A 72,089-nucleotide genomic window follows, 5' to 3' on the forward strand; every position below is an offset into this window, starting at 1 on the left:
GTTTCCGTACTTGTGTTCAAAGTATAAAAGTATGTAGTATAAAACTGTATATGTTTCTCATCCCATGATTTAAAAGTATAAAAGTTGTTGAAAGATGAGACTATGATCTCACCTCGAGTGCACGAGTATAAATGTACTTCACAAAGTAAACGTGTGCATGAAAGTTGTTTAGCCTTGACCTAAACAAGTAAGTTGTATCAATTAACCGGTTACGACACAAGGTCGGGCGAAGTGTGTTCAATTAGCCCTATGGCTCGTTATGACTCGAATAGTATAGCATGTGAATCACGTTGTCAAGTTTCATGCAAGAATCAAGTATAAAGGTACGTTAGAACGATTGCATAAGTGTTTGGTTAGGTTTGACTAAAAGTCAAACTTGGTCAAAGTCAAAGTCAACGAAAAAGTCAACACGTTCGGGTCGGGTCCCGAACTATTTTCCTAAACTTAGAAATCATATATGAGCATGTTGGCCAAGTTTCATGTCAATCGGGGGTGCGTAGCATAGCTAGAATTAAACGAAAACGGACATTTTTGGGTAGTCTGACTCAGATGCTCCGCATCAGTCCATGGATGCTCCGCATCCAGTAGTGATGCTCTGCATCACTACCTGATTCAGGTGGATTTTGCTGAAAAATGACAAGTCTCGAACCAAACTTCAAACGAACGTAACTTATGAACCGTAAACATTCAAAACACGTATTTTATATCGTTGGAAAGGTATTTTAACAAGAAATACAACTAACCACATATCATCAATCAAGTTCATCATTAACAATAACAAAAACCTCATCGAATGATCGTTAAAAGTCCATTATCAAAGTTTCAAGTTCATAAAATGCATTTCATGATTCGGGAATCCAATTTACACATACGATATGCCGTTTCGAAGGTAATTAAACATACAATACAACTAAACACTTATTAACAACATTTCATATCATTCAATGCATCAAAAATTCATTTCAAAGTTCATCAAACCCTAACCATGAATCATGAATTCGTCAATTTTGTAAATGAAGCTTTTCTAAATCAACCTACACATCAAAATGAAGCTAATGATGCTAGTAACACATTTAATACATGAACTTTAACATTTAAACAACATTTAATCATCCAAAACTGAAGATTAAGCAAACCCATTTTTCATATTCAAACTGGTTACTCAAAACAACAAATCGAGCAAACCAAACACATATTCATGTTAGACTTGAGCCATAGACACTAATTAACACCATTTCTAGTCAAAAACACTAAGAACATGAAATCTAGAGTTTTAGAAATGTTACCCAAACGAGATGAAATTGGTACCAAAATGAAGAGGATGATGAGAGGATCACGAATATGTAATTTGTTTTGATGTTTGCTTGCTTGAATTGATTTAGATGATGATTATTCGAAGATGTTAAATAGTGTTCTTGGTGACTAGAGAGAAAAGAGGATGATGAGGTGAAAATAGAATGAATGGTGGAAAGAGGGGGTTGACTAGTTGACCTAGTCAACTAGTTTACCCATTTGGCAACTTCGGTCCCTCAAGTTTGAAAGCGGGTGCGTGAATTAACCGAACGAATAATTTAAAAACGCTAGAGTAACCGGGAGATGTTATAACCAAATAACGGAAATATTTAGAACGTTAGTCAACGAAAGGTACAAATTTAGATAACGAAAGATATTATCTAAAAAAAGACGGCCGTTAAAATAATTTAACGGAAAAATGCGGCATGTTACATTACCTACACCTTAAAAGAAATTTCGTCCCGAAATTTAGTTGGAAGTAGTAGTCATTGTTTCTTCCTCGAGATCTTGCTTTGCCAATTCTACGAATAAGTGAAGGTACTTCCTTGGGCATTTCAACGAACTTCGACAGTCGGGATTTTTACGTTGTTTCAAAATTTGGTTTCACGATTCATAGTTTCAACCGGTCCTCCTAGGAAGTGAAGTTTATCATCGATAGTAAGCTCATCGAAAAGGATAACAAGTTCTTGTTCGTAAGACACGTCTTTAAGTTTGATACACAGAATGTAGGGTGAACGAAATTTGTTTGAGTTGGGAATTCGAAACGGTAAGTAACGGGCCCAATACGCCCCAAGATTTCAAAAGGATTAATGTATCGCGGATTTAGCTTCCTACGTTTCCCGAAACGGATTACACTTCCTCAAGGTGCGACTTTTAACGTTACGCTGTTTCCCACTTGGAATTCGAGAGGTTTACGTCTAACACTTGCATGGCTCTTTTGGCGACTATGGATCGTCTTAGGCCTCTCTTGGATTTGAACGATCTTAACGGTTATTTCATGAATGAGTTCGATTCCGGTGGTTTGGTTGTTGCCTACGTCGGCCCAACAAATTGTAGAACGATAATTGCGGTCATATAAAGTTTCGAAAAGGTGCGGCGTTAATACACGAAAGAAAATTTTGTAGTAAGAGAATTTGACTAAAGGCAAGTACTTTTCCTCAAGTAAATTTGAAGTCGATAACACGAACTCGCATTATGGTTTCCAAGGTTTGAATCGTATGTTTGTTTGGTCCTTCGAGATGTGGTTGATGTGTTGTACTCATGTTTAAACGTGGTCCCGAGGCTTTTTGTAAAGCACCCCGAAATTTAGAAGTGAACGAGGATCTCGATCCGAAACGAGGTACAGTTCTTTTAAGATAAATTTGAATAAGCTTGTTAGGACCTAAAAACGTTTGTTGTAACAAGTTTCTGTTTCTCAATAATTTCGCGCCGCGGAAGATTTATCGGTTTTCGAAAACATTCGTTAGGACTATTCTCCCTCGTGGTGAATACTAGTATAATGTGAAGAGTCTCTCTCTCCATTGAGAATTTAGATAAAATATTTCCTTATACAGAAGTACGAGTGTAATGCGAGAGAAGTTTCCGCCTCGATGTGAGCATATCAAGCATGTTGTAGTTCGTCGATAAAACTGTGCGAAAACGAGATAGTATACACGTGTAACATACGTATGATGTTGAAAGAATTTTCCGTTCATTTGGAAGCATAAATATGGTTCGACAATAATCGAAGATGTGTCCCGGGTATGGTTGTTATTAGTATTCTCGGAGTTTTCGGATGTTCAAACAAGAAAATGAAGTCATGTACATGGCACATGGTGGTGATTGGGTTGATCGAGTCCAATCACCATCACGAGTCATTAGAACTTTGGTATGACTTACCGTAATATAACCACGTTGATCGAGTGTCGTTATATTACGCTAACTCATACCTCCATTCCCACATCACTCCATAGATTCAAGTTTGTGTAATCGTGAAGTTTTAAAATGAACAAAGTGTAACGATGTCTCTAACGTGACTCGTATTGAATCGAAAGAATTAGTGCAACTCTAAAGAAGTGTTCCCCGAGGGAAGTGTATAAATGATTGTTCATGTCAATGCAGTTCAAGTCAAACAATAATGTATTCCGGTACGAGAAGTGTAACGAATCATGATAACGAATAGTACGCAACCGTAGTGATAAATAGTGATGACGATACTCACCTAGAGTAGTGATGGTAGTAACAAGAAGTGGTAAATAGTAAGGAAACACCGGTGTGACACCGATAGTAAATTGAGACGGTGGCGAATAACAATCTGGGAGGCAGAGTTCCTGAATAAGTGTGACTAATGAAGTCGTTGTCATCCTTACGCGTATGAATCTTGAATTTACGTGGGTTACCAGAAAGTGGTAGAATACAGATTCGTATGATGAAAAACTTGGTACCATTAAGAAGTTTGCCTAAGAATGATTCAAGTATAATGCACAAGTAGTCAAGTAAGTGCTATCTATAGCAAATGTATGTCAGAATGCAATGGCTAACTATCCAGCTATAGTCTAGATTCACTAATGCGTCCTAACGACTCTGTCAGACACACTAATGCACATCCTAGATCGCTACAACCAACGCACTGATACCATCTGTAACAACAGATGGGGTAGAAACCCACTCAGTGCCTTTCCAGCTAACCGCTTGGTGACCACTGAGGGTACCTCAGACACTGATTTTACGGCCCACATTTCTTCCAAACTGCCAATCCTCCTACAAAGGGACCGCAAGGGGAAAGAGCCAATGCTTCATCACAGGTTACACTGTGAGAACCCCCTCTACGATTAACCTGCCAAAAAGCATAGTCCGTTCAAGGTGCCCGGCATGACAGCCGGACGCGTGACTACCTTTACGGCTAAGGTTAAACCTGGCTCTGATACCATCTGTAGCGACCCGTCAAAATCGCCATTGACGGTGCCATTAACTTAGGTCCCGTTACGTGGTCATAGTCCCTAAATGAGATGCGTTTGACCAAAATTATGTCGCATTCATTTGAAACGTACAAGACTTACAAAGTTTAGTTTACCAAATGGTTCGACAACAAGTTTAAGTTTACAAAAGTTGTAAAGTATAAATGAAATAACTTGCGACATAATAAGTTAAAAATCACGATTGCTATAAATAGCGTAAGTATATATGCTATAAGTTTGAATCCAAAGGTGCTATCACTAGCGTATGCATGTATGCTTGACCCCAAGCAAGTAATCAAAGTGTGCGGAACCATGTATCAAGTAGCCAAGTATGAACCTGAGAAACATATAGAAAACTGTCAACGAAAAACGTTGGTGAAATCATAGGTGTATTTGTAAACGTTGTTTTTGAGCCACAAGATTTTGTATTTCCATAACGTTGATTATCTAAATCGTTTGCATTCCAAAAGTATTGTTCGCGAGCACCCAATTATCAAGACTTAACGTTTCCTTCCATAGAACCCCATCACAATAGTGTTAGAACATACACTGTTTCTCAAAAATATATTTCATCCGCATAACGGTAGCGAACCGTCCGAATGAGGGTTTGTCAAACCCGTATGGTCACACAATATAAGTTCTCGCTTACACCCTACAAGTGTAACTAATGATAATCGAATTGAGGATTTTTGTTCTAACTCGCTGTGGAATGTTTGTTTCCGTACTTGTGTTCAAAGTATAAAAGTATGTAGTATAAAACTGTATATGTTTCTCATCCCATGATTTAAAAGTATAAAAGTTGTTGAAAGATGGGACTATGATCTCACCTCGAGTGCACGAGTATAAATGTACTTCACAAAGTAAACGTGTGCATGAAAGTTGTTTAGCCTTGACCTAAACAAGTAAGTTATATCAATTAACCGGTTACGTCACAAGGTCGGGTGAAATGTGTTCAATTAGTCCTATGGCTCGTTATGACTCGAATAGTATAGCATGTGAATCACGTTGTCAAGTTTCATGCAAGAATCAAGTATAAAGGTACGTTAGAACGATTGCATAAGTGTTTGGTTAAGTTTGACTAAAAGTCAAACTTGGTCAAAGTCAAAGTCAACAAAAAAGTCAACACGCTCGGGTCGGGTCCCGAACTATTTTTCTAAGCTTAGAAATCATATATGAGCATGTTGGCCAAGTTTCATGTCAATCGGGGGTGCGTAGCATAGATAGAATTAAACGGAAACGGACATTTTTGGGCAGTCTGCCTCAGATGCTCCGCATCTGTTACTGATGCTCCACATCAGTCCATGGATGCTCCGCATCCAGTAGTGATGCTCTGCATCACTACCTGATTCAGGTGGATTTTGCTGAAAAATGACAAGTCTCGAACCAAACTTCAAACGAACGTAACTTATGAACCGTAAACATTCAAAACATGTATCTTATATCGTTGGAAAGGTATTTTAACAAGGAATACAACTAACCACATATCATCAATCAAGTTCATCATTAACAATAACAAAAACCTCATCGAATGATCGTTAAAAGTCCATTATCAAAGTTTCAAGTTCATAAAATGCATTTCATGATTCGGGAATCCAATTTACACATACGATACGCCGTTTCGAAGGTAATTAAACATACAATACAACTAAACACTTATTAACAACATTTCATATCATTCAATGCATCAAAAATTCATTTCAAAGTTCATCAAACCCTAACCATGAATCATGAATTCGTCAATTTTGTAAATGAAGCTTTTCTAAATCAACCTACACATCAAAATGAAGCTAATGATGCTAGTAACACATTTAATACATGAACTTTAACATTTAAACAACATTTAATCATCCAAAACTCAAGATTAAGCAAACCCATTTTTCATATTCAAACTGGTTACTCAAAACAACAAATCGAGCAAACCAAACACATATTCATGTTAGACTTGAGCCATAGACACTAATTAACACCATTTCTAGTCAAAAACACTAAGAACATGAAATCTAGAGTTTTAGAAATGTTACCCAAACGAGATGAAATTGGTACCAAAATGAAGAGGATGATGAGAGGATCACGAATATGTAATTTGTTTTGATGTTTGCTTGCTTGAATTGATTTAGATGATGATTATTCGAAGATGTTAAATAGTGTTCTTGGTGACTAGAGAGAAAAGAGGATGATGAGGTGAAAATGGAATGAATGGTGGAAAGAGGGGGTTGACTAGTTGACCTAGTCAACTAGTTTACCCACTTGGCAATTTCGGTCCCTCAAGTTTGAAAGCGGGTGCGTGAATTAACCGAACGAATAATTTAAAAACGCTAGAGTAACCGGGAGATGTTATACCAAATAACGGAAATATTTAGAATGTTAGTCAACGAAAGGTACAAATTTAGATAACGGAAGATATTATCTAAAAAAAAAAAGATGGGCGTTAATATAATTTAACGGAAAAATGCGGGATGTTACAACCTTGAAGACTGTCATTAACACGCTTTAATTTATTGTACATGTTGATGTTGCTATTGACAATATTGAACCCACTCTAGTGGTCGAATAGTTCAACTCTTTACATTTGTGTATTGGGATGGGGTGGAGAGGTCTTAAGTCAGAGTCTCTTCTCTTAAAAATATTCGTACAATTTATTTTCCTGAAAGCCGGTCGCCGGATTAACCTGGAGATTTTACCGACATGTATTCAGGACTCAAGTCTAACCCTCCTCCCCATTGAGATGGTTTAAGGTTCATATCCTTGTAATGTGGTTTGAGTTTCTGCCCAAAAATGTGTGCGTTCATGACAAATGAGGGTATTCGCTCTCAACAAATTGCCTTTAAAAAAAGACGAAAAAACATTTACTATTACAAATACATTAAACGTTACACAGGTTTTATTTGCATCATATAATGAATTAACTATTAACTTTAGCTATAATATATTATAATAAAACATATAAATCTAACAAAATACACATTTAATTTGTCAAGTCTATGTTTGATAGTAAATTCAACAAATTGTGTTCTAATTTCGACAAAAAAATACACATTTTTGTGGATAGATTTCAATTATGTCGTCTTATACTTATTTTGTTATAATACGTTTTGTTTTCATTGCATATTCGAAATACTATAACATTCTTTGAATATCCAGCGAATATTCGTTAACCCGTTTAATCTAGTAGATAACGATATTGATAAATGAACTGAAATTAAATGGAGATTGATATAATATATAGGAACAAAAACTAAACGGATATATATATATGAATATGGATACGGAATCACCCAATTCATTATCATTCCTAGTGACTAGTAAATAGTAACCCTCATGTACAACATCTTAGTGTGTTAATGTTAGCCAATAGAATTGTCGTTAGTAAAATACATTTTCATATATATAATATGTATCTAATTTAATATCTGTCTATATCCATCTCCTTACACACGGAAAATTTGAAAGTTGATGACTAAAGTAGACACAACTTACTGTATTCATTTTGGTAAGTTTTAAAAACAGATAAAATATCTTTCTTCATGATCAAGCATGTATTTTTAGAGGAAAAATATACTTTGAATTGCAAATAATGTAGGATTTAAAAATCTTAGGATATGATTCTCCAGTACAGTTATGGTGAATAATTCAGATTGATATGATGATATTGATGGGGTGGTTGAATGTTAAGTCCACAATCAACAACGTTCGCTCGTCGATGACTTAAGATAGGTTTGTAGGTTATCGTTGTAAAATGGAAATCTTAAAGACGAAAGCTACCTAACACTCGATCGTACGCAATGTGTGAAATCTAACCTATAAAATCATACTAGAAAATACTACTAAAAACTATCACACATATAGGCAACTATCTTATCCGTATAGTAAAAGTTAGTAGCATGTCCTGGTTCGATCCACATGAAGCAATAAATTCAATAATTTAAAACTAACGATTATCCTAAGTAAATGGGGTTTTCAAGATGAATTTGAATTAACCTAAAATAACGCATAAAGTAAATAAAAAAAGAATCAATATAGATAAGTGTATCCACTTAGAATCAATTCCAGTGGCTGTGATTGCTTTGTTAAACCCATTATAATTATCGTAAATGTAGGTATTTAACCTACAATCAGTCACTATCCTAGATACATGTTATTTTGCCACAATAATGACCTAGGCTGGTGTGATGATCCTTCCAAATCCCTTTGGACGAATACATCATTCATCGATTTCACAGTGAGGTACTGACCTCTACATGATACGTTTTGTAAACATTGCATTCTTTTGAAAAGGGCACACCATAATTGAATATCAAATTCCAAGGTTTTTGACATTTGATGATTTCTACATATTGACAATCACCATAATTAATAGTTTACAATACTACACCCGTTGATAATGCAGTCAAAATAAGATACACGGTGATGATTTTGTGAATGCAAAGTTTTCCCGAATAAAGCATGTATGACTCCATGCACATAGCTTGTATACGTATAAGCAAACAGTGAAAGACTTCTAGAAACCTGAGAATAAACATGTTTAAAAGTGTCAACACAAAGGTTGGTGAGTTCATAGTTTTAATGTTGCGCATAATTCGTATGTAAAGGTGGATCACAAGATTTCAGTTGTTTCGTCCGAAACGTTTATCAAAAGATTCTACGTAACAGAGCACCCTGGTAACTAAAATTTAACGTTATAATGATAATTACCCCATTCGTTTTAATACACGCAAACCAATGTGTCTTAAACTCAAATAACATACGTCCGTTAAAAGGCTAGCGCTCTAACTCGGACGGGGATGTCAAGCCCTATGGATCCATATACTATTATTCGCGCCCACCAGTCCATATCCTATGTACTGGCAGTTACTAGTTACCAAAGCTAAGGGATTTTCGGTTCAAACTCAGTGTAGAATTAAGTATGTACTTGTATCCATTGCGTTTAAATATATTGCATGTATTCTCAGCCCAAAAATATAGATTGCAAAAGCAATTAAAAAGGGAGCAAATGAAACTCACCTTAGCAGCACATAAAGTTATTCACCGAAATGTGACCGAAACTCGAAATGTAAAATAACCGTAGATCTCAACCTAGAGAACATATGTTGATCAATACATGTCTAACAAATTAGGTCTGGTCATAGTCTATCACAATCCTAATACTCGAGACCGACATGCAAAAGTTAACAAAAGTCATTTTAAAAGTCAACCTGACTCAATATGATCTTTAAATCTATACATGTTTATTAACATAGTATAAGTCTTAATAATTGAACGAATTTATAGTTTATCAAACTCAAAATATTATTTATTTCAGGAGCTATAATATATTTGAATTATCATGGCAATCGAAAATATTTTATTATTTCACATAGTTTTCCAATACTTGTAAAATCAGATTATAGTGTTTATAAAGCTTTAAAACATGATAAGACAGTCAACTTTGACAATTGCTCAACAAGACGAGACGTGCCTGATATAGAAATTCATTTACTCGATTAGTAATATTTAAAAATTCAATTTATCAATCTCATAGACAAGTTGTTTAAATATTAATTTACAGTTTCAAACACAATTTCATTTAACGTTAACCATAATTCAGTTGACCATATCTTTTAATCCGTTCATCGAAATCACGCGATTTCTAAATGAAAAGTTAATAATTTTTCGCTAGCTTTCCAATGACATGCATATCTTATACCTTATCTCAACCGCATATGTAACTAATTCAGGATTCAACATAACCTATCTAATTGCAATATCAAAAGTACAAGCATGCATAATCCTATATACTCGAGCACTAGTCAGGGATACACTATTAATATATAAAAATTAAATTACGAGTACTCACGTATCAATATTGAGATTCAATATTGCAGGAAAGGTACGTAGACGCAACGAAGATGATAAATACTAAATTAACCTCACGAGCATACCCATGAACCATATCCATCACCTCCATAGCTATAACCATAATTTCCTTAGCCCTATCCCACTCAAAAAACTTGTCTTGAAATAGTTTGTTCATGCCCTCGTCGTATTATTTTAGGTATAATACTAATACTACTAATAATAATATTACTACTCATAATAATAAGATTAATAATAATATTAACCTTAATAATAATAATAATAATAATAATAATAATAATAATAATAATAATAATATAAATAAATATAACACATACGGAGTAATCAGGAGATAGATAGATATATGAATCTACCAAAACGCATTCGATATTTATAGGGACTTCCTGGGACCCATTAGCTCCAAATTCCAGCACCCAAATTTTGGAATCTTGTTTATCGACATAATTTTTAATAATATATAATATATATAATTTAAATTAATTAATTATATATTATATTTTATTCCCGTGCATAGTTGATTTATAATTTTTGTTCCGATAAGTCGTACGTCGTCACTCGACTTATGTCCCGGTTTTGGTTTTTCGAACGTACTTTCGTACACTGAGAAAACTTGTACTTTACATTTCGTGACTCATACCTTTGTCAAAATATAGACTTAAATTATCCATAAACTATATCACTCGAAATATAACTTATACATTTGAGTGTTTTGGTCATTTACTTCTATAAATCAGTGGCTCGTTGTTTATCAAAATATATTATTTTAAATCAGGACGTTTTATGACTAAGTTAAAATATATATATATATATATATATATATATATATATATATATATATATATATATATATATATATATATATATATATATATATATTTAGAATTGTAAATTTGTACGTAATATATATGTTTGAAATATTTATCTAATGATATAAAGATAAAGTTTAAATTTGTTCGGAAATTTACGGGTCGTCACAGCTGGTGTCTCGCATATACCACACGACTGTAAGAATTAGATGCAACTGAATAACCAACTATGATCCTATACTAGTATCCTACATGTATTAACACAATTGTATAGATCACTCAAGGTGTTGAAGGACAAATAATATTTTGCAAACTAACTATCGTTAATTATTCACTATTCTATGTGACTGGATCAAGCCGAACAATTCAAACAATAATGGATCTTAAACTAATCACACAATCAATCAACTTTGAACTACTAAGATTATAATTCGATTTAGATTAATTTGGTGTCCTTTGTAACCTCATAATTATATCAGCAAATCAATCATTTAATCGCTAAACGTCTAATATTACTTTGGTGTCCCTTACATAATTCAGTGATTAGTAAAGATTGCTAATCAATTCAACTGTCGTTAAACAATCAACAATCTATGTTATGAAACTAATCAAAAAGCTTTAACAACAGTGGTTCATCAATCAGACACAAACTAAGTAATTCAATAATTATATAAATTCAAAAGATAAGCAATCCATCACCATGGCTCAATCATCTAAGAAGATTCGAATAATTTAACTAGACATCATCAAGTAAGAGATAGATAGACACAAAGATAAATAATTCATAACTATTGTATTAATCAAAATAAGAGAATAAATGTTACCAATGATTAATCTTTGGCCGAGATTGAAATCCAAGTGGTAAACTTCAAGAACAATAATGAAAAACCTCTAAAATTCGACCTTGAAACCCCAAAAAATCGTAAAATAAAAAGTTGCCCTAATGAAGGGATTAAACATCGTATTTATAGGGAAAAAATTGAATTGCAGCGCAATCCAAACTTCGTGCCCGAAACTACTAAAACTCATACTTTGCGACCGACACATCCACCACAAGATTCTTCCAAACTGCCGTAAAACTCTGCCGTAAAAATATGGCCAAAAAACCTCAGTTCCATTCTCTGAGTATGCCCCCTTTCACGGCCGAGATTCTCTACCTCGCGACTGTGAAGTTGCTCATAAACAGCACCTCTACTTTTCTTCGTTACAAAGCTGAAATTTTCACTTTAGTCATCTTTTTAGCAAAATCTCGCCAAAGTCTTGAACAAAGTCCCTTTAACCATTTATTGAACACAAATCTTCAATTAATTACATACGAATCAAAAGTCTTCAAAAACTATCCTAATTGATAATGACATAAATCGATAACATGATATATGTGTATAAATTGAGCGTTATCAGTACGTGATGAGTCCAACTGAGATAATGTTCTGTAATGTATTATGTCGTTCATGGAGGCTTTGGATTTGTATTTTTAGGCAAACCCTAAATCAATAACCATCCAACCCTACTTAATCTCTTCCACAACAAATTTTCAATAATATCAGTTTCAATTATGGAAAGTATCATGTCCAAATTTGGATAGGATTCACTAACCGACACCGGAGATGCGGGTGTATCACACCAGATGACCACGCATGTTGATAGATTTGGTCAACTAGTGCGCATTAAATGTCAAGCATGTGCACCAACTTACCTTATTTACCATATAGACGCACAATCATCTGCACGAATTACACATGCACAGATATGCGCATGATTAGTCATAAGTGTTTTTATAAAATGAAAGGACCCGTTCATATATTAATGTTAATGATTATCCACTATCATTAATCATCATCATCTTATATTAATAGAAGAAGGACTAGTAATCGTTGTATTAACACTCTTCGTATAGAAAACAGAAAAAAAATATCAATGGCAGTGGGGTGGAATTTGGGTGACACAAGAAATAGTAGTTGTAGTAATTTACGATATGTTTTCAAAGAAGAAGAAGAAGAAGAAAGAGGTGGCGGAGTGGGTGGTTTAATGTTTGATGAAAGAGATGAGCTGAAGGTGGTGGGTTGTATCAATGGTGTTCGCGAGAAAAATATATATAGAGAGAGAGTAGAGAGAGAGAAGAGAGAGTAGGGTGATGGTGGTTGTCGAAGTGATGGTGGAACCATGGTGGTGAAGAGAGGTCAAGGGTGACGAGTAGTAGTTGTGGCAGCGGTGGAGTTTGTTGCTAATTCGAAACCGAAATTTAAATGAGTTTCGTTGTAATGGTTTTAAGTTGGTGATGGTTCAATCCAAAAGATACATAATTAATAAGTAAGGTGTAATAACAGAGGTTTGTTTGAGTTACTGAACGAATAATATACTTATAATTGATCTTATTTTGTTTACATTGAAGCTGGATTGGGACGTGTAACAATAGCAGACATGAGGTACATAATTATTAATCAGAAAGATTAAAATACTCAACAGATAGAGATGTTCAACAGATTTTGGGATTATCTGTGATTGAAAGTCGATATATCCCTCAATTAATTACGCAAATTAAACAGAAAGATAGTGACCTAAAACAGAAATTGTATATATCTTATATTTGTATCTGTATGTACGTATATTTTTATGTATCTGTATTGATGTTTTCGTATATATGTATATCAATTACTGATATATATCTATTATACTAACTTCTGTAATAATATAAATTTATTTATTAAATCTGTTAATATTATAAGTTTTTGATAAGAATACTAGCAATCATAATAATAGAATTAATAATAATAAATATAATATTAATAATAACTTTATCAAAATTATACTAATAAGAATAAAAGTAATTATAAAAATGATAATAATAATAATATTATTTATGATAATAATAATAATAGATTGTATTATTTCCTAATATAACTAATGATATTAATAATAATAATAATTATAATATTGATAAAGATAATAATAATAATAAATAATCATAATAACTTTATTATAACAACTTACATGTATCAATTCTGATATTAATATTAATAATTACTAATTATATTAACAATGAAAGTAATAATGATATTTCTATAGCAACTATATTTTAACTTGTTATTTAATTCATTAATATTACCTATTATTATTTATGTAATACTTATATATTATAATATAACATAATTGAATATTTATTATTTACATATTTTGTATATATTATAATATACATATAATAATTATTATGTACAAAATTCTGTTTATATAGATTAATTATAATAATAACTTTATTATCTTGTGTAACACCGTATTTTTTTTATAACACAGCGGAAGTCAAACTTACAAAACGTGCCCTTATGTACACACATAAACATAATTACTACAACTTCATTGATAAATACATTTTTATCAAACAACCGGTGTTACGTTAATATTCGATTTTATATAGACAACATCAGAGTTCTAGACTTGTCGAACACAACTCAACGCGCCCATCTTCTCCCATGTCCACAAAAGCAAAAGACCTATAACCTGCAAGGGGGAAGGTGGAGGGGTTAGCACGAAGCTAAGTGAATGGACTAATCTAACAGCTAAAACAAATAGGTACAATCACTAGAACATGCAGCAACAAATTAATCAGACAGTTAATCACACAAGTACTAGAACATGCAGAAACATAGCAATCTACCATTAACATACAACATAAAAGCAATACAAATACAATATCCAACAATCAACTAAATCCAATGACCACTAAGGCATAAACACATCTTCAGCAACGGTCAATCCAAAGCAACCGTGATAACTACAAGTAATGGTCAATCAGAAGCAACCATCCAGGTAATCCGAAGCAACCCATTGAGAGACTTAGCGGCCTGGCCGAGCCAACGACCCCAGTTGATTACTCTAGAGTCTACCGAAAACTCATAACTCTGTATCACTAGTATAAGTCTTCCACACGCGACAGACGCGTGATTCTGACTTATATTAATCATACAACATCAATAAGCCCAACCTGATTAGAAGCAAGGTTGATCTCTCCCGACCTGATCAGAAGCAAGGTCGGTCCAATAAACGCGCGAGGTTAAAGTACACATCACACAACAACAAAGGTTCTAAGCATAGCAACTAGGTCAACGGTCTAGGTCATGTCACTATATGCCTTAACGGTTAGATTAACCCACTCACCGAATACCAGCACGATAAGAACTCAGAGGTCTTATATTTCTGAGTCTTCACTTCTCTTGGTCACCTGGAAAAGATACAAATAAAGTCAGTAATTATATCCTGATAATATTCTATCAACAAGACAGACACAAAAACGAGATAGAAACAAAACAATCATACATGCTCAGTCAACCGTACGAGTAACACCATCACACGCACGTTTGAGAACACTCAACCGTGCGGTTGACAACTCACTCGTACGTTTGGTCTATGACCAAACATCCAACAATGACTCACCTTACCGTACGGTTCACTACACGAGTAACCAGTGACTCGTACGAGTCACATATCAATCGTACGTATCATCACAATCAAATCATAAGTTCTCATCACCACACACTCGCACGGTTCACCACACGATTGACTACCTCAACCGTACGAGTGAAGGCTCACTCGTGCGAGTGATGAAGAACAGTAGCAACAGCTAATTATATGGGTTTCAACCCAAAAACACAACATCAAACATCAATACATACACTAAATCAACACCTACAAACATGTAATCACTGTTTGATAATTCTACATTATAATTTCAACCCATAACGACACTCTAAAGCGTGTAAAACAAGGCATACACCCTAAAATCCCTTTTTCTGACCAAAATAAATTTTATCCAGATTCTTAAAAGTTTAACCATTGGAAAAGATTTTTCATTACGATTCCAACGATAATTAATTCATCAAAAACGGAGTTACGGTTTGAAAGTTATGACCAAAACAAGTTTCCACAAATCTGACCCTGTGCTCGCACGTGTGACTGAGGTCTCACTTGTGCGAGTGAGTCCTCACACGTGTGGTTGACCCTCAAAAGTGTGGTCACTCGTACAAGTGACCTGTCAAAAGTGTGGGTGCTGATGAACACCTACAGCTCGCTGTTTTCGCGTTTTTTGACCTCAAAACATGATTTTTGCTCAATCTGATCATGAAACCACTTCAAAAATATCATATAACAACTATAGAATATATATCTAATAACAATTAACACTAACAAACACAATTCATCAAGATTCAAGCATCAAAACTCACTTTTGCTCAAGAACACAAAAACCCAATTACAACAAGAATCATAGCATGAAATCTAATACAAACCTGGAGATATACTATAGATGATGCAAGAAATCTGATTCTAAGCTTTAATTAATCTAATTTCACACAAAGATCAAGCTAGGGTTTCAAAGGAGCATGAGTTAGGTACGGGATTGAATTTCACAAATTGAGAAAATGGATAAAAATATCCAGAACATGGCATATATAGGTGGGTTTTAACCCATACCTCATAACAAACGGGTATGTATCAGTTATCTGATATCTTTCGTACATCGTTAGGCGGTCCTATCGAGGTCCAAATTAAATAAACAAACCTGTTCTGTGACCCTTGTCACGAACTGGTCTCAACTAAATAGTCAAATGACTATAAATATTCAACTAATAAAATAACAATATAAACGCACACAAGGGCAAAATTGCCATTTCATCTAGGCCCAATTATCGGTTGTTACATCTTGCATAATATTTTACATATTTGACTTTAATGTTTCAATTATATTTAATTTTTATATATTCATACATTTATATTTATTAATTTTTATATATACATATTTAGTTACCAACAATTGTTCGTGAATCCTCGAGCACAGTCAAAGGGTAATTGATTCTACGAAATAGTTCAAAACATTTTGAGACTCAACATTTCAGACTTTTCTTATCGTATCGAAATCATATAAAGATTAAGTTTAAATTTGGTCGAAAATTTACGGGTCGTCACAGTACCTACCCGTTAAAGAAATTTCGTCCCGAAATTTGAGTGAGGTGGTCATGGCTAACAATAAAAATATTTTCATGATGAATATGAGTTGATAAATAGAGTTTTATCATCACTGAGTAATATGGATAAAACAATTCGATTATTTAAATAGCACGAATGAAGCTATCACAAAAGAATGAAATAATTACATGTAGGTTAAATTTTAACTGGTGACGCAGTCACGGTTGGTTTCCAAAATTTAAGGGATTTAGAGAAAATCTTCGAAATCTAAAAGATTTGATTCTTCGGCGAGTAACGAAATTAAGATCTCTATAATTAAATACGGTGATCTGCCTCGATTACTCTGTCTGATATTTTCATTATAAATTAAGCTCTTTTGTTCCATTATTCTCACCATTCCTATACTTTTTTTCTTAGTTCTTACATTCAAAAGATTGTGAAAATGCTTAATCCTGTTCTAATCCTTGATATTTTCCTAATTATCACTTTTGTCATCCTTCTTTTCAATCTTCCACTAGAAGAATCTGTTTAATTCTACTATTACCTTAGGATGATACTATTCTTAATTATACCGTGTCTTTATATTGCTATTCGTATTAATATCCACGGTTTGTAATCTCCGTGTTGTTATCGGGCTTTATATTTTCTCTTATATTTTGGAGCTCTTTTGTCTTTTTATTCTCTTCTCGACCTCTAGTAAAGCGAGTAATGGTCCAGAATTCGTAAGTATGGAGTTTCGAATGAACTTAATGTTCTAAACAAGAAAGAACGTAATAGCACGATTTGATTTGTCAAATTACCAGAATCACTGAGAATAGAACTATCAAGAATATATTTTCTTGATATGTTCAGAAGTTAATCAGAATGAAATAGTTATGTAACATGACACATGATGACGTTATAATTGTAGCGACCCCGACAAATCGTCAAATGACGGCGTCATCTACGTATGGTCCCATTACATGGTCGTAAGTCTTTATAACAAAGTTTGACCGAAAAGTATGTCGCATTCATTTCATAAATAAGGGTGTTTCAAAGTTTACAAAAGTAGTTTCCATAACAAGTACATAACAATGTTTAAAGTTTGTATGAAACACGTGCGACACGATTAAAAGTAGTCAAAAAGACGCTCCACGTAAGCAAGTATACTCGACATCCAATGCAAGTATCAAATAGTATGAGCGGAAGCATGTATCACCTAAGTTCAAGGACCTGAGAAAAACATAGAGGATCTGTCAACGAAAACGTTGGTGAAATCATAGGTTTAAATAAGTAAATGAGTAATAGTAAGTTGAACCACAAGATTTGCAACATCGATAAAGCCATAGTACATTCTAAAAGTTAATATTCACGAGCACCCAATTATCAAAGCTTAACGTTCCGTCCGTTGAATACCCCATCAATTAGTGCTAGAACAACACTGTTCCCGAAAATATATTTCATTCGTAAACGGTAGCGAACCGTTTGAATGAGGGTTTGTCAAACCCATATGGCCATATAACATAAGTTCTCGCTTACACCATCTGATGTAACTAATGATAATCGGATTGAGGATTTTCGTTCTAACTCGTATGTAGAATGTTTGTTTTCCCGTTCTTGTGTTCACTTAGTTCAAAAGTATCGTTTATGTTTTCTCATCCCAAAAGTAAGTTTAAAAGAGTAAAAGTGGGACTATGATCTCACCTTGAGTGCACGAGTAGTAAAGTACTTCAACAAGTAACGTGTGCAAAGAACAATGCTAGTCTTGACCTAAACAATAGGTTGTATCAATAACGGTAAACACGATAGGTCAAAGATGTTCAATTAGTCCTATGGCTCGTTACGACTCAATCATAATAGCATGTGAGTCAAATTGTCATGTTTCATGCAAGGTACAAGTATAAAAACATGTTAGAACGATTGCACAAATATTTGGTTAAGTTTGATTAAAAGTCAACTTGGTCGGGTCAAAGTCAACAGAAAAGTCAACGGGGTCGGGTTGGATATCCGACAATTTTTCTAAGTTACATAATCATATATGAGCATGTTGGCCAAGTTTCATGTTAATCGGAAGTCCGTAGCATAGCAAACATTTTCATGTCAAATGACCAAGCGAACAGCCAGTTTTAGCTATATGGGACGGCGTCCTGGGAAGCTAGACGGCGTCCCGGTTTGAAGTCTGGGACGGCGTCCCGATAAGCTAGACGGCGTCCCGGCTTGAAGGCTGGGACGGCGTCCCCAGATGCTAGACGGCGTCCCGGCTGTTTTCCAGGCCCTGTTGTTTGCTGCAACTCTAAGTGCACGAACCAACAATCAAACCAACCCAAATTACAAACCGCAAACAATTAGAACATGTATTTTATATCACCGGAAAGGTAATTTGACGAGGAAAACACCTAGACACATTTCATCAAGCAATTCAACGCTTACACACCCCAAAATCGCATTTAAACGTTCATAATCAAGGTTCAAGTTCCAAATATGCATTTCATGATTCGGGCAACCAATTTACATGTATGATATGCCGTTTCGAAGGTAATCATACACACATTGCAACAAAATTATTATCTACAATATTTCATAGCATTTGGTGCCTCAAAAGTTCGTCTAAAGCTTATCAAACCCTAATCCAAGTTCACAAAATCACTAATCATGTTCTTGTGGTTTCCTTAATCAACCTATACATCAAAACGAAGCTAATGATACTAGGAACACAATTAGAACATGAACTTTTAACATCTAACAACATATGATCATCCAAAATTCAAGAACACACACCAAAATTCAAGCTCATGCTAGTTACACTAAAACAACGAGATCGAGCGTACAAATTACATACACGACATCACAATGAGCCATAGACACTAACTAACAACCTTATAACTTAAAAATCTCAAGAACACAAGAATTAGTGATTTTAGAAAGTTACCCAAAATTGATGAAATCGGTATGGAAACGAAGAGGAGATCACGAGGAGTTCAAATATGCAATTTGTTTTGATCGAATCCTTCTTGAACGAATTTGGATGATGATTGAAGGTTTGAGGGTTTTGAGAGAAAAAGGTGAAGTATTATTTGGGAGGTGATAACATGAATGGAGAGGAAAGAGTTGACTAGTTGACCTAGTCATCTCTTTCTCCATTTGGCAACTTTAGTCCCTCAACTTAGGAAACGGGTACGGGAATTACCTAAACGAGATAATTCAAACGCGTATTAACGAGATGTGTTATAAACATATAACGGAACTTAAATAGTTAAACGGAAAAGTTGACGGAAAAAGGCGGGATGTTACATTACCTACACCTTAAAAGAAATTTCGTCCCGAAATTTAAGCAGGCGTTGTAGTCGTTGTTTCTTCCTCGAGGTTTTGCGTTTCCGAATTCACGAATAGATGAGGATACTTCCTTTGCATTTGATCTTGTCTTTCCCAAGTAAACTCGGGTCCTCTTTTGGCATTCCAACGAACCTTGACAATCGGAATTCGGCTTTGTTTCAATGTCTTGACGGAGGTGTCCACAATTTCAACCGGTTCCTCCACAAAATGAAGTTTGTCATCAATAGTAAGTTCTTCGAGAGGGATGACGATATCGGGTTCGGCAAGACACTTTTTCAAGTTAGATACATGGAAGGTAGGATGAACGGAGTTCAATTGAGGCGGAAGATCTAAACGATAAGCAACGGTTCCAATACGCTCCAAGATTTCGAAAGGACCAATATACCGCGGATTTAGCTTCCCGCGTTTCCCAAAACGGATTACACCCTTCCAAGGTGCGACTTTTAACATTACTCGGTCACCGGCTTGAAATTTAAGATCGTTGCGTCGTTTGTCGGTATAGCTCTTTTGACGACTTCGGGCCGTCCTAAGCCTATCTCGAATTTGAATGATTTTCTCGGTGGTTTCGTGAATGAGTTCGGGTCCGGTGATTTGCACGTCGCCTACCTCGGCCCAACAAAGAGGTGAACGACATTTGCGGCCATATAGCGCTTCAAAAGGTGCGGCTTTAATACTCGCGTGATAACTATTGTTGTAAGAGAACTCGGCGAGAGGTAAGTGCTTGTCCCAAGCTTTTCCGAAATCAACCACGCAAGCTCGTAACATGTCCTCTAAGGTTTGAATTGTACGTTCGCTTTGTCCATCGGTTTGAGGATGATATGCGGTGCTCATGTCTAAACGCGTTCCCAACGCTTCTTGCAATGTACGCCAAAATCTAGAAACGAAACGGCCATCTCGGTCGGAGATAATCGATAAAGGTACACCGTGCCGGGCTACGATCTCCTTAATGTAAAGTTGTGCAAGTTTCTCCATTTTGTCCGTTTCTTTCATGGCAAGGAAGTGTGCGGATTTGGTGAGACGGTCAACAATAACCCAAATGGTATCATAACCGCCCGTCGTTTTTGGTAGCTTGGTGATAAAATCCATCGTTATCCTTTCCCACTTCCATTGCGGGATCTCGGGTTGTTGAAGTAGTCCGGACGGTCTTTGGTGTTCGGCTTTGACTTTGGAACATGTCAAACACTTGGAAACATAAGTGGCTACGTCCCTTTTGATGTTCGGCCACCAATATAGTTGTTTAAGGTCGTGGTACATCTTATTGGCACCGGGGTGAATCGAGTATCGTGACTTATGGGCTTCATCTAAAATAAGGCTTCGTAGATCCCCATAACTAGGCACCCAAATTCTCCCGGCGAAATATCGGAGTCCGTTTTCTTTAACTTCGAATCGAGAGGTGAGGACGTTCAAGTGTTCGAGAGAGATGTTTTCATCCTTGAGAGCCTCATCTTGGGCTACCCGAATTTGGCTATTAAGGTTGGTGTGAATGGTGATGTTTAAAGCTCGGACACGGAGAGGCACCGCTCTTTCTTTTCGACTTAAGGCATCGGCTACTACATTTGCCTTCCCGGGATGGTAACGAAGCTCGCAATCGTAATCGTTTAAGGTTTCAATCCACCTTCGTTGTCTCATGTTTAGTTGTTTTTGATCGAAAATGTGTTGAAGGCTTTTGTGATCGGTGAAGATAGTACTCTTGGTTCCATAAAGATAGTGTCTCCACATTTTAAGTGCAAAGACAACGGCTCCGAGTTCGAGATCATGTGTCGTATAGTTTCGTTCATGAATTTTGAGTTGTCGAGAAGCATAAGCAATGACTTTCGTTCGTTGCATCAATACACACCCAAAACCATGTTTTGAGGCATCGCAATATACAACAAAGTCATCATTGCCTTCGGGAAGTGACAAGATAGGAGCGGTGGTTAGCTTCGTTTTCAAGATTTGGAACGCGGATTCATGTTCGGTCGCCCAAATGAATTTCTTTCCCTTGTGAGTCAATGCGGTTAGAGGACGTGCAACCAAAGAGAAATTTTCGATGAATCTACGATAGTACCCGGCGAGACCCAAAAATTGACGAATGTGAGTAGGAGTAGTAGGAGTCTCCCATTTGCTAATGGCTTCGATTTTCGTTGGATCGACTTTAATACCTTGGTCACTTACAACATGACCAAGAAATTGAACTTCCTTTAACCAAAATTCACACTTGGAGAATTTGGCATAGAGTTGTTCTTGTCTTAAAAGTTCAAGCACAAGTCGGAGATGTTGTTCGTGCTCTTCTTCATTTTTAGAATAGATCAATATGTCATCAATGAACACAATAACGAATTTATCGAGATACGGTTTGCACACGCGGTTCATAAGATCCATGAACACCGCCGGTGCGTTAGTGAGACCAAATGGCATGACAAGGAATTCATAACTACCATAACGAGTTCGGAAAGCGGTTTTGGAGACATCTTCCCCCTTAACCCTCAATTGATGATAACCCGAGCGGAGATCGATTTTCGAATATACACAAGACCCTTGTAGTTGATCAAAGAGGTCATCGATGCGAGGAAGAGGATATCGGTTCTTAACCGTCAATTTATTTAGTTCACGATAATCAATGCACATTCGTAGGGATCCGTCTTTCTTTTTAACAAACAAAATCGGAGCGCCCCAAGGTGAATGGCTAGGTTGGATAAAACCACGATCAAGTAGTTCTTGGATTTGACTTTGCAATTCTTGCATTTCAGATGGGGCGAGTCTATATGGTGCACGTGCTATGGGTGCGGCTCCCGGAATAAGATCGATTTGGAATTCGACCGGTCGATGAGGCGGAAGACCCGGCAATTCGTCGGGAAATACATCGGAATAGTCACTAACAATTGGCACATCATCGATGTGCTTCTCATCGGACTCGACTTTCTTAACGTGAGCAAGGATCGCAAAACAACCCTTACGGAGCAGTTTTCTAACTTTAAGGCACGAAACGAGGTTGAGTCTGGTGCAACTCTTATCGCCATAGACAATCAATGGTTCACCATTCTCGATAGGAATTCGGATTGCGTGAAGATCGCAAAGAATGTGAGATTTATTTTTGACCATCCAATTCATACCGATTATTACATCAAAACTCCCTAATTCCATGGGTATCAAGTCAATTTCAAATTCATTACCCAAAATGTTTAAAGTACACCCCCGGTAATATGTGTCGGCACTTAAGAGTTTTCCGTCGGCCACTTCGATGGAATAAGTAGTATCTAAAGGGTGTGGTGGAGTGCAAAGGGTAGGAGCCAAAGTCTTAGACACAAAACATTTATCGGCACCCGAATCGAATAAGCATGTAACATAAGAGTTGTTGAGAAGAAACGTACCCGTGACTAGTTCATTGTCATCTCGGGCTTCCTCGGTGTTGATGTTAAAGGATCGACCTCGGTTGTTGGGGTTGGCTTTCTTTTTCGGGCATTCGTTCTTATAATGGCCCGTTTGGCCACATTCGTAACAAGTGACCGTTTTTGGAGGGTTGGGCCCCTTTCGAGCAACGGGGGCGACGCTTGTGCAATTGTTGGCCCTATGACCAACACCTTGGCAACGGTGACAAACTAGCTTGTTACATTCACCGTGATGATGCTTGTGGCATTTGTTGCAAAAAGGTAAGTTTCCGACATAACCCTTCTTGCCGTCGTTGTTGAAAGGCTTTTTGGTGAAGGTGTTGTTGTTGTAGTTGGTTGATGGAGTGGCTTCCCATTTCCTTTTGTTGCCACCCGACTTGTCCTCGGCCTTAGGAGCCGGTACTACGATTTCGTCAACCGTTTCAATTAGTTGGCGAGCCATGTTCATAGCGGCTTGATGAGTAGTGGGTTTGGATGACATCACCCCTTGTTTGATGCTTTTTGGAAGACCGAGCATGTAGAGCTCAATCCTTTGAGATTCGGGGTTAACAAGATTAGGACACATTAAGGATAGTTCGGCGAAGCGTTGATTATAAGCCTTAAGATCGTTTCCGACCGCTTTCAAAGCTCTTAGTTCTTCCTCGAGCTTTCGGGTTTCTTCGCGCGGAAAGTATTCGACAATCATCTTTTCCTTCAAATCGGCCCAAGAGAGGGCATGAGCTTCATCGGTACCCACCGATTGAACATAGGTGTTCCACCATGTTAGAGCAATTCCGGAGAAAGTGTGGGTGGAGTATTTGACCTTGTCTTGATCCCGACAACCGCTTATGCTAAAGACGGCCTCGGTTTGTTCAAACCAACGAGTAAGCACAACCGGTCCACCGGTTCCATCATAAGTGTGAGGTTTGCACCCCATGAAAGCTTTGTAGGAGCATCCCTCGTTTGAGTTACCGGCCCCATTGTTGTTGTTGTTGTTGTGGTTGTTGTTATTGTTATTGTTGTTGGAAGAGTGACCGGCCATGGCCGCATCTACGGCGGTAGCTATCATCCGTTCGAGAGCTTGTTCGGGAGTTTCATTGCGGCGTACACGACGAGGAGCCATTGTTCCTTCAAAACAAAAGAATACCGTTGGTTAGTATTCTAAATAATACTAACCGTGATATGGGATAAAGATAGAGAGAAAATTATCCTTGACCCGCCTTAAATTCTTTATGTCATAATGTCGGTATGTTCATATGAGTCACCGTAATATAATTTCCGGGAATTATATTACCCTAATTCATATGTGCATTCGACATTACATCATATAGTCAAGGTGGCGTGTCAATTAAATTATACAGCGCAAGATTTAGATAGGATAAGGGTAGATATGAGTAAGAGAGTTCGAGTATAAATGCACAAATAGTCAAGTAATTCCTACGTCAAGTCTATATGCCGGTTGTAGTCTAGACTCACCAATGTACCCTAAGACTCGGGGTTGACACCAATGAACTCTAAATCCCTACAACCAAGGCTCTGATACCACTTGTAGCGACCCCGACAAATCGTCAAATGACGGCGTCATCTACGTATGGTCCCATTACATGGTCGTAAGTCTTTATAACAAAGTTTGACCGAAAAGTATGTCGCATTCATTTCATAAATAAGGGTGTTTCAAAGTTTACAAAAGTAGTTTCCATAACAAGTACATAACAATGTTTAAAGTTTGTATGAAACACGTGCGACACGATTAAAAGTAGTCAAAAAGACGCTCCACGTAAGCAAGTATACTCGACATCCAATGCAAGTATCAAATAGTATGAGCGGAAGCATGTATCACCTAAGTTCAAGGACCTGAGAAAAACATAGAGGATCTGTCAACGAAAACGTTGGTGAAATCATAGGTTTAAATAAGTAAATGAGTAATAGTAAGTTGAACCACAAGATTTGCAACATCGATAAAGCCATAGTACATTCTAAAAGTTAATATTCACGAGCACCCAATTATCAAAGCTTAACGTTCCGTCCGTTGAATACCCCATCAATTAGTGCTAGAACAACACTGTTCCCGAAAATATATTTCATTCGTAAACGGTAGCGAACCGTTTGAATGAGGGTTTGTCAAACCCATATGGCCATATAACATAAGTTCTCGCTTACACCATCTGATGTAACTAATGATAATCGGATTGAGGATTTTCGTTCTAACTCGTATGTAGAATGTTTGTTTTCCCGTTCTTGTGTTCACTTAGTTCAAAAGTATCGTTTATGTTTTCTCATCCCAAAAGTAAGTTTAAAAGAGTAAAAGTGGGACTATGATCTCACCTTGAGTGCACGAGTAGTAAAGTACTTCAACAAGTAACGTGTGCAAAGAACAATGCTAGTCTTGACCTAAACAATAGGTTGTATCAATAACGGTAAACACGATAGGTCAAAGATGTTCAATTAGTCCTATGGCTCGTTACGACTCAATCATAATAGCATGTGAGTCAAATTGTCATGTTTCATGCAAGGTACAAGTATAAAAACATGTTAGAACGATTGCACAAATATTTGGTTAAGTTTGATTAAAAGTCAACTTGGTCGGGTCAAAGTCAACAGAAAAGTCAACGGGGTCGGGTTGGATATCCGACAATTTTTCTAAGTTACATAATCATATATGAGCATGTTGGCCAAGTTTCATGTTAATCGGAAGTCCGTAGCATAGCAAACATTTTCATGTCAAATGACCAAGCGAACAGCCAGTTTTAGCTATATGGGACGGCGTCCTGGGAAGCTAGACGGCGTCCCGGTTTGAAGTCTGGGACGGCGTCCCGATAAGCTAGACGGCGTCCCGGCTTGAAGGCTGGGACGGCGTCCCCAGATGCTAGACGGCGTCCCGGCTGTTTTCCAGGCCCTGTTGTTTGCTGCAACTCTAAGTGCACGAACCAACAATCAAACCAACCCAAATTACAAACCGCAAACAATTAGAACATGTATTTTATATCACCGGAAAGGTAATTTGACGAGGAAAACACCTAGACACATTTCATCAAGCAATTCAACGCTTACACACCCCAAAATCGCATTTAAACGTTCATAATCAAGGTTCAAGTTCCAAATATGCATTTCATGATTCGGGCAACCAATTTACATGTATGATATGCCGTTTCGAAGGTAATCATACACACATTGCAACAAAATTATTATCTACAATATTTCATAGCATTTGGTGCCTCAAAAGTTCGTCTAAAGCTTATCAAACCCTAATCCAAGTTCACAAAATCACTAATCATGTTCTTGTGGTTTCCTTAATCAACCTATACATCAAAACGAAGCTAATGATACTAGGAACACAATTAGAACATGAACTTTTAACATCTAACAACATATGATCATCCAAAATTCAAGAACACACACCAAAATTCAAGCTCATGCTAGTTACACTAAAACAACGAGATCGAGCGTACAAATTACATACACGACATCACAATGAGCCATAGACACTAACTAACAACCTTATAACTTAAAAATCTCAAGAACACAAGAATTAGTGATTTTAGAAAGTTACCCAAAATTGATGAAATCGGTATGGAAACGAAGAGGAGATCACGAGGAGTTCAAATATGCAATTTGTTTTGATCGAATCCTTCTTGAACGAATTTGGATGATGATTGAAGGTTTGAGGGTTTTGAGAGAAAAAGGTGAAGTATTATTTGGGAGGTGATAACATGAATGGAGAGGAAAGAGTTGACTAGTTGACCTAGTCATCTCTTTCTCCATTTGGCAACTTTAGTCCCTCAACTTAGGAAACGGGTACGGGAATTACCTAAACGAGATAATTCAAACGCGTATTAACGAGATGTGTTATAAACATATAACGGAACTTAAATAGTTAAACGGAAAAGTTGACGGAAAAAGGCGGGATGTTACAATAATATGTGAATCATCATGTTCCATTTAGAAACTCAGCATGACTTACTGTAATATAATCACGTTGATCAAGTGTCATTATATTATACTAACTCATGCATTAGTTCCCAACATTACTTCAATAACATTCATATTTTAAGCTCGAAAGTTTACAGAATATAGAAACTAACAGTTTCTATATGATGTAACACTGATAGCACGAAGAGTTTAATGATTTCAGATAAGAATAGTTATCAAAATATCTTCAGAAATATGGAGGATATTTATAATGAAAGATACGATGATATCTTGAAATTTCTAATATCGAAGGATGGTGAAGAAAATTTGTCCGCAAGAGTTTGGAGTCAGAAGCAAGGTATTCGCTAAAGATTTCATCAGAAACAGAATCATCAGGATTCTTAATGTACAAGTTTAGTCCTTGTGATTTGTTTAGAGACTCCTTCGTAGTTTGCTCAATCAGTTTTTTTTTTCAGTTTCAAACTTTTTATGAGCTTTGCCAACATACAATTCTTTATCATCAACTTTTAGCTGTTGAGGTCGTTTACAGTTTTTGTTGCTTCATTCAACTTTTCAAAATTCAGAGTATTAATTCGCAGACTGGGTACTTTTCAGAATAGAAGATCATAGTTCTAAGAGATAAATGTTATATGGATACATATAACTGTTTATATGGAAACATTGCGAGACTCACAATACAGATTTGCTGATTCCCGGTAATTGGTATGGCAATTCTTGTTACAAGATGCGGATGAGTACATGATGAGACTTCAATAGATAAATATAGTGATTTGTCGGAGATATTTAAACCAAGGAGCGACGAGGTTGCTGGTACATCTGCTGGTAATATGGTGGAATATAAAAGGTTCCCCGGTAACAATAAAAGAGCACGCATATATATCAAGGTTATAGTAAGGCTAGTCCGACTGAAAATTCGAAGTTGACTTGCTGGAGCTGTGAAAAATTTGGCTAATTTGGAAAGAGGTTGCAAAGTTATTTTTGGTAATAACAATGCCAAGGAATTATAAGTTCATTTTAAACTTCTACTTATCTTCCAAGAGTTTTTCAGGTGCATGCCCATATGCATAAGTTCTTCCTTTCGTAGGTATCGTGTGGTTGGATCATCCTCTCGATTGAGGTGTTTTCAAGAGTCATGAAAGTTTTTGAACGCATATTCTAATCGTCAAGATACAAATGAGGTTTAAGATGAAATCAAGTGGCAAACTTGAAGAATTATTTAGTTTCATATGTTAAAATCAATATTTTAATTCATTTTAATTGTCCAATGTTGGCAGTCCACAGTTAGCAGTCCACAATTAGTAATTCAATAATTCATATATAATTTAATATATAATATTAATACGTGTCGTGACTCGTTATATACATGTCTCAGACTCGATCACAACTCAAAGTATATATATTATTTGAGAATCAACCTCAACCCTGTATAGCGAACTCGATCATTACATCATATAGAGTGTCTATGGTTATTCCAAATAATATATATAGATGACGTCGATATGATATGTCAAAACATTGTATACGTGTCCCGATAAAGTGCGTAAAATAAATAACAGAAATTAAATGACGATAAATAAAATTGCGAGAATTAAAATTGCGATAAATAAATTGCGATAAATAAATGTACAATAAGGAATTAACAGTTAGCTAGGAACAGTTAGCTAGGATTTTGTTAGCCCGGATTCTTAACAAAATTTCTCATAGTTAATTTGTTTGTTTCTAACAAATTTTATTTTATCCAATGTTTTCTTCATTATGCCACTTGTCGGATTCCGATAGATCAAAATCCAAATATGAAATTGAATGATAATGGTTATTCTGTGGTGAATGGATACATATATCAGTGGTTGTAAGTAGGATAGTAAATAACTGTTGAATCAGATTTGAAGAATGTACAGTGTAACTTATTAATGTGAAATCTAAATATTTCTCGGGTATTACCTACCCGTTAAAATATTTTCACCAATAATAGTTTGTACGAAAGAATTTTTCAATTACAATCTTTATGAAAATATACTTACATATATATTTTCTTCAGATGTAATCATGGATTTAAAGAGTTAATATAATATTAATCTCATTTGATTTACCGTTAGAACTAGAATACATAATCTCTAAAACATTAGAGATTACATAATCGCCATGAAGAACGAAGATAATTGATGTAGAACGATACGTAGAACGATGATTATACTCGAGGTACAGAATGAGATGTTAAGGCATGGATTGTTGATGGTCCTAGTGTTGTTACTGATGGTACTGTTGGTGCCGGTAATGTTGCTGAAACTGGTAAATTTTGCACCATATTCTCCAAATTGATTACTCGAGCGCGAAATTCGTTGACTTCTTCGATTACTCCGGGATGATTGGCGGTTGGAACAAGCTGATGAATAAGGTTTAGAATTTTAGATAGAATATAATCATGGCGAGATACTCTAGAAATGAATGTGAGAATGGTGTTTCGAATAGGTTCGCCGGTAAGTGCTTCAGATTCTTCACCAAGAGGTAAATTCGGTTGGTGAAAAGGATCGCCTTCTTCGCGCCTCCATTGATTAAGTAAACTACGAACCCATCAGATGAATTGGGGATGGCTGATTGATTGATTCATTCTGGTGACGCTGCTTTCGGAGTTTAGGTGAACATCCATATCGGAATCTGAGGGTTTTGAACTAGTAGTGAGTTCCATTTCGCACGATTGAATAAAGAATTTTTCGATATGAAATAATTTTCGGATATCGGACGATATTCTAATTATATAGAATACCTATACTTAGTACAGAAGAGCCCGTAGATTACGGAGGAAATTAAGGAATATGTCAGGCAAAGTTTACAGTAGTAGATACGCTAAGATATGAATTTTATCTATACACTATCTATGCAATTAATGCAACAAAATATGTCTAGACTAAGAATGATAAGCAGGTAATTTCCTAAGGATGATAAGCAGGTAATTTTCGACACGAAATGATAAGCAAAACTTTTGACATGCAGACACGGTCAAAGTCCAGACCCACTAATGCATCTAAACAACTACCAGTTAGACACACTAATGCAAGACCTGGTTCGCTAAGACCACCTCTCTGATACCAACTGAAAGGACCCGTTCATATATTAATGTTAATGATTATCCACTATCATTAATCATCATCATCTTATATTAATAGAAGAAGGACTAGCAATCGTTGTATTAACACTCTTCGTATAGAAAACAGAAAAAAAATATCAATGGCAGTGGGGTGGAATTTGGGTGACACAAGAGATAGTAGTTGTAGTAATTTACGATATGTTTTCAAAGAAGAAGAAGAAGAAGAAAGAGGTGGCGGAGTGGGTGGTTTAATGTTTGATGAAAGAGATGAGCTGAAGGAGGTGGGTTGTATCAATGGTGTTCGCGAGAAAAAAATATAGAGAGAGAGTAGAGAGAGAGAAAAGAGAGTAGGGTGATGGTGGTTGTCGAAGTGATGGTGGAACCATGGTGGTGAAGAGAGGTCAAGGGTGACGAGTAGTAGTTGTGGCAGCAGTGGAGTTTGTTCCTAATTCGAAACCAAAATTTAAATGAGTTTCATTGTAATGGTATTAAGTTGGTGATGGTTCAATCCAGAAGATACATAATTAATAAGTAAGGTGTAATAACAGCGGTTTGTTTGAGTTACTGAACGAATAATATACTTATAATTGATCTTATTTTGTTTACATTGAAGCTGGATTGGGACGTGTAACAATAGCAGACATGAGGTACATAATTATTAATCAGAAAGATTAAAATACTCAACAGATAGAGATGTTCAACAGATTTTGGGATTATCTGTGATTGAAAGTCGATATATCCCTCAATTAATTACGCAAATTAAACAGAAAGATAGTGACCTGAAACAGAAATTGTATCTATCTTATATTTGTATCTGTATGTACGTATATTTTTATGTATCTGTATTGATGTTTTCGTATATATGTATATCAATTAGTGATATATATCTGTTATACTAACTTCTGTAATAATATAAATTTATTTATTAAATCTTTTAATATTATAAGTTTTTGATAAGAATACTAGCAATCATAATAATAGAATTAATAATAATAATAAATATAATATTAATAATAACTTTATCAAAATTATACTAATAAGAATAAAAGTAATTATAAAAATGATAATAATAATATTATTTATGATAATAATAATAGATTGTATTATTTCCTAATATAACTAATGATATTAATAATAATAATAATTATAATATTGATAAAGATAATAATAATAATAAATAATCATAATAACTTTATTATAACAACTTACATGTATAAATTCTGATATTACTATTAATAATTACTAATTGTTGTAAATTTAGTAGTTAAATATGGATGGTAATTAGTCAAATATGGATAGTAAAATTTGTACTATATATGTGTGCATAATGTAAGTTACAAAAACACACATATACATTAAATACATCACACCTCTCTTCAACCTCTTTCTCTCCTATATCTTCTACAACACATCTCTCTTTTGTTAGTTCTTTCAATTTGAATATATTGAACCAGGCCACTAAAGGTGGTTATAAGCCTACTGAAATATAACACGTTATCAGCACGAAGTGCTCCGTATAATCAAGGTTTATCTAAGCAAGCACACGTCACTAATCAAGGTAAGAAATTATCTAACTTTTATTAACTTCACTAACATTTATATTTATGTTATTTAAGTTATATATGGTCGGTTATACCGCCTGAATTATATTTCTGTAATCTAACTTTTATTAACTTCACTAACATTTATATTTATGTTATTTAAGTTATATATGGTCGGTTATACCGCCTGAATTATATTTCTGTAATCTAACTTTTATTAACTTCACTAACATTTATATTTATGTTATTTAAGTTATATATGGTCGGTTATACCGCCTGAATTATATTTCTGTAATCTAACTTTTATTAACTTCACTAACATTTATATTTATGTTATTTAAGTTATATATGGTCGGTTATACAGCCTGAATTATATTTTCTGTAATCTAACTCTTATTAACTTCACTAACATTTATATTTATGTTAATAAGACCTCACGATTGTACGCAACACGTCATTTGACAACACGGTACTTTATGTACGCAACACGTCATTTGACAACACGGTACCATGGGTCGAGATTAATTCCGATCAATACGAATACGATGGGGTCTTTATATGTTATCTAACATTTATGATTACTTATGCAATTAATCATTATTTATCTCATGCATACTAATGTTTATTCTTAAAAGTAAATCTTAAAAGTTAAAATAAGAAAAAATAGTTTGTATTTTTATTAAAAGTAAATCTTAAAAGTTAAAATAAGAAAAAGTAGTTTGTATTTTTATTAAAAGTAAATCTTAAAAGTTAAAATAAGAAAAAGTAGTTTGTATTTTTATTAAAAGTAAATCTTAAAAGTTAAAATAAGAAAAAAAAAATCTTGTCCTTTATATTACTCATACGCGTTTTGATATAGTGACTTTATTCGTTAACGTCAACTAACGACGTTACAACGGTCATATATACATAACGGTTGTTAACGTCAACTGACGACGTTACAACAACTATATTTTTCAAATATAAAATAAACATCTCCGTTTTCACATTTTCACAAATCAATCTTCATTTTTCAGATTACTACTCTCAAAAAGTTTTTTGTAAAAATGATTCACACAAGGATGATTTTTCCTATTGTATTGGTCATATTAACTATCATCATTGTTGCTAATATACCACCGGGTGAACCTATATTCTATCCTGCCCTTGTGGTTTTATTATTTGTAATCATACCATTATTCTGTTATTTGCTACTTATGAATTTAAAATGATTGTAATTTCATTTTATTATTTGTCTATGAATAGAAGTTGATTATGATTATGATTTATGTTATTCATCTTTTTGATAATAGAAAATGTCGAATTTGAAAAGGCTTAAATTTGCTCATTTAGAACAAGTGTGAACAACTACTTAACATGGGTTATGAATGTAGAAAAACATCTCGAATCAAACGATATTTTAGAAACCCTGAATGAAAATAACAATTATTCCGAACAAGAGAAAGCAATAGTAAGTATTTTTCTCAGCAAACATATTGACGAGTCCTTAGAATCTACATATTATATGATCGAAAATCCAAGTGTATTATGAAAAATACTCAAAGATAGATACGATATTAATTATCAAAAAAATAAAAATAAATAATAACGGTGATCCATGAAAGAATAAAATTAAAGATATTAGTAGACGCTCTTATAAGAATTTCGGAGATTCTTATTAATGATCTGGTAACGTGGATCATCAGTCTAGTATTTCTTGAATACATGAACATCTTGTTTAACTCTACAAATAAGTCCCAAAAAGAAAAGAAAATGAGAGTGAATCTGTTGACAAATCTTGATTAAATTAACCCTGAGCTACCTTGAGACTTGAATGGTTTGAATTTTCTAAGATGCCTAGTTTTTTTTATGTATCACTCATAAATAAATGGTTTTAGACCATAACGCATATGTTTTATTAAGTGTTATCTTTTATGTACTTCAGATTATAACTTGTTTGCAGGTAATATAATTTGATTATCTTGCTGAAATATAACTCATTATTTGCTTATCTTACTTGAAGTTTTAGTATGAATCCTGCTGAAATACAACATCAATTAAATGGTAAAGACCTATGTATTGCAGATAGTAGTAACATACACACTATGATCAAATCTAAGAAATATTTCATTGATTTAAATCAAATGAAGGAATTATAAATACTATATCAGCTCTTGCAAACTTGATATAAGGAACGAAAAAGGCAAAATTTCATATTACCAAATGGTACGAATTTTTTGGTAAACAATGTCTTGTTTTCTCCCAAATCAAAGAAAATTTGTTAAGTTTCTCTGATATATATCATAATGGATATGATTATCAGTAAATGATAATCGAAAATGAGAAATATCTATGTAGCACCGAAAAGCGCATATGATAAAAAGCGCATATGATGAAAAGCGCAGCGCATAGGATTAAAAGCGCATATGATAAAAAGCGCATATGATGAAAAGCGCAGCGCATATGATTAAAAGCGCATATGATAAAAAGCGCATATGATGAAAAGCGCAGCGCATATGATTAAAAGCGCATATAATTAAAAGCGCATATGATGAAAAGCGCAGCGCATAGGATTAAAAGCGCATATGATAAAAAGCGCATATGATGAAAAGCGCAGCGCATATGATTAAAAGCGCATATGATAAAAAGCGCATATGATGAAAAGCGCAGCGCATATAATTAAAAGCGCATATAATGAAAAGTGCATATGACGAAAAGCGCAGCACATATAATTAAAAGCGCATATGGTGAAAATGATATATGATGAAAAGCACATATGGTGATTAATGAAAATCACATATGGTGATTAATGAAAAGCACATATAGTGATTAATTAAAAGCACATATAGTGATTAACGAAAAACACATATGGTGATTAATGAAAAGCACATATGGTGATTAATGAAAAGCACATTGAGAAATAATCACCAATGTTTCTTGAAAGAATTCAAGGGTATATATATGGACCAATTCATCCATCATGTGGACCATTTTTCTAATAGACGCATCTAACGCATGGTCTCATGTTTGTGTGTTATCAAGCCGTAATATGGCATTTGCAAAGTTTCTTGCATAAATTATTAAATTAAGAACACATTATTCTGATTACACCATTAAAAGGATGAGACTTGATAATGATGGTGAGTTAACATCTCAAGCTTTTAATGATTATTATATGTCTACAAGGATTGTTGTTGAACATCCAGTTGCTTATGTGCATACACAAAATTGGTTTAGCTGAATCAATAGATAAACGCTTACAGCTAATAACTAGACAATTAGAAATGAGTACAAAACTCTCAATATTTATATGGGGACATGTAAATTTACATGATGTGACATTAATTCGCATTAAATCAAGTGCAAGTTATAAATATTCTCCATTACCAACTTAATTTTGGTGGAGACCAAATATTTTCCATCTTAGAACATTTAGTTGTGCAGTGTATTTTTAATTGAACAACCACAACAAATGGTTCCTCAAAGAAGGATTGAAATATATGTTAGATATGAAACATCTTCAATCATAAGATATATTGAAACCATGACGGGTGATGTTTTTACAGCAAGTTTTGTCGATTGTCACTTTAATGAAACATTGTTCCCTATATTAGGGGGAGAAATGAAATATAAATAAAATGATGTTTCATGGTGTGAACATCAATTAAGGAATATTGATCATCGCACAAAAGAATGCGAAAAGAAAGTTCAAATATAATGCATATGCAAGAACTTGCAAATTAATTACTTTATGCATTTAAAGATACAAAAAATAAGTGACTAAATCATATATACCAGCAGTAAATGCTTCAGCTAGAATTGAAATTACAAAAGCTGGCAATAATGTCACTCATGAGTCTTTGCTACGGCAGAAACGTGGGAGACCAATTGGTTTCAAAGATAAGAATCATCGAAAAAGAAAATCAGCTGATAATGAGGTAAAAGAAAGTGTTCAAGAAGAACCACAAATCAATACTCCTTCTGCAGAGGATATTGATAAATGTAAATACATAAATTGCAATAAATTATGCAATATTATGAAACTGAAATGAAATGAAAAATCTTGATGAGATATTTTCATATAATGTTACAATGACATCATGAATAAAGATGATGATCTGGAACCAAAATCTGTCATTGAATATCAAAATAGACGTGATTGAACTCAACGGAAAGGAGCAATACGAGCTGAATTAGAATCGCTCAATAAAAGAAAAGTTTTTGGATCAATCGTTATCACTTTTAAAGATGTGAAACAATGGGATACAAATGAATTTTTATCCGAAAAGAAATGTGCAAATGAAGTTACAAGGCAAAACTAGACTTGTAACTCAAGATTTCCCACAAAGACCAGAAATGAATTAGGAGAAAAACTTATCCTCCTATAATGAATACAATTACTTATTAGATACTTAATCAACCTGGTAGTTATTTAAATGCATCTCATGGATGTTGTTACTACTTATCTGTATGGATCACTTAATAGTGATATATATATGAATATACATGAAGGGTTAAGGTATCATAAGCATCTAATGCAAAACCCAAGGGAATATATTCCATTAAATCACAAAGATTTCTAAATGGGTTTATACAATCGGGACGTATGTGGTATAATCGATTAAATTACTACTTGATAAGAAAAGGGTATACATATAAACTTATTTGCACGTGTGTTTTATAAAAACAATGTTCGGATACGTGATCATAGCTGTTTATATCAATTATCTTAAATAAAGAAATCTATGAAGCCATTCAACTTCTAAAGAAAGATTTTAAAATAAAAAAAAATCAAGTATTACGTTGATTTACATATTGAGCATATAACTAATGACTTACTTATACATCAAACAACTTATACCGAAAAGATTTTAAAATATTTTAATATGGACAAGACAAAAACCATTAAGTACTCATATGGTTGTTAGATCTTAATATTGATACTAATCCATTTCATCCTCTAGAAGATCATGAAGATCTTCTTGGTTCAGAAGTTCCATATTTTAGTGCAATTGGGGCACTTATGTATCTTACAAATTATACAAGATCTGACATTTCTTTTGCAGTTAATTTGTTGACAAGGTTCAGCTCAGCCCCTACCAAAAGACATTGGAATCGAATCAAACAAATAGTTTGATACCTTCGGGGAACTACTGATTTATAATTATTTTATTCTAACAACTCGAAACAAGATTTGTTTGGTTATACAGATGCAGATTATTTATCTGATCTACATAAAGCTAAATCTCAAACTGGATATGTATTCCTAAATGGAGGCACCGCAATATCATGACGTTCTCAAAACAAACACTTGTTGCAATATCATCAAATCATGCCGAAGTGATTGCATTACATGAAGCTACTCGGGAATGATTTTAGTTAAGATAAATGATACAAATCATTATTGATTCTTGTGGACTAGAACGCTATAAAAGCCCAACAACTATCTATGAAGATAAAACATCTTACATAGTACAAATGAAAGAAGAGTATCAAAAATGACAGAACAAAGCATAAATGCTGATGAGGCGCTAAAGCTATAAACGGTCTTAACGGTCATAAGTTTGATGGAAAAGAATGGTATATTGGTAAGGCTCAGAAAAAGACTGAAAGGGAATAGGAATTGAAACAACAGTTTGAGCAAACCATGAAGGAGACTGTAGACAAATCACATGGGTCAAACTTGTACATAAAAGATTTAGATGATACAGTTTCAGATGAAAACCTCAGATTCTTCTCATATACTCAAGATATCGTAAAAGACAACCAGATTAAAATGAGATACGTTCAATCAACAACTCTGCTGATCTTTATACCAAAGCACTGTTAATCGCTGTTTTCAAAACATACGTTCACAATATTGGCATGAGGCAAGTTCAAAAGATGTGACGACTCAGCGTTGTCTACTTGAGGGGGAGTCAACTCTATGCTGCACTCTTTTTCCCTTAGCTAAAGTTTTATCTCACTGGGTTTTCTTTAGCAAGGTTTTTAACGAGGCAGTATTAATTGCTCTTTAAAAAAAATTACCATCCAAGGGGGAGTGTTGTAAATTTAGTAGTTAAATATGGATGGTAATTAGTCAAATATGGATAGTAAAATTTGTACTATATATATGTGCATAATGTAAGTTACAAAAACACACATATACATTAAATACATCACACCTCTCTTCAACCTCTTTCTCTCCTATATCTTCTACAACACATCTCTCTTTTGTTGGTTCTTTCAATTTGAATATATTGAACCAGGCCACTAAAGGTAGTTATAAGCCTACTGAAATATAACACTAATTATATTAACAATGAAAGTAATAATGATATTTCTATAGCAACTATATTTTAACTTGTTATTTAATTCATTAATATTACCTATTATTATTTATGTAATACTTATATATTATAATATAACATAATTGAATATTTATTATTTACATATTTTGTATATATTATAATATACATATAATAATAATTATGTACAGAATTCATATATGTTTATATAGATTAATTATAATAATAACTTTATTATCTTGCATAATATTTTACATATTTGATTTTAATGTTTCAATTATATTTAATTTTTATATATTCATACATTTATATTTATTAATTTTTATATATACATATTTAGTTACCAATAATTGTTCGTGAATCGTCGAGCACAGTCAAAGGGTAATTGATTCTATGAAATAGTTCAAAATATTTTGAGACTCAACATTTCAGACTTTGCTTATCGTATCGAAATCATATAAAGATTAAGTTTAAATTTGGTCGAAAATTTACGGGTCGTCACATAAAAGAATTTGAGTACGTAGATCGTAGGTTCTTTTTTTTAACAGCGATTGGGATCACCCGAGGGGACTAAATCACCCGTTGCGATCATCTTCACTTTTGACTATGCCGATGCAACGATAATAACCCCGCCCCCATCGCTGCCCGAGAGGAAACCTTGAAACCGATCTAAGGGCACGCCAAGTAAAACCCCCTCCCATTTACCCCCCAAACGATATGGGAAAAGTGTCATGGGTGGATACTTCATGGCAGAGATAAAATTGTGTTTTTAATATATAGCCAACGGGAGTCGAACTCCTGACCTCCTCTAAAGGAGGCAGACCACCAACCGCTGGACCACATCACCCTACTCTGATTACTCGAATCTATATCACGTCTATTTTTCTGGATTATTATTTTTTGATAAAAATTAAATAGTGTAAAAGGTAATCGATGGTTTACTTCCACCTTGTTCAAATCAATACATATTTTGTGTGATTCAAAGAATTGGAGAGTATACTTGATTTAAGATAGACGTGATATAGATTCGAGTAATCAGAGTTGGGTAAATTTGCAAATTAATAAATTTTAGAGGGTAAATTTTATTGTAACAATTTGTTATAAATAGAATTTATCTATTCGGATACTTGTGGTTTTTTTCGAGTTTTGTAATTTTCACGTTCATTCTTTGTAAGCAAAATTTACTATTTTATATCGGTTATGTTTCGAGAATGTGAAACCATTTTTTCGAACATTTGACCGTGTAAAATAATGTTATTACATCCTCTAACTATTATATCTTACGGAGTATATCATTAGAACTTTCAAGGTTAATACTAACTTTAACATGCATGTATAAAATTGACAATTAATAGTTTTAACAAATTACTAGTAGATCAGTCTTGTTCGTAGAAAACCAGAAATCATCGTTCCCAAACATAACAATTAACATTAACCACTCAGACTTGCTTGAGTGGCTACTGAGTTGCTCAATGAAGCACACCACTCGGGTTCAATTCTTGGCTATGCCAAATTGTTCAAAAAGAGAGTGTGACTAGAGGGTGCGCATAATGCGCAATTCACCCGATACCAGGTCTCGCGCTCAGGGGGCTTGATTTCCCGAGATTTTACCTTATATGGGGGAGCCAATGTGCTCGTTTATAAGAGGGTTTACTCGCTTACTAAAAAAAAAACATAACAATTAACACTGCCACTTATACTAAGTGTCATAAATTTAATAAAGTTGAAAATTGAAAATGTACCATCATTAAAATATTAAATGTAAATGATATATATATATATATATATATATATATATATATATATATATATATATATATATATATATATATATAATTACTATATTAATAAGGACACTATTTTTGATTCCATTTGTAATTTTTCATTTATTTGGTTAACTAGTAGAAGTCGTTATAATATTTTGTGGAACGAGTGGATGTTGAATCCATTGTAAGTTTGGTGTATTGCTCCTTAGCGGCTTGCTAAGGAGTTGTGTAATGAAAATGTTGATGTTCCAAAAAAAATATATATATAAACAGTTCTAACAGCTACGAAGTACTATAAAATATTGCATAACGATAACGAATTTTTAATGAAGGGGATGGCTCACATGCAGTTACGTTCCGAATAAAAATAATTAAATATAAAAAACAAAATAATAATTAATAATATTAAATTAAATTAAATGTTTTATTAAAAATATATGCGAAAACAAATAAGGGTCCCAGATGGAGGCGCGTTACTGTGTCGGTGATGTCTTTACGTCTTTTGTGAGTTTTTGCCAACGTGTCAAAAGCCAAAAGCCCATTATCCAACCATATTAACCCATGAAAATGAAGACTTGGACACTTTGCATGTGCAATCCACATTAGAAGTTAATTCTTGAAAATGAAATTAGATTTTAGATGAAAAAAGTTAATTGGATTCACAATTATACATACACACAATTGATGAATCAAATATCTATAGCAAATTAGCAACAAATTAGTGTAACCTTTAAACCGGTAATTGTTAGTTAATCTTAATCACGTTATCATAATTATATTACTCCGTACATATTATATCTGTGTTTGAATGCAATCCAATCCTATTTACCGGAAGTTGTAATTGTCCATTCACCAAAGTTAGGCAAATGTCGATCACTAGCTAATTAATCTCATGATTCAGTGGGTGGGTTCACGAATATTTCATGAAATCAATAAGCTACGAAATTAAAAAAGAATATAGAAATTAGAATCAGAAATTATTAATTGCATAACTAAAGTAAAAGGGAGTATATATATTACAAAAAGAATTATAAAAGCATGACCATACCACAATAGATATAACGTGTATGCGTGTATCTTTTGTAGGTTGTTTTTCTCTTTTTGATGTCGATAACAAAAATTATTTCAATAACATTTTTTAACTTTTTGTAAAAAATTGAAAAGGGTTATAAAGAAAAGGGAAAGTACGTAAGAGGGAAAGTACGTTGTAAAATGGCCAAGTTATCTAGAGATCAAAAAGTCAACAAAATCCATGTTTTTTAATTCGAATAATGATACTCTTTAATGGATCCGAAGATCAACAAGCTATATATCGAATTATTATGAATTCGAAAACCAACCTAAAAGAAGAGATCGCAAAAAACAAAAACTAACAAGCTAAACCAAAAAAACTAACTAAACACCAACATGGTGGATAAACAGTTAACAAAGTTATTTAAAAGTCTAAAATAAACAAGGCTAACAATCTAAAACCATAAATTTGGAAGCACTTGAACCATTATTAGCAACCATCAGAAAAATTGCCTAAAGGTGTTGAACCGCCGAACATAATGTTGTAAATTTAGTGTAATTTTGGGTTTTAATCTACACTTGTAAATGGGTTTGGAGGTACGGAGTGTACACCCATTAAGTGATAGAATACCCGAACCCAAAAGTGGTTTTCCATTATTTACTATCATGACTTGGTCTACCTGAAATTTGACTAAGTGTTTTCAGTACTAAGTTTTCTTAGTAAGCTGAAATTTGGCTAAGTGTTTTGTGCTGGTTGTTCTGCATTGCTGGTCCTTGTGCTGGTTGTTCTGCATTGCTGGTCCCTGTGCTGGTTGTTCTGCGCAGCTGGTCCCTGTGCTGGTTGTTTTGCGCAGCTGGTCCCTGTGCTGGTTGTTCTGCGCAGCTGGTCCCTGTGCTGGTTGTTCTGCGTAGCTGGTCCTGTTTGCTGGTTCCTCTGCGCTGCTGGTCCTGTATGCTGACTTTTGCGCTGCTGGTCCTGTTTGCTGATTTTTGCGCTGCTGGTCCTTTTGCAGTGCTGGTTCTTAAGAGACAGCAGTAAGAAAACACTTAACACAATTTTGAGTGATTACGGAAGAATTATTCTTACACCCACTTTTGCTTTAGTGGTTGAAGGAATAATACTTGTTTATTATAAAGTGATCACTCATGCTTTGATAGTTGTAAAATATAATATTTGTTTATTGTAAAAGTAACAACTTTTACTTTAATGATGGAAGTGATAATATTTGTTTATAGAAATATTCTTCCTGTAACCACTTTTGAATATTATAGAAGATACTTTTATTAATCAATCGGCCAATTGATTTTAATAAAAGACTCTTTCATGATTAAGGGTGTATATAAATATATTAACCAATATGCATGAGAAATATACACAAGTTACGAACACCAAAAAATTCTTCTGCAAAAGGAATTCTTGTTTTTGCCAAAACAAGAATTTAATCTCTGTCTTATCCCAAAGTGATATTCGTGTAACCCAGGCTATAAGGGTCGAATAATTACTTTCGGAAAGTGATACCACGATTCAGTGATTTATCCGGCTATCGATTATTTTACCCTACACGAAAGAATTTAATAAAACCTCCAACAATCGAAAGTAATTATTTGTTATAATCGATGGCGGCTACGATGAAACACATGACGGCGAATTTCTCCAAACTTGATAAGTTTGAGGGAATTGATTTTAGGAGATGGCAAAAGAAGATGCACTTCTTTCTGAGCAGCATGAGTGTGGTGTACGTACTCAGCACACCAATTCCTGAAGATCATGGTGATGATGCCACTATTGAACAAATTCGGAAAAGGTGCAAGTGGGAGAACGATGACTACATCGCTAGAGGTTTAATCCTCAATGGTATGGCTGATTCCCTTTTTGATATTTACCTAAATGTTGAATCTTCTAAAGAACTATGAGACTGTTTAGAAACCAAGTATATGTCTGAGGATGCTTCTAGTAAAAAGTTCCTTGTGAGTAATTTTAATAATTACAAGATGGTCGATTCTAGACCGGTCTTGGAACAATACAATGAGCTCATTCGTATACTTGGTCAATTCACACAACATAAGATGAACATGGATGAGTCTATTCAAGTCTCAAGCATAATTGATAAACTACCTCCATCTTGGAAAGAATTTAAACATTCTTTGAAACATAAGAAGGAGGAGTTAACTCTTGTTGAGTTGGGTAGTCATCTGCGTATTGAGGAATCCCTCAGGTTGCAGGATAATGACAAGCCAAAGAGCAACGAAGTTGCTGGTACGTCTGTTGTCAATATGGTGGAACATAAAAAGTTCACTAGTAATAATGACAAAAAGGGCAAACGTAAACATCAAGGTTATAACAAGGCTAATCCGAACAAGAAGTCTAAATTGACTTGTTGGAAGTGTGGTAAAACTGGACACATGAAAAAGGATTGCAAGGTTATTTTTGGTAATAATAATGCCAAAGGATCTAGCACAAGCGGTTCGGGAAATGGTTTAAACAACCACAACTCGAAAGGTCAGAATATATTTAATAATTCAAATGAGAATTATTATGTTTCATATATATCTGAGGCTTATTTTGTGCAGGATGATGATGTCGCGTGGTGGGTTGACTCGGGAGCCACCACCCATGTATGCAAGGATAGATTTTGGTTCAAGACTTACGAGTCCGTGACTGATGGATCAATTCTTCATATGGGAAATGAGTCAACAGCCTCTGTTCATGGACGTGGAAGTGTGGATTTGTGTTTTAGTTCTGGAAAAACTATTTGTTTGTTTGATGTTTTGCATGTACCACAAATAAGAAAAAATTTGGTTTCCAGTAGTGTGTTAAATTGTTGTGGTTATAAACAAGTGATTGAATCTGATAAGTTTGTTTTGTCAAAACATGGTATGTTTGTTGGTTTTGGTTATTTATGCAATAGAATGTTTAGACTTAACATTAATCACTTGAATGTTAATTTTGCTTTTATATCTACTTCTAGCATAAATAATTCTACACTTTGGCATGCTAGACTAGGACATGTACACTTTAAAAGAATGCAAGATATGTCTAAAGATGGATTAATACCGGCCTTTGACATGAACAATGAAAAGTGTAAAACGTGTATGTTAACAAAGATCACTAAGAAACCATTTCAAAATGTACATCGTGATACTGAAATTTTGGAATTAATACATAGTGATTTATGTGATTTGCATGCTACTCCTACTTTAGGGAACAAGAAATATTTTGTGACTTTTATTGATGATGCTTCTAGATTTTGCTATGTTTATTTGTTACATACTAAGGATGAAGCATTAGATAAATTTAAAATATTTAAAACTGAAGTAGAATTACAACAAAAGGCTTTGATTAAAAGACTTAGAACAGATAGGGGAGGTGAATACATTGACCAATCGTATTTCCAATCCGTTGGTATTATCCATGAGACCACAGCTCCTTATACTCCACAACAAAATGGTATATCTGAAAGGAAGAATAGGGTCCTTAAGGAAATGGTTAATTCCATGTTATCCTATTCGGGTTTAAGTGAAGGATTTTGGGGGGAAGCTATGTTAACAGCTTGTTATTTGCTTAATAGAGTTCCTAACAAAAGAAACAAGATTACACCTTATGAACTTTGGAATAAAAGGAAACCTAACTTGAATTATCTTCGGGTATGGGGCTGTAGGGCGGTTGTAAGACTACCTGATCCCAAGAAGAAAAGTTTAGGTGAAAGAGGTATAGATTGCATATTTGTTGGATATGTTGAACATTCCAAGGCATATAGGTTCTATGTAATAGAGCCTAATGAGTTTGTCTCAATCAATTCTGTGATTGATTCAAGGGATGCAATCTTTGATGAAAATCGATTTTCATCTATACCTAGACCAAAGGATATGATTCCAAGTAACAATGGAATCAATAAGGATTGTAATGATGAAGTCTCTGAAAAGGCTGTTGATCAGTCACTTGAGCTTCGGAAAAGCAAAAGAAAAAGGAAACCTAAATCATTTGGACCAGATTTTCAACTATACTTAGTTGAAGGTTCTAGGGATGATGTTTCTACCCAATATTCGTATTGTTTCAATGTTGATGATGATCCTAAAACATATGATGAAGCAATGAGGTCTCAGGATGTTGCATTCTGGAAAGAGGCAATTAATGATGAGATAGATTCTATCATGGGCAATAACACTTGGGTGTTAGCTGATCTACCTCCTGGTTGCAAACCTTTGGGTTGCAAATGGATTTTCAAAAAGAAGATGAAGGTGGATGGAACTATTGAAAAGTTCAAGGCAAGGTTAGTCATTCAAGGCTTTAGACAAAAGTCTGGAATTGACTATTTTGATACTTATGCTCCCGTGGCACGTATCACTACCATTAGACTGCTGATTGCTTTGGCTACGATTCACAATCTAGTTATTCACCAGATGGATGTGAAGACAGCATTCTTGAACGGTGAATTGGATGAGGAGGTTTATATGAACCAACCTCAGGGCTTTGTCATGCCAGGAAATGAAGGCAAGGTGTGCAAACTTGTGAAATCCTTATATGGTTTGAAACAAGCACCTAAGCAATGGCATCAAAAGTTTGATGAAGTGATTTTATCTAGTGGTTTTAAATTAAACCAAGCAGATAAATGTGTATATAGTAAATTTGATGATTCTGGTAAAAGAGTTATAATTTGTCTATATGTTGATGACATGTTAATCTTTGGGACTGACCAAAGTCAGGTTAATTTAACAAAAGAATTTTTGTCATCAAAATTCTCCATGAAAGATATGGGGGAGGCTGACGTTATCCTTGGCATTAGGATCAAACGTGAAAGCAAAGGAATTTCGATTTGTCAATCTCATTATATTGAGAAGGTGTTGAAAAAGTTCAATTGCTTTGAATGTAATCCTGTGAGTACCCCTGTTGATCCAAGTGAGAAGCTTATGCCTAATCAAGGTGAAGCTGTATCACAACTTGAGTATTCTCAGGTGATTGGCTGTTTGATGTACGTCATGACTTGTACAAGGCCGGATATTGCTTTTGCTGTGGGAAAACTGAGTAGATATACTAGTAATCCTAGTACTCATCACTGGCAAGCAATTAGGCGGGTACTGAAGTACTTGAAGAAAACTATGGACTATAGTTTATCTTATAATGGGTTTCCTTCGGTAATAGAAGGATATTCTGATGCGAGTTGGATAACCAATATTGAAGATCATTCTTCAACGAGTGGTTGGGTGTTCTTGCTTGGGGGAGGTGCTATTTCATGGGCTTCTAAGAAGCAGACATGTATTACCAACTCAACGATGGAATCTGAGTTTGTTGCTTTAGCTGCTGCTGGTAAAGAAGCAGAATGGCTTAGAAACTTGATCCATGAGATACCATTATGGCCTAAACCTATAGCACCCATGTCTATCCATTGTGATAGTGCTGCGACATTGGCAAAGGCTTATAGCCAGATGTACAATGGAAAGTCTAGACACTTAGGTGTCAGACATAGCATGATTCGTGAACTCATCATGAATGGGGTGATTTCTATAGTGTTCGTGAGGTCACAACAGAATTTAGCTGATCACTTGACGAAGGGATTGGCAAGAGACTTGGTGAACAAGTCTGCTGTGGGGATGGGTTTAAAGTCCACATAAATTTCTAATTATAAGATACCCAATTCACTTCTGATGAAAATTAGAAGTTGAATTCAATGTGGAAGGCTTATACTTAGAAATTTGGAGTACAAAATTTTGTATCATCCCAAGGTAAGGTATGTACTCGGACCTGTTGAAGGTGAGGATGAAGTTTAGCTTCTTAATGGTTTATTTGAAAAAGTGCAATAGCAGGTGCATGACTGAAATGAACTACCTATGTGAATGTGAAGTTTTGCCGCTTCAACAAAGCTTGGACTTTTGCTTTAGATACATTCATGAATGGATATGGACACATGGCTTGTAAAGTGTCAGGATAGCTTTAGAGTATTTGAAAACTTATGTGTATGTTATTTTCAGTTATTCAAATGGGTTGAAGGGTTCAATTCTTAGAACACCCCGATTCTCGAATATTTGGAATGTGTAATGTACTAAGGTGAAAATTCAATCTTCAAGATATTTTCATTTATGCATGAGTTTTGTTTTAATTTGTTTAATTCTCATGAAACGAATTGCACTAAATTGGGGAGGATTGTTGTAAATTTAGTGTAATTTTGGGTTTTAATCTACACTTGTAAATGGGTTTGGAGGTACGGAGTGTACACCCATTAAGTGATAGAATACCCGAACCCAAAAGTGGTTTTCCATTATTTACTATCATGACTTGGTCTACCTGAAATTTGACTAAGTATTTTCAGTACTAAGTTTTCTTAGTAAGCTGAAATTTGGCTAAGTGTTTTGTGCTGGTTGTTCTGCATTGCTGGTCCTTGTGCTGGTTGTTCTGCATTGCTGGTCCCTGTGCTGGTTGTTCTGCGCAGCTGGTCCCTGTGCTGGTTGTTTTGCGCAGCTGGTCCCTGTGCTGGTTGTTCTGCGCAGCTGGTCCCTGTGCTGGTTGTTCTGCGTAGCTGGTCCTGTTTGCTGGTTCCTCTGCGCTGCTGGTCCTGTATGCTGACTTTTGCGCTGCTGGTCCTGTATGCTGACTTTTGCGCTGCTGGTCCTGTTTGCTGATTTTTGCGCTGCTGGTCCTTTTGCAGTGCTGCTTCTTAAGAGACAGCAGTAAGAAAACACTTAACACAATTTTGAGTGATTACGGAAGAATTATTCTTACACCCACTTTTGCTTTAGTGGTTGAAGGAATAATACTTGTTTATTATAAAGTGATCACTCATGCTTTGATAGTTGTAAAATATAATATTTGTTTATTGTAAAAGTAACAACTTTTACTTTAATGATGGAAGTGATAATATTTGTTTATAGAAATATTCTTCCTGTAACCACTTTTGAATATTATAGAAGATACTTTTATTAATCAATCGGCCAATTGATTTTAATAAAAGACTCTTTCATGATTAAGGGTGTATATAAATATATTAACCAATATGCATGAGAAATATACACAAGTTACGAACACCAAAAAATTCTTCTGCAAAAGGAATTCTTGTTTTTGCCAAAACAAGAATTTAATCTCTGTCTTATCCCAAAGTGATATTCGTGTAACCCAGGCTATAAGGGTCGAATAATTACTTTCGGAAAGTGATACCACGATTCAGTGATTTATCCGGCTATCGATTATTTTACCCTACACGAAAGAATTTAATAAAACCTCCAACACATAAGAGAACGGAAAAAACACATCCGTCACGAATCTTCATGAGCTGCAGCCAAGGTTGAAAAAGACGCGAGACGGGGCCGAAACGGTAGCGACCGCAAAACGTCGCAACGGAAAAAACGGGGCCGAGACGGGGTCGAAACGGATATTGACTAATGTTGACTTTTATATATATAAATATATATTTACACATATTTTAGAGCTAAAAAACCTTCGTTAATAAGTTTGTACCTATAATTGCTATTAGCGTTAATATAATACAAAATGGAATACTAAACTAAGTCAATTTTGATTGATTTGACTGACTTATGACCGATTTTAACAGAATTTTTGACTTTTAACCGGCGTTGACCCAATTTTTCCTGCATTTGACCTGCCTTTTGACCATTGACCGGCTTATAAGAAAACGGGACGGGGTCGAAACGGTTTAGTCACCAAAACGTCGCAACGGGCGTCGCAACGGACGCAACGGACGCCGTTTACAACAGTGGCTGCAGCGAAAGTGAACAATTATTATTATTATTATTATTATTATTATTATTATTATTATTATTATTATTATTATTATTATTAATAATAATAATAATAATAATAATAATAATAATAATAATAATAATAATAATAATAATAATAAGGATCCTAACCTAATCCTAATAATAATAATAATAATATATTATTATTATTATTATTATTATTATTATTATTATAATAATAATAAACTTAAAAGTTTTAAAACTTACAAAAAATTAGTGGGAAGCCTAGAGACAATCTGGGCCCCCACACCTCTAGCAATAGCAAAACATATCCTAGTAAAAATATGAGCAGTAGCACCGGCACCAATATCTTGTGCCATCGAACTCTTCTGAACCCGCTTAAGCAAAGAAATAGCCTCCTTCTCTAATTCCCCAAGGGAATTATTATTATTGTTATTATTATTATTATTATTTTATTATATTAATTCAATTATAATTATTATATTTTGACTCATGAGTCATGACGATGTTATCCACGCGGTTTCATGCACAGTTTAAAGAATACCTACTTTCCCGAGTCTTATGTTAAATTTGTAGTGTAGTTACCAACTCTTTTGTCAACTCCTATAATAATTTATATTTAAATATACTCTAAATATTGAATTATTTATCGACGATCTATAAGTATCTGATTTTTTGGTAGTAATTCTTATACGGTGTCCTGTTCATTTTTGATGTACATTTCAAGATCGAAAATGAAACTTGAAATTGATTAAAATGGGTATCGTTCAGTGTCCTTAGTTCAAAGTCTTGGTAAGAGATGATATGATGTGAACCAATTAAAAAAATAGAATAATTAAAGAAACATTAAATCAAGTTTCACACCGTCGATAGGCCGACGACGAAGAACCGACATCGGAATATACGACAACTGACGGCGAGACGATATCCAGATTTTTCACGTCGGTGAGCGATTCTTCGAGCGACGGTGTGGATACCTTGTGCTCTTACATCAAAAGGTGAGACGAATAAGGGAGACATTCAAAGTTAAAAATATCAATTTGAAAATTTCATATATACATTGTACCTATTTTAATAACATTTCATAAATAAATTTTTTCGATACAAGTCTTCAAGAAAATAGATTAATTAATGTAATAGCGATTCATAGTTTCATTGAGTAACCTATTAATAATGATCATTTAATTAAAACAGTGCATACTCCGTATACAACAACATCAAAGAATTAAAAAAATATATAAAATGCTATTCATATTTGATGGATGCTAGTATTTATAATTAAGGGATGTTGACAAGCAAAATTTTTAATACAATATAACTGACACATTTTAAGAATTGAGGGTGACAAAAAATCCACATGTATCTCCCTATTTCTACCACTATATACCATCACTTTTTAGCCTTGCACTATCGAATGTGATTTAAAGTATAGTAGTATAACACTTTAATGCATATTTAGTTATTTATGACTAAAAAGGTAGTGTTCTAAATATCTCTCATATTTTTTTCACATGTCAATCGTGACAACTCGGAAATTTCCGACCAACTTTAAACTTAATCTTTATATGTTTTCGACACGATAAGCAAAGTCTGTAATGTTGAAATCTCAAAAACTTTGAACTATGTTTATATATTCAATTACCCTTCGACTATTCCCAACGATTCACGAACATTTATGTGTATATAGATTTGTATATATATAATATATAGTTATATTAATTGAAAACGTTAACAAAGTATTACGTGTATGATACCGTACATTAAACTTATTGGTTTTTATATCTATTTGATATATTGAAATATCAAAGTTAAAAGATAATATCAAACGATTGAATTAAACGATATTTATCAAGACCTTAAGGATTATGATATTGTTATAGGTCTCTGTTGAGAGGTCCACTTTGATTTAGGAAACCTTTCCTTTTTAACGGTATTCGGAATAATTGGTAAAGTGATTTACAAGTAAGAACAAATGTGTCAATTATCGAGGATTAGACAAAGGTTAGTGGATATTTCTGTTTGAATTCCAATTCATGCTTTACAATATTTTTCCTCGTGACTTTGTTATGATAACTATTTTAACTTCCATTTTATTTAATGTGAAAGTAAGAACGTGGAGTGTAAATAACTTAGAAAATAGGTATCGACAAGTTAAGTAAATCGACATTTTACATTAAGATAATTTCATACGTTTATTTAACCTTTGGATCTTATCCCACGTTTCAACAACAAACTGTAATTAAAAACTTGAAATCTATTATAATATTATATAATTTTACCTTCCTAAAACGTTTTATGATATAACAATTTCCATTATTTTAATCTTTTAACAAAAATAAATTTTAATTATATTTAGCTTTGGAAAACCAATTATCATATTTAGTTAATTTAGTTTCAAACGTACAGAAACATTTTCAGTTTAAAAGAACCTTATTACTAAAACGTTTTATGAGATAATTTCTTTATGAGATTTGAAAAACTTAATTAAAGCTTTGTATTATAAATATTACAAATATATACACAAATGGTTTCAAAAACATAAGCGTGATATGATATAATAATTTCTATTATTTAAACGATTCTAAAATGAACTTTGAAATATAATTAGTTTCGAAAAACTAAATTTTATATTATTAAATAAATATTTCGAATTTATATTTCGAAATGAAAGTATATATATATATATATATATATATATATATATATATATATATATATATATATATATATATATATATATATATATATATATTTACCAATGTAATAAGATTTAATATTAATTTAGTTATAAAATGTTTTATTTAAATAATACTATTATATACTTATGTATATATAACGATATGTCGATTTATAGAAGCAAATGACCAAAATGCTCCAACGTTCAAGTTACATTTAGAAGGATATAGGTTATTGGCAATTTAAGCCTATTTATCGATAAAGGTACACATTGCGTATTGTTTAACACAAGTTTTCTAAGCGTACGAGACATCATTTGAAAAATCGAAACCGGGACTTTAGTCGAGTGTTAACGTACGAGTCATTGGAACTAAATTTACAAGTTAACCTTAAGCATAAATATTATATAATATATATATATATTTATATATATATATATATATATATATATTTATATATATATATATAATTTATATATTAAATATATATATTTATTTATTAATTATTAAAAACTGTCGACAGCCTCAAAATTAATGGATGTCAGCTGGATCAGATGGCCATGCGATCGCATGGCCAAACACCCTTGAACCCATGCGATCGCATGGCAGTGGGGGACATGCAAGGTGTATAAAGCTCGATCAAACTCTGATTCAGTTTCACTCATTCATTTCTCGATCCCAATCTCTCTTTTCTCTAAACATATATATTAATATTATTATTATTATTATTATTATTATTATTATTACTATTATTATTATTATTATTATTATTATTATTATTATTATTATTATTATTATTATTATTATTATTATTGTTGTTGTTAATCGTATTATTAGTAGTATTATTATTATTAGGTATTATACATAAAATACTACGACGAGGTTATGTCTAAATAATTTTAAAATGATTTTTCGAGCGGGATAGAGCTAATGAAATTATGGGTTATAGCTAAGGAGGTTATGGGTATTGTTCGGGGGTATTGCTCGCGAGGTCAAACTAGTGTTTATCATCTCTGTTGCGTCTACGTACTTTCCTGCAATATTGAATCTCAATATTGATACGTCAGCATTCATATCTTATCTTTTATATATTAATAGTGTATCCCTGACTAGTGCTCGAGTATATATGATTATGCATGTTGAATGTTTATTTTCGTCGTTATATAGTTTATGATAAATCATGAATTTAATACATATGCTACTGAGATAAGGTATATAATATGCATGTCGTTGAAAAGCTGGCGAAAAATTAATAACTTTTCATTTAGAAGTCGTGTGTTTCGATGAACGGATTAAAAGATATGACCAACTGAATTATCATTAATTTTCGTATTATTATTAAAAATGATTACTATCGTCGTTATTATCGTCGTTATTATTATTATCTAATAATAATAATATAATAATAATTATTATTATTATTATCATTATCGTTATTAATATAAGTATTATCATTAAAAATTGTTATTGCTATTATTATTATTACTATCGTTACTATTATTAAAATTATTTTTAATAATATCATTATTGTTATTATTATTATTATTATTATTATTATTATTATTATTATTATTATTATTATTATTATTATTATTATTATTATCATCATCATCATCATCATTAATATTATTATAATATTTATTATCGTTATTATCATTATCATTAAAACTAATATTAGTATCATCTAATTATTATAATTACTATTATTATTATCATTATTATGAATGCGATTTAAAAATGGACTAAAAGCTATTAAACAAATCGATTAGGAAATAACGAGTATAAGTTTCATGATGAAATTAAAATTTTATATGATATTGATTTAGATAAAAATATCGTTTTCATTATTTTTATCAATATTATTATTAAAAGTATCATTAATATTAAAATTATCATTTTTATTATAAAATATCATTATTACTATCATTTTAGCTTCATTATTAAAAATTATCATTTTTAAAATTATTATTATTATATGAAAATATTATTATTAAAAAGTATCGTTATTATTAAAATTATCATAATTAGAATTATCATTTTATCATAATTGTTATCATTATTAGTAAATATAAATATTGTTATTATTATTAGTAGAATAATAATAATTATTATTATTACAAAATAATGCAACTTTTATTTATATTATCTTATTAAAAAAATATGTGATACAAAGATATTTTTACCACACGTAATATAATAAAACATTAAAACATACTACTATATTTTTATGATATTAAGTGAACTATATAAACTATATTACTTAAGATATATAAAAGCATATTTTTATCATATATAAAATTTTAATATAAATTTTTATTTATTAATAAATGACTTGTATTATTTACTTTAATAACATTTGATAAATATATTTAAATATATAAAATGACTATATTTAAGTTATATAACAAACCTATATAGATTTTGGAAGTCATTTTGGTCAAATTAACTTTTGTTGACTTTTGCATGATAATCTCGAGCATTAGGATTGTGATACACTACGACTTGACCTAAATTGTTAGACAGATATTGACCAACATATAAATATATATACACTTAATATAGGTTCGTGAATTCGAAGCCAACCCTACACTTGTTCAATGACGTCATATGTATTTTTACCACAAAATACAGTATTGTGAGTTTCATTTGTTCTCTTTTTAAATGCTTTTGCAATATATATTTTTGGGACTGAGAATACATGCGATGTTTTTATAAATGTTTGCCGAAATAGACACAAGTACTTAAAACTACATTCTATGGTTGGATTACTATACCGAATATTGCCCCTTAACTTGGTAACCTAAGAATTAGGGAAATGGCCCCTAATTGATGCGAATCCTAAAGGTAGATCTACGGGCACTGACCAGCCCCAGTCAGAGAATTTGAACTGCTTTAGTACTTCGATTTAAATAGTGATTGCGATTGCCAGTATATGGCATACTTGCGAGTATGCGGGGGATATTCTATATGCATTATGTTAATGTCGGTTACCAGGTGTTCATCATATGAATGATTGTTATGAATATGAAAATCTTGTGGTCTATTAAAAATGATGGAAATGAATATTGATGATAAACTAATGAACTCACCAACCTTTTGGTTGACACTTTTAAGCATGTTTATTCTCAGGATTGAAAGAAATCTTCTGCTGTGCATTTGTTCATTTTAAAGATATTACTTGGAGTCATTCATGACATATTTCAAAAGACGTTGCATTCAAGTCGTTGAGTTCAATAAAGATTATTATTAAGTAAATGACAGATTAAGTCATTTATAGTTTGGATATTATGAAATGGTATGCATACCTGTCAACTTTCGATGTAATGAAAGATTGTCTTTTAAAATGAATGTAATGTTTGTAAAATGTATCATATAGAGGTCAAATACCTCGCAATGTAACCATATGTTATTGTATTCGTCCTTATGGATTAGGACGGGTCGCTTCATCAATACTCCATATTAATAGGGATGGTGCTACAAAAATTAAATGGTGAGATATTTTCGTTCGAGAAAAAACTCTACCCAAGTCATTTGGGCTAACATCAACTTTGCAAAAGGTGTAAATCGGTAGGAGCACTCAAACTAGGGATGGCAAAATGACCCGTACCCGATGAGGAAACCCGAAACCCATTATAATTGGGCCGGATCTGACACGAGTCCGTCGGGTCACGGACCGGGTATGGAGATGGTTAAAAAAAAGTTTTTGGGTTCAGGTATGGTTTTGGATACAAACCCGTATACCCTACCAGTATACCCGACCCACATACCTGTATACCCGGCCCGAGGAATTTTAATAATAATTTTTATGTAAAATTTTAGTATTAGTATAATATTGTTAATGTATGAAAGATTTCTCTTATTTATTTTGAAAACGAGTATAATTTTATTCAATATAATCATATAAAACAAGTTTTTGAGATGTGATATTTTATATATTTTGTGTATTTGAGTATTTTAGAAACTTTTCAATCAACTTTTTGTATGTGATATTTTATAATATTTTAAACATGAAGTAGTTAAGTTATTTTTCGACATTCTGATTTGGTAACTTATTGAAAAATAGATACATAATGATTATCGGGTATACCCGCTTACCCATGGGGAAACCCGAAACCCGATAGTATGTAAGTAAATGGGGACCCGGTGTGTTTCGGGCCGGGTTTGGGGCTGGGTTTCTTAATCGGGTTCGGGTCCGGGATTAACTAAACCTGACCCAAACCCGACCCGATGCCATACCTAACTCAAACCCCCAAACTCTGTGTCTCCTATAGAACTTATCAAATTCACGCGCTAGAGTCGGATGCCTGTGAAATACCTCCCAGCCTCCGAACTCCCTACTTTACGTTACAAGAGATGCAAAGTCTTGACACAAATGGAGCTGGAATTCGCACCCACATTCAGTGGCGAGTTTAAGTGTTGGCGCGTGGGATCCCATGACATCATTATTTTTCGAAATTTGTCACTAATTTTTTTTATGGTACAGGACACCACTAAATTTAATAATGAAACCCCATATTTTTAGAATTTATAATTTGATAGTTTGGACTAATTAAATATTTGAAATTAGCCAATTATGATTATACACGTGCTGAGAATATTTAAATACAAATTAAACAGAGCCCTTATCCAATTTCTTATGTTCCTTCGTATCATCATTAATTATCCTTCGATTTTCATCCTAGTGACTAATTTCCATTCAACCTTCATCAATCATCCTTCATATTATGCAATCTTAGTAGCCTGGTAAAAGGTCCTTCTCAACCCCAATTCTTTTATGCAAAGGGAGAGCGGAGGTAAAAGTAGTAAGTTTATTCCATTATGTTTTGATGATCACAAATATATGTTGGAGTATAGCATAAAGAAAGAAGCAGTATTTTGTTTGAGTTGTTATCTATTTCAATATGAGATAAAAGCTCAAGGGGGAGCAGATACTTATGTTAGGGGTGGATTTTAGGCATGGAATAATAAAGAACGCTTATATGTATATCGTGATAGCAAGACAATATAGCTATCGAAAAGTGTCAAAGTTTGATGAACCATAAAAAGTCCATCACTACATCTTCTTTTAAGTAAAATTATGAATGTAATAAAAGTTACCATATTCAGCTAATTGGTTATGTTGATTTTGTAAGGTTCTTATTGCCACAAGTTTTAACTTTCTGTGGTCATACTGAAAAGGAAGATATAATCAACAAAGGTAATTTTCTTAAATTACTACATTGGTTAGCAGATCAATGTGAAAAAATAGGTCATGTTGTGTTAAAGAAAGCACCAAAGAATTCACAAATGAAGTGTAGCTCTATACAAAAAGATATTGTCCGTGCTATTACGGTATAGGTTGAGAAGGCTATTGCAACAGAGATTGGAAATGAGTTATTTTCCATTTTAGTATACGAGTCTCGTGATGTGTCTTGTAAAGAGAAAATGTCTTTGGTTTTGAAATTTGTAAATAATGAAGGGGTTGTTGTGGGATGGTTTATTGGGATTAAACAAGCCAGTGATACTTCAGCTTTGTCATTAAAGTCAGCCATTTATTCAATGTTGTTAGGACAAGGGTTGAGTCCATGTAGTATGTAACACCCCAGCTTAACATGACCACAATATTGTCCGCTTTGCCCGCAGGCGCACGACTTTTTCTTGGTGACCACACACGAGAAGCACTTTCCCAGGAGGTCACCCATCCTAGTAGTGCTCTCGCTTGAGCACGCTTAACTGCAGCGTACTCACACATCTACTCTGCATGTGGTTCCAAAACGCGTTGTGTCATTTAAGCGTGGGTATTACTTTATAATCCCATGATCACTCATGTCTGTGGGCGATGTGGGATTTGCCTAGGGTGTTACATTCACCCCCCTTAGGGACTCATCGTCCTCGATGAGGTTTGCCTCCCCCCCCCCCCAACGGCACATGAGTGGCTCTGATACCATTCTGTAACACCCCAGCTTAACATGACCACAATATTGTCCGCTTTGCCCGCAGGCGCACGGCTTATTCTTGGCGACCACACACGAGAAGCACTTTCCCAGGAGATCACCCATCCTGGTAGTGCTCTCGCTCGAGCACGCTTAACTGCAGCGTACTCACACATCTGCTCTGCATGTGGTCCCAAAACGCGTTGTGTCATTTAAGCGTGGGTATTATGTCACGACCCTACTTTTTCCGTTATCTTTTACCGTTAATTATTTAACGACCGTTAACTGTTATTTGTGCTACGTCATTTCTATGACCTATATTATTATATTAATAATAATATATTAATTATTATATGTTATGTGAATAATTGTATTCATATTTTAACTTATACGTTTCTACGTGTCGTGGATTTCTATCCGGCGAATCTTTTCGGTTTTCAAACCAACGGTCGCGTTTTTGGGATATTTAAATCCTAATTATTTTAAATATGATATTTTAAGATCATATAATTATATAGGGTATTTATATTTATTTTTCGTCGCGCGTTTGTTATCTCTCCGAATTTTTAATCGCGTAAGTGCGTATTCGCGTTCCGGGACTCGTTAGGGCATTCGGGCCATCAGGAAATAATCACTTAGCAATTTGGGCTAGTGGGGCCCACTCCACACACCCCCATTCGGCCGAAATTCCAAGGGGGAAGGAGTAATACTCCCCATTTTTCTTTTTTTGGCATTTTAATTTATCACTTCCCATTTAATCTAAACCTAATATTTGTTTTGCTCTCCTCTTCCTCCCTTCTCTTTTGGGCGATGACCAACACCACCTCAAACATCATCATCATCAATCAAATCAAGACTTGGATCATCAATCAATTAACACCAACGCATTCCTCGTTCCGTTCTCTACGCGATCATACTAATTGTTTCTTGATTAGGATATAAACCCTAACCCTAGAACTTTTAATTTTTCATTACTTTTCTGTATTTTGATGATTTATTAGTAGTATGATGATTATTGATTATTGTAATGATGTTTGTATGCATAGAATTACTCTTAAACATATTTTTTCGGTTTGATATTTTTGGGACAGCAGCTAATTCGTGTGTTTCTGACTTTTTTACTGTTATTAAAGTTAAAATAAAGTATCTAGATGAGTTCCTCTCATCAAGACATTAATTTTAGACTCCAAATTCATGTCGTTTCGATTCCCAGAGCCCTAGATATGATCAAAATGGTATTTTGTTAAGATTGAAATGTGATTTTGGTATGAACCAGGTTTGGTCCGACTTTGTGACCATATTTGGTGAATTTAGGGTGTGTTAGTGTGTTAGTACTGATGATGGGGCGAACTTTCATGTTCGGGTCATCTCAATCCGAGCCACGAATCACCCGTTACGTCTAAAACACGTTTTTGATTGAATTGAAGTTTCAAGTAGTGTATTGGCTGTATATCACAACTTTTCGGCTGTTCATGGTGTGTTATTGAGTGTACTAAAGTGTCGGGTGGTTTACTTAGGCGGAGATATATGTAAGGCTCGCCGAAAACTGACACCCGGGGCTCAGGATACGACCCGATGAACTTTTGATTTAAAACTTTTGACTAATTATTAAACTTATGATATAAATAATGGATTTCAATATCATTTAATTACTTATGATAAACAAAGTAATTATTATTATTTACAACTTATGATATATTTATTATATCATTTAATTAATACTTATGATTTAATTAACATTTTAATTAAACATACGATTAATAATACTTCATTATTAATGGAAAAATACTTATGATAAGTATTAAACTTATATTATGAGATTATTATAATAAGACTTATAATAAGGATTAATTAATTATTTAATTATTATAAGGCTTAGGTATTCTTTAATTATAATTTAATTATTAAATACTTATGATTTAATAATTATAATTAGAAACTTATGATATGATTAATAATTCATTATTAATTAATAATACTTATGATATGATTTAAGATTTATTATTAATTAATAATACTTATATTATGACTAATATTTAATTAATTAAGTAAATACTTATGTTATATTAAATATATCATTTAAACTTATATTAAATTAATAATTCATTTTAATTTAATTAAACTTATGTTATGACATAATTAGACATATTTAACTTTAACAAACATTATAACTCACATTATTATTACAACTTACACTTTTAAAATTAACGTTGACTAAGTTTGACCAAGGTTGACTTTTGAGTTGACTTTTGGTTGACTTTGACTTTCAGTTGACTTTTGTTGACTTTCTAATTAAGGAAACTTTCCTAACTTATAAACTTTCCTAAAATAGCAACTTTCTAAATTTGAAAACTTTCCAAAAATAGAAACTTTCCAAAAATAGAAACTTTCCAAAAATAGAAACTTTCCAAAAATGGAAACCTTTCAAAAATAGAAACTTTCTAAAAATAGAAAGTGTGTGTCCGTAAGCTGTTCCGATCAAACCGATGCATATTGAGTATTGTTCTATGACTACTTGCAACATGTACAATAGCTATCATACTAAGACTTGACCTAAGTTAGTTATTTATATCGACCTGCTTTATTTATAGGTCGGCGTTGTGATCATTCCTGATCACTGTACTCATTTGTTGTTCGCTTATTTGTGTTGGTTACTTCGTTACTATTAAGGTGAGTTATAGTCCCGTTTTACATACTTTTTAAAGTATATTTTTGGGATGTGATTACATGCGTTTTATTTCACATTTAGACACAAGTGATAATTAAATTTAAATTATTCATTGTGAGTTGAACAAAAATATTCCCTAGTCTGGTAACTGTAATCATTGGTTTCTACCGGTGAACGCGAATCCTACGGATAGATCTATCGGGTTTGACAACCCCATTTCGAGCTAGTCGCGCTAGCAATTTATAATCGGAATGTTTAGTTCTTCGTATTTTGTTGTAGATACACTGTCCAGTGTATATTTTTATTGTGTTTGGCAAGGGTAAATAAAGGGTTAAGTGGTTACCAGGTGGCTCATCGATAATGGAATAATGTTTAATGCTTTCTAACATTTTTAAATCTTGTGGTCTAAAGTTTATTTAATTATTTAAACCTATAATTCACTCAACCTTTGTGTTGACAGTTTACTCGCATGTTTTCACAGGTACTTGAGTTTATGTGATGCTTCCGCTGTGTTTAGAAGAGTCTGCATGCATTTGGGCAGATTTTTAATGAAACAATTTATGAAACTTTGGCTTGCATTCGGTTTTTGAATAATTAATACTTGTGGGTTGTTGACAATGTTTTGTGTCAACGTTAGATTATTAATATGTTGGGTTACTTTTAAACTACATATTTTGGTATGCTTTCCTTTGTTGGAAACTTTTGAAATAAAAGAATGCAATGTCGTTTGTTAAATTCATTTTAGTTCGATCAAGTTGTGGGACCAAGTGACGGAGCCGTTAAGTGTTTTGACGGGGCCATCATAGTTGGTATCAGAGCTCTGGTTGTAGGGAACTAGGCATTCTTAATGTGGTCAACCCGTGGTTCTTAGGGTGCATTAGAGTCTAGTCTACAACCCGACCCTTTTGCTATAGCATTATTATGCATTTCATTTCGTATGAGTTATATCATTAGCATTTATTCCTATTTGGTATATGGTTTGTGGTTATATTGTTTGCAGATGTCGACTTCGAGCGATAACTCAGTTGCTGCTCCTGCTCCTCCGGCTGTTGCCAGACACCGTGCTGGTCAACCTTTGATCGATGATCCTATTCACTACTACTTTTCCACCCTTACTCATATGAACAGGGCATACAATGAAGTGACGCGTATTAATGCTCTTAGTGATTGTATGCGTACTTTACCACATAACGAGATGATGGACCATATTTGAGCTAGTATGGATTCGTTTGTTAGCTTCAAGAACAATGTTGGGTTCCAGAATCGTAAGCGTAACTGTGAAGTTGACGCTAAGTTCGAGGCTCTCGAGAGCACAGTTCGTGGTTTGAAGGCAGAGTTGGAAGAAGTGAAAGGAAAGTTTCGGAAGTATGAGCCTTCTGCTAAGACTCATGCTGGCCCAGCTTATCACACCCGCTCTAAGCAGATGTGATATGATGATTCATGATTGATAATTTATTTCATAAGACTTAATGTCCTTTCATACATACATTTTTGGGTTATGTACGGCGTTTTGCCGAGGATTTTATTAAGGTTTTGTTATGGGATATTTTTCATTATGTATGGATGGTTATTTTTATGACATCTATTATCATTATCACATTTTATTTCTGATGTTGTGACTCTTGGCATGTTATATTATGCGTAATATAAGTTCATGTATGTTAGGTGCTATGTATGTTGTATGATGTTATCATAAAATATGTATGCATGTGGTGGTTATTTCTATAACAATCATAACTGTCATGTTATTACTCATAGTGGTTACTGACTATTATTTTAATGGTTAATCTTTTCGTGTTCGATCTATTCCTTTATAACACTGGTATTATTCTTAGTACTAACGGTTGTGTTATTCTGTTTTGAAGATCATGCCTCCTAGAGAGTCCAACGAAGCCCGTATGCAACGTCTTATTACCGAAGGGGTAGCTGCTGCTATGGTAGCGAACGCTAATGCTAATGCGAACAACAATCAGGTGGGATGCTCCCACAAAACGTTCATGGCAAGTCGTCCACAGGAATTCAGTGGTACAGAAGGACCCATAGGACTTACCCGCTGGTTCGAGAAAATCGAGTCTATTTTCAGGGTTAGCTGTGTCCGAGAGGAGGACAAGGTTAGTTTTGCTAGCTGCACTTTGAAGGATAGTGCATTGACCTGGTGGAACAACTTGGTTAACAATTTGGGAAATGATGTGGCTTATGGTTTAACTTGGAATAATTTCAAGGAAAGAATGATCACCCGCTACCGTCCTAGGGGTGAGCTTAAGAAGTTAGAGGTTGAACTTAAAAACTTGAAAATGAAGGGCACCGAATTAGATGCCTACGAGCAGAGATTCTTTGAGTTGACTTTGTTGTGCCCTAATGTTTATGCCGATGAAAATCTTAAGATCTAAGCTTACATTGATGGGTTGTCCGAGAAAATTGAACATGGGGTTGAATCTAGTGAGCCCCAGACTATTGAGGCTGCGATGTCGATGGCTCATAAGTTGAATGATAAGATCTTGAGAAGAAGCAAGACTGCTGTAACCGAACCCAGTGAAGAGACTGTTAAGAAAGCTGATAATGGGAAGAGAAAGTGGGATAATAACCGCAATCAAAGCCAAGGTCAGTAGAAAAAGCAGGATACTTCTGGTTCAAATAACCGCAGTCAGCGTGTGTGTCCTCGTTGTTACAAGGCTCATGATGGTTTCTGTACCGTGACTTGCAAGAGGTGTTCCAAACATGGACACATTGCTAAGGATTGTACGGTACTTCTGCTGGGTTCTGCTACTCCTGCCGCAGGTGGTAATAATGGTAATAATGCTGGTAATAGAGGTGGTAATGGTAATGGTAATGGGAAGTCGAATAATGGTGGTAATCCGAGAGTTTGTTACGAGTGTGGGAAGCCGGGGCATTTCCGTGATGCCTGTCCCAACAAGAAGACTGCAGAGTCTGCACGTGGTAGAGCGTTCAACATTAACGCCAGGGATGCTGAGGAAGATCCTAAACTTGTTACTGGTACGTTCTCGGTCAACGATTTATCAGTTTATGTACTATTTGATTCAGGGGCTGATTTGAGTTTTGTGTCGAGTAGATTAAGTCCAAAAATCAAAACATCGTTAACTCCTTTAGACAATACGTATGTTGTTGAAATAGCTAATGGTAAGGTACTCACTGCTAAGACTGTGCATCGTAAGTGTAACATTAGTTTAGCTGGTAGAGATTTTGAGATAGATTTGGTACCGATTGAACTTGGTAGTTTTGATGTTGTCATTGGGATGGATTGGTTATCTGCGAATCATGCTGAGATTGTGTGTTATGATAAAGCTATTCGTATTACTAATGTGGTTGGAGAGCCGCTGATGGTTCTTGGAGATAAGAAATGCCGACAGTTAAATTTTATTAGCTGTTTGAAGGTTCTTAAACATCTTCGCAAGGGCTGTCATGCTATTCTAGCCCATGTTGTTGATTCTGATAAAGAAACGAAGAGCATTGGAGATGTTCATATTGTTAGAGATTTTCCCGAGGTATTTCCCGAAGATTTACCTGGCCTTCCGCCGCAACGCGCGGTAGAAATTCAAATTGATCTTGTTCCCGGTGCTGCTCCTGTAGCACGTGCTCCTTATCGTCTTGCGCCTTCTGAACTTCAAGAATTGTCGAGTCAACTCCGTGAGTTGTTAGACAAGGGTTTTATTCGTCCTAGTTCGTCCCCTTGGGGAGCTCATGTTCTGTTTGTTAAGAAGAAGGATGGTTCTTTTCGTTTGTGCATTGATTATCGTGAGTTGAACAAGCTTACTATTAAAAACCATTATCCTCTTCCGAGAATTGATGATCTGTTCGATCAACTTCAGGGTTCATCTGTTTATTCAAAAATCGATCTTCGTTCCGGCTATCATCAGTTGCGTGTTAAGGAATCTGATGTTTCGAAAACTGCTTTTCGCACCCGTTACGGTCACTTTGAGTTTCTTGTTATGCCGTTCGGATTGACAAATGCACCTGCTATGTTCATAGACCTCATGAACCGTGTGTGTAGACCCTATCTAGACAAGTTCGTTATTATGTTCATCGACGACATCCTTATTTATTCGAAGAGTGATGAAGAGCACGAGGAACATTTGAGGTTAGTGCTTGATCTGTTGAGGAAAGAAGAGTTGTACGATAAGTTCTCTAAGTGTGCATTCTGGTTACGAGAAGTTCAATTCCTTGGACATATTGTTAGTAAACAAGGGATACAAGTTGATCCTGCTAAGATTGAGGCGATTGAAAGGTGGGAAACTCCGAAAACTCCTACCCAGATTCGTCAGTTCCTAGGACTGGCAGGTTACTATAGAAGGTTCATTCAAGATTTCTCTCGTATTGCAAAACCTCTGACTGCTTTAACGCATAAAGGAAGAAGTACGAGTGGAAGGATGAACAAAAGACTGCTTTTCAGATTTTAAAGAAGAAGTTGACTACCGCTCTGATATTGTCACTACCTGAGGGTAATGATGATTTTGTTGTTTATTGTGATGCTTCGCGTCAAGGATTTGGTTGTGTTTTGATGCAACAAAAAAAAGTCATTGCATATGCGTCACACCAGTTGAAGATTCACGAGCAGAACTATACAACTCATGATTTAGAGTTGGGGGCCGTTGTTTTTGCACTTAAGATTTGGAGACATTATTTGTATGGGGTTAAGAGTACTGTGTACACAGATCACAAAAGTCTTCAACATATCCTCGATCAGAAACAGTTGAACATGAGACAACGAAGATGGATTGAGACGTTGAATGATTACGATTGTGAACTTTTGTATCATTCGGGTAAGGCCAATGTTGTGGCGGATGCTTTGAGTCGTAAAGAAAGTGCTGAACCTCGCAGGTTTAGGGCCTTGAATATGACAATTAGAACAAACCTCGCAAGGCAGATTCTTGAGGCACAACAAGAAGCCTTAAAGGAAGAAAATTTTGTGAATGAGAACGTAAGAGGTATGGCTAAGAAATTTGAGATTCGAGCAGATGGTACTAGCTACTTTGCAGGACGTCTTTGGGTTCTGAAGTTTGGTGAACTGTGACAACTTGTTTTGGATGAGGCTCATAAGTCTAGGTACTCTATTCACCCTGGTTCAGGAAAGATGTATCATGATCTTAAGGAGCTATATTGGTGGCCTAATTTGAAAGGTGATGTGGCTACGTATATGGCTAAGTGTTTGACCTGTGCTAAGGTTAAAGCTCAACATCAAAAACCGTCTGGACTGTTGGTACAACCCGGGAATCCCTAGTGGAAGTGGGAAGGAATTACAATGGATTTTATTACTAAGTTACCGAGAGTTGCGGGTGGCTATGACACTATTTGGGTGATTATAGATCGACTCACTAAGTCGGCTCACTTTTTGCCGATTAGGGAAACAGATTTAATAGAGAAGCTTACTCGTTTGTACTTGAAGGAGATGTTTCTAGGCGTGGTGTTCCTGTATCCATTATTTCGGACCGAGACAGTCGATTTGTATCGAGGTTTTGGCGATCTTTACAGGAAGCCTTGGGAACTAGGTTAGATATGAGCATCGCTTATCATCCTCAAACGGATGGTCAGAGTGAAAGGACCATTCAGACGTTGGAAGATATGTTACGAGCGTGTGTTATTGATTTTGGTAATGGGTGGGATAAATATTTGCCACTAGCTGAGTTTTCTTATAACAACAGTTATCACGCAAGTATTCAAGCCGCACCGTTTGAAGCTCTGTACGGTAGGAAGTGTAGGTCTCCTGTCTGTTGGAATGAGGTTGGGGATGCTCAACTCACAGGTCCAGAAATTATTCACGAGACTACCGAGAAGATTGTACAGATTAAGGAAAGATTGAGAACTGCTAGAAGCCGGCAAAAGAGTTATGCCGATAGGGGAAGGAAAGATGTGGAATTTCAAGTTGGTGATCGTGTTATGTTAAAGGTTTCACCTTGGAAGGGTGTGATCCATTTTGGTAAAAGGGGAAAGCTAAGTCCTCGTTTTGTTGGACCGTTTGAGATCATTGAAAGAGTTGGACCGGCGGCTTATCGTTTGAAGTTGCCACAAGAACTCAGTGCTGTTCACGATGTTTTTCATATATCGAATCTAAAGAAGTGTTTGGCCGAAGCCGATAAGCCTATTCCTTTGGAAGAACTTCATGTTGATAAGCAACTACACTTTATTGAGGAACCTATTAAAATTATGGATCGAGAAGTTAAGACTCTTAAGCAGAGCCGAATTCCTATTGTCCGGGTTAAATGGAACGCCAGACGTGGTCCCGAGTTCACTTGGGAGCATGAAGATCAAATGAAGCAGAAGTACCCGCATTTGTTCCCAGATGCTGAGTCAACCCCTGCACCTGCTTAAATTTCGGGACGAAATTTCCGTAACGGGAAGGTACTGTCACGACCCTACTTTTTCCGTTATCTTTTACCGTTAATTATTTAACGACCGTTAACTGTTATTTGTGCTACGTCATTTCTATGGCCTATATTATTATATTAATAATAATATATTAATTATTAAATGTTATGTGAATAATTGTATTCATATTTTAACTTATACGTTTCTACGTGTCGCGGATTTCTATCCGGCGAATCTTTTCGGTTTTCAAACCAACGGTCGCGTTTTTGGGATATTTAAATCCTAATTATTTTAAATATGATATTTTAAGATCATATAATTATATAGGGTATTTATATTTATTTTTCGTCGCGCGTTTGTTATCTCTCCGAATTTTTAATCGCGTAAGTGCGTTTTCGCGTTTCAGGACTCGTTCGGGCATTCGGGCTATCAGGAAATAATCACTTAGCAACTTGGGCTAGTGGGGCCCACTCCACACACCCCCATTCGGCCGAAATTCCAAGGGGGAGGGAGTAATACTCCCCATTTTTCTTTTTTTGGCATTTTAATTTATCACTTCCCATTTAATCTAAACCTAATATTTGTTTTGCTCTCCTCTTCCTCCCTTCTCTTTTGGGCGATGACCAATACCACCACAAACATCATCATCATCAATCAAATCAAGACTTGGATCATCAATCAATTAACACCAACGCATTCCTCGTTCCGTTCTCTACGCGATCATACTAATTGTTTCTTGATTAGGGTATAAACCCTAACCCTAGAACTTTTAATTTTTCATTACTTTTCTGTATTTTGATGATTTATTAGTAGTATGATGATTATTGATTGTTGTAATGATGTTTGTATGCATAGAATTACTCTTAAACATATGTTTTCGGTTTGATATTTTTGGGACAGCAGCTAATTCGTGTGTTTCTGACTTTTTGAATGTTATAAAAGTTAAAATAAAGTATCTAGATGAGTTCCTCTCATCAAGACATTAATTTTAGACTCCGGATTCATGTCGTTTCGACTCCCGGAGCCCTAGATATGATCAAAATGGTATTTTGTTAAGATTGAAATGTGATTTTGGTATGAACCAGGTTTGGTCCGACTTTGTGACCATATTTGGCGACTTTAGGGTGTGTTAGTGTGTTAGGACTGATGGTGGGGTGAACTTTCATGTTCGGGTCATCTCAATCCGAGCCACGAATCACCCGTTACGTCTAAAACACGTTTTTGATTGAATTGAAGTTCCAAGTAGTGTATTGGCTGTATATCACGACTTGTGGGTTGTTCATGGTGTGTTCTTGAGTGTACCAAAGTGTCGGGTGGTTTACTTAGGCGGAGATATATGTAAGGCTCGCCGAAAACCGACACCCGGGGCTCAGGATACGACCCGATGAACTTTTGATTTAAAACTTTTGACTAATTATTAAACTTATGATATAAATAATGGATTTCAATATCATTTAATTACTTATGATAAAAAAGTAATTATTATTATTTACAACTTATGATATATTTATTATATCATTTAATTAATACTTATGATTTAATTAACATTTTAATTAAACATATGATTAATAATACTTCATTATTAATGGAAAAATACTTATGATAAGTATTAAACTTATATTATGAGATTATTATAATAAGACTTATAATAAGGATTAATTAATTATTTAATTATTATAAGGCTTAGTTATTATTTAATTATAATTTAATTATTAAATACTTATGATTTAATAATTATAATTAGAAACTTATGATATGATTAATAATTCATTATTAATTAATAATACTTATGATATGATTTAAGATTTATTATTAATTAATAATACTTATATTATGACTAATATTTAATTAATTAAGTAAATACTTATGTTATATTAAATATATCATTTAAACTTATATTAAATTAATAATTCATTTTAATTTAATTAAACTTATGTTATGACATAATTAGACATATTTAAATTTAACAAACATTATAACTCACATTATTATTACAACTTACACTTTTAAAATTAACGTTGACTAAGTTTGACCAAGGTTGACTTTTGAGTTGACTTTCGGTTGACTTTGACTTTTAGTTGACTTTTGTTGACTTTCTAATTAAGGAAACTTTCCTAACTTATAAACTTTCCTAAAATAGCAACTTTCTAAATTTGAAAACTTTCCAAAAATAGAAACTTTCCAAAAATAGAAACTTTCCAAAAATAGAAACTTTCCAAAAATAGAAACTTTCCAAAAATGGAAACCTTTCAAAAATAGAAACTTTCTACAAATAGAAAGTATGTGTCCGTAAGCTGTTCCGATCAAACCGATGCATATTGAGTATTGTTCTATGACTACTTGCAACATGTACAATAGCTATCATACTAAAACTTGACCTAAGTTAGTTATTTATATCGACCTGCTTTATTTATAGGTCGGCGTTGTGATCATTCCTGATCACTGTACTCATTTGTTGTTCGCTTATTTGTGTTGGTTACTTCGTTACTATTAAGGTGAGTTATAGTCCTGTTTTTACATACTTTTCAAAGTATATTTTTGGGATGTGATTACATGCGTTTTATTTCACGTTTAGACACAAGTGATAATTAAATTTAAATTATTCATTGTGAGTTGGACAAAAATATTCCCTAGTCTGGTAACTGTAATCATTGGTTTCTACCGATGAACACGAATCCTGCGGATAGATCTATCGGGTTTGACAACCCCATTTCGAGCTAGTCGCGCTAGCAATTTATAATCGGAATGTTTAGTACTTCGTATTTTGTTGTAGATACACTGTCCAGTGTATATTTTTATTGTGTTTGGCAAGGGTAAATAAAGGGTTAAGTGGTTACCAGGTGGCTCATCGATAATGGAATAATGTTTAATGTTTTCTAACATTTTTAAATCTTGTGGTCTAAAGTTTATTTAATTATTTAAACCTATAATTCACTCAACCTTTGTGTTGACAGTTTACTCCATGTTTTCACAGGTACTTGAGTTTATGTGATGCTTCCGCTGTGTTTAGAAGAGTCTGCATGCATTTGGGCAGATTTTTAATGAAACAATTTATGAAACTTTGGCTTGCATTCGGTTTTTGAATAATTAATACTTGTGGGTTGTTGACAATGTTTTGTGTCAACGTTGGATTATTAATATGTTGGGTTACTTTTAAACTACATATTTTGGTATGCTTTCCTTTTTGGGAAACTTTTGAAATAAAAGAATGCAATGTCGTTTGTTAAATTCATTTAAGTTCGATCAAGCTGTGGGACCAAGTGACGGAGCTGTTAAGTGTTTTGACGGGGCCATCATATATTACCTTATAATCCCATGATCACTCATGTCTGTGGGCGATGTGGGATTTACCTAGGGTGTTACATAGTATCCGGGGGCAAGGTTACGATGGAACTAGTAACATGAGTGGCACGTTCAATGATTTGAAGACCTTAATCATGAAAGAATCTCAATCTCCACATTTTATTCATTGTTTTTGCACACCAGTTACAATTGGCACTCGTGTTTGTTGCAAAAATCATTTTTCAATAAATGATTTTTTTGAGCAAATTTCTGGATTACTGAACATGATCGACTCCTCTTATAAGCATCGAGACTTACTTAAAAATAGTGGAGGCATTGGCTACAGGTATGTGACGACCCAGAAATTTCTGACCAAATTTAAACTTAATCTTTATATAGTTTCGACACGATAAGCAAAGTCTGTAATGTTGATGTTTCAAAAACTTTGAACTGTGTTCATGTAATCAATTACCCTTCGACTATTCCCGACGATTCACGAACCATTATGTGTAAATAAATAAATAAATATATATATATATATATATATATATATATATATATATATATATATATATATTAATTATTATAAATTAAAATATTATATGAGTTAATTAACTATGTAATAAAATAATATATGATATTAAAATAAATCTATATTGTTATAATTCAGTAGACTTATAACTACCTTTAGTGGTTTGGTTCTTGACAATAGTACTACAATTATTAAAGAAGATTGAAGTAGAGAGCAAAACTATTTTATTCAATAGATGGTGTGCTAAATATGGTAGCTTACACCTCTTATTTATAGTGAATAATGTACTGTACATGGTAGGTGATATAGTAATAATATATATAATATTGTTAGCCATAATTGACTTTACAACACTCCCCCTTGGATGACAATGTTATTATTATTTAGAGATCAATAGTACTGCCTCGTTAAAAACCTTGCTAAAGAAAACTCAGTGGGAAAAAACTTTAGCTAGGGAAAAAGAGTGCAGCATAAAGTTGACTCCCCCTCAAGTAGGCATCGCCTCAGCTGTTACATCTTTTGAACATGCCTCATGCCAATATTGTGAATGTGTGTTCTGAAAATAGCAGTTGGAAGTGCTTTCGTAAAAAGATCAGTAGAGTTTTTGCTGGATTAAACATATCTCATTTCAATATGGTTGTCCTTAATGAGACTTTGAGTGTATGAGAAGAATCTAGGAGGTATGTGTTTTGTTCGGTCACTTTTGATATACCCTTCTTTCATCTGTGCTATGCAAGCTGCATTATCTTCATAGATAGTTGTTGGACTTTTATCGCGTTCTAGTCCACAAGAATCAGTAATGAGTTGTGTCATTGATCTCAACCAAAAACATTCCCGAGTAGCTTCATGTAATGCAATCACTTCGGCATGATTTGATGATGTTGCAACAAGTGTTTATTTTTGAGAACACCATGATATTGCAGTACCTCCATTTAGGAATACATATCCATTTTGAGATTTAGCTTTATGTGGATCAGATAAGTAACTTGCATCTGCATAACCAACCAAATCTTGTTTTGATTCGTTAGAATAAAATAATCCTAAATCAGTAGTTCCTCGAAGGTATTGAAATATGTGTTTGATCCCATTCCAGTGTCTTTTGGTAGGAGCTGAGCTGAACCTTGCCAACAAATTAACTGCAAAAGAAATGTCAGGTCTTGTACAATTTTTAAGATACATAAGAGCTCCAATTGCACTAAGATATGGTACTTCTGGTCCCAGGATATCTTCATGATCTTCACAGGGACGAAATGGATCAGTGTCAACATTAAGTGATCTAACAACTATATGAGTACTTAATGGTTTTACCTTGTCCATATTGAAACATTTTAAAATCTTTTTGAAAGGACCCGTCCTAATCCACCTGGACGAAGTCATCAACATTTGGTCCCATTGCGATGATCGGCTCCAAGTAATGTCCTTATATTGAGCAAATGCACAGCGGAAGACTTAATTCGTACCTGAGAATAAACATGCTTTAAAGTGTCAACCAAAAGGTTGGTAAGTTTATAGGTTTATCATAACAATCATTTCAATATGTTAATAGACCACAAGATTTCATAATCATAAACATAATACACTCGCAAGTGTATGTAAAGCATTCTAAGTGGTTGAGCACTTGGTAACCATACTTAACATTTAATCAACGTCGCATATTCCCTTTATTATGAAATCTCACTACACCGTACCAAGTGTAGTCACCAAAACGAAGTACTGTGCAACCGTTGAATACTGGTCGTCCAGTCCGGTTGGGGTTGTCAGGCCCGATAGATCTATCAACAGGATTCACGTTTACAATACCCATGTAAATAGTAGTTACCAAGCTACAGAGAAATATGCCAGTGGTACAACTCAACGTAGAATATATTTTTAAGTACTTGTGTCTATT

General features: G+C 34.1%; 2 long non-coding RNA genes across 2 annotated transcripts; both read right to left on the minus strand.

The window, feature by feature from the left end:
- Positions 1 to 17,856: 17,856 nt before the first annotated feature.
- On the minus strand, positions 17,857 to 20,185 carry LOC139892777 (uncharacterized). Its single transcript, XR_011774235.1, has 3 exons — positions 19,752 to 20,185; positions 18,527 to 18,592; positions 17,857 to 18,055 (listed from the first exon to the last, which is right to left on the minus strand). It is a non-coding gene; the product is annotated as an uncharacterized lncRNA (long non-coding RNA).
- Positions 20,186 to 25,157: 4,972 nt separating this feature from the next.
- On the minus strand, positions 25,158 to 27,320 carry LOC139892778 (uncharacterized). Its single transcript, XR_011774236.1, has 3 exons — positions 27,053 to 27,320; positions 25,828 to 25,893; positions 25,158 to 25,356 (listed from the first exon to the last, which is right to left on the minus strand). It is a non-coding gene; the product is annotated as an uncharacterized lncRNA (long non-coding RNA).
- Positions 27,321 to 72,089: the final 44,769 nt, after the last annotated feature.

Source organism: Rutidosis leptorrhynchoides, chromosome 2, assembly GCF_046630445.1.
Source record: "Rutidosis leptorrhynchoides isolate AG116_Rl617_1_P2 chromosome 2, CSIRO_AGI_Rlap_v1, whole genome shotgun sequence".
NCBI lineage: Eukaryota > Viridiplantae > Streptophyta > Magnoliopsida > Asterales > Asteraceae > Rutidosis > Rutidosis leptorrhynchoides.